The sequence below is a fragment of the Populus alba genome, chromosome 1 (assembly GCF_005239225.2).
Source record: "Populus alba chromosome 1, ASM523922v2, whole genome shotgun sequence".
Taxonomy (NCBI): domain Eukaryota; kingdom Viridiplantae; phylum Streptophyta; class Magnoliopsida; order Malpighiales; family Salicaceae; genus Populus; species Populus alba.
The window spans coordinates 18,660,981-18,721,928 of NC_133284.1; the positions used below are offsets into that span (position 1 = coordinate 18,660,981).

Below are 60,948 nucleotides of genomic sequence, written 5' to 3' on the forward strand. Positions count from 1 at the left end.
CTCTAAAATAATTTTAAAAAACATTGTCAAATCAATTTTTTATTTGATTTTCAAAGGTTTATTATCCCAAGGCAAAAAGCTTCAACTCTTTTCTCTTATTGCTAACACAAATAAAAAAAAATTGCAAGAGTGTGCATGAAGAGAAGATCAGTTCATTCAACAGGCTCAATGCAAGAAATCTATCCTTTTTTATCTGTGACTGCTGCAAAAAGACTGCTTTCTTTGTTTGTTGCAGCAATTTTTTGGTCTATCTAATCAACTTTTCTCAGAATTATGAGGGGCATCCGTGCAATGCATTTTTGTTTTTTGAATACTATATATTTTGAATGCGGATATTTACTCTATTAGGATCACTACAGAGCAATTTATGTTTAGTTTGAACTTTAAGTAGTTAATTGTAGACTAAAAGCTATCCTAAAAAGGTTGCTCTATCCATCTAGGGGTTGGATTATTATTTTTTTTTGTAAAAAATAAATTTAAGTGCCGCAAGTGCGTTTTAAAAAAGAAACAAAAATCTGGAATTTGGATTATAGAATTGGCTAGGTCAAATAAGTTGATTTTATTTTAATTAGATGATAAAAAAAAACAACTATAATAAATTGATCAAATTAAAAAATACAAAAAAAAAAAAACTGATCAGGATGACTTGGGAAAAAACCATTTTTCAAAAGGGAAAAAATAATGTACCTCAATTCTTAGTTAATTAAATATGGAATGATGAAATTTAGTAAAAAAACTGACAAAAACAATTAGTCAAAATCAACCCGGGTTAGTATGAAAAACCTGTAAACTAGATAATAAGGGATGAGCTAACTCGGGTTAGACAACCAAACTCGCGACTCATATCATAAGATCAAGATAATCTAATAGGAAAAAAAAAACAAAGAAAATCACAAAGTCCATATTAAAAAAAAAACAATTTCCAATGATAAAATCATAAAAAAAAAAAAGTATAAAAAAAAAATGATGTCAACCCACGTTAAATTTTTAAACATTTGACCCAAATCATTAGATTTAACACATAATATCTAAAAAATCCAAACTCAATCCCCAACCAATCAAATGTTTAAGAATAAAATTGAAAAAATGATCCAAAATTAATATATATATATATATATCAATTAAAAGAATGAGGATCAAAGTTAAAATAAAAAATAAATTAGAGAAAAGCTATAATTTTTTTATTGAATGGTGAAATTGAAAAGAAAAATCAATTTAACAAAAACACCCAAAAAAATAAAATAATAAGAACCAAATTGAAAAAAAATATATATATATATATATATATATATATATATCATGAATTGGGATTGAATGATAAAATTGAAAACAAATAATTTTTTTTAAAAAAAAAAGCCAATAACAAAAAATCAATATCAAAAGAATAAAAACTGAGATTGAAATATCAATAACTAAAAGGACAACTATGAAATTTTGAATAATCAACACAAATTTTGAGGGGAAGAGAGAGAAAAGAAGGGGAAAAAAGACCCCGCCAACGACAAACCATAGTATAGTCCCACTAGAAAAAAGACGTCATAGCAGAAAGGAGTTTTTAGTTGCTAGGAGGCACCACATGTGCCGCCAGAAAGTCATGAGAAACTCTCACGTGTTGTTGTATACAATACACACGACAACCACTTTTCCATTTAAATAATATTTTGCATCTATTAAAAGATCAACTTGCCCTCATTCAACTTAATAATAACAAATAAAAAAAAAAACATAATGAAAAGATGAAAAAACCCCTAGATACAAGTTTTGAAATTTTTTATTTTAAAGGTAATTGGGTCATTTTACCAAGTTCAAAAAATTAAAATGACTAAAAAGTCCCTAAATGTTAGTGTCAAAAAATTTGCTTTCGAGGGTAATTAAATCATTCTACTATTATTAGAAATTGAAAAGTTTTACCCTTGATCAATCTGGTGATGACCAATGAGGCCTTGCAAAAAGGTCAAAGCACCTCCAACACCAAGGCCATTGATTTTTTAGGCAGAACAAAATGAAATTTATACTATTCTAATGAATAGTGAAATGTGTGCAGGTGTATAGCACCTCCAACACCAAGGCTATTGATTTTTTAGGCAGAGCAAAATGGAATTTATACTATTCTAATGAATAGTGAAATGTGTGCAGGTGTATAGTAAAATTGTCTTTTGTTTTAATTTTTTTATACTCAGTGAGATTTTAAGAAAGAGAATAACAGCCTTTTTCTTGTTTACTCAAACACAAACCATTAGACTACTAAAACTGAGTCCCGCAACGAAGCATGGGAAACTGATTTATTAATATGACCATGTGATAATCAAGTTAAAAAATTGCGAGAGTGTGCATGAAGAGAAGATCAGTTCATTCAACAGGCTCAATGCAAGAAATCTATCCTTTTTTATCTGTGACTGCTGCAAAAAGACTGCTTTCTTTGTTTGTTGCAGCATTTTTTTGGTCTATCTAATCAACTTTGCTCAGAATTATGAGGGGCATCCGTGCAATGCATTTTTGTTTTTTGAATACTATATATTTTGAATGAGGATATTTACTCTATTAGGATCACTACAGAGCAATTTATGTTTAGTTTGAACTTTAAGTAGTTAATTGTAGACTAAAAGCTATCCTAAAAAGGTTGCTCTATCCATCTAGGGGTTGGATTATTTTTATTTTTTTTGTAAAAAATAAATTTAGGTGCCGCAAGTGCGTTTTAAAAAAGAAACAAAAATCTGGAATTTGGATTATAGAACTGGTTAGGTCAAATAAGTTGATTTTATTTTAATTAGATGATAAAAAAAAAAACAACTATAATAAATTGACCAAATTAAAAAATACAAAAAAAAAAAAAACCGATCACGATGACTTGGGAAAAAACCATTTTTCAAAAGGGAAAAAATAATGTACCTCAATTCTTAGTTAATTAAATATGGAATGATGAAATTTAGTAAAAAAATGACAAAAACAATTAGTCAAAATCAACCCGGGTTAATATGACAAACCTGTAAACTGGATAATAAGGGATGAGCTAACTCGAGTTAGACAACCAAACTTGTGGCTCATATCATGAGATCAAGATAATCTAATAGAAAAAAAAAATCACAAAGTCCATATTAAAAAAAAAAAAAAAAAAAAAAAAAAACAAATGATGTCAACCCATGTTAAATTTTTTGACCCAAATCATTAGATTTAACACATCATATCTAAAAAATCCAAACTCAATCTCCAACCAATCAAATGTTTAAGAATAAAGTTGAAAAAAATGATCCAAAATTAAAATATATATATATATATATATTAAAAGAATGAGGATCAAAGTTAAAATAAAAAATAAATTAGAGAAAAGCTATATTTTTTTATTGAATGGTGAAATTGAAAAGAAAAATCGATTTAACAAAAACACTCAAAAAAAATAAAATAATAAGAACCAAATTAAAATATATATATATATATATATATATATATATATATATATATATCATGAATTGGGATTGAATGATAAAATTGAAAACAAATAATTTTTTTTCAAAAAAAAGCCAATAACAAAAAATCAATATCAAAAGAATAAAAACTGAGATTGAAATATCAATAACTAAAAGGACAACTATGAAATTTTGAATAATCAGCACAAATTTTGAGGGGAAGAGAGAGAAAAGAAGGGGGAAAAAGACCCCGCCAACGACAAACCATAGTATGGTCCCACTAGAAAAAAGACATCATAGCAGAAAGGAGTTTTTAGTTGCTAGGAGGCACAACATGTGCCGCCAGAAAGTCATGAGAAACTCTCACGTGTTGTTGTATACAATACACACGACAACCACTTTTCCATCTATTAAAAGATCAACTTGCCCTCATTCAACTTAATAATAACAAATAAAAAAAAAAACATAATGAAAAGATGAAAAAACCCCTAGATACAAGTTTTAAATTTTTTTATTTTAAGGGTAATTGGGTCATTTTACTAAGTTCAAAAAATTAAAATGACTAAAAAGCCCCTAAATGTTAGTGTCAAAAAATTTGCTTTGGTAATTAAATCATTCTACTATTATTAGAAATTGAAAAGTTTTACCCTTGATCAATCTGGTGATGACCAATAAGGCCTTGCAAAAAGGTCAAAGCACCTCCAACACCAAGGCCATTGATTTTTTAGGCAGAGCAAAATGAAATTTATACTATTCTAATGAATAGTGAAATGTGTGCAGGTGTATAGCACCTCCAACACCAAGGCCATTGATTTTTTAAGCAGAGCAAAATGGAATTTATACTATTCTAATGAATAGTGAAATTTGTGCAGGTGTATAGTAAAAATGTCTTTCATTTTAACTTTTTTATACTCAGTGTGATTTCAAGAAAGAGAATAACAGTCTTTTCTTGTTTACTCAAACACAAACCATTAGACTACTAAAACTGAGTCCCGCAATGAAGCATGGGAAATTGATCTATTAATATGACCATGTGATAATCAAGTTAAAACTTGCTGGCAGATTATTTTGTATTGTGACCGTTAGAAATCTCAGACTTAAAAATAGGACCTAATTGTGATCCTAAGCCAAGAAGTATGGACTTGAATATGGGCTTGGTGTTGGGCTTAACTATCGTGAAAAAAATATATCTCTCATGAAATGATAAACTATTTAATACTTAAGTCAGTAAATTTATGAGAGAAATAACATATAAGAAAAGTTATGAGAAAATATAAGTTTAGAATAGTGTTGAATCTAAAAAAACATTTTGAGTATGAGAACTTGTAACATGTCTTGTTTACTTGGAGACACAATATATTTATAAACTTTGCTCACATCAATTCATCTTGAGAGTTGCATAAAATTTAATTGGTATAAATATTGGTGCTCATATTAAATGTAGTGTTTTAAACATTATTGGTGAAGTAGTTAGTAAAAATTAGTCCTGATACGGTGGCAAGAAATAACTATTTATTGAGAAAAAAAATGCATGATTATATAGAATATGGAGCATGTTTGCACTATTGACCACTAAAAAAAAAAGATGTGTCTAATTATATAGAATGTGATGAATATCATCACCATTCATCGTTGGCTACAAAATACAATACCAACCTTGATATAAATTTAGGTTTGTTTGCGTAGATGGTGCATGGCCTGTATTATGAATCCTTGTGAGGTGGCCACGTCATTTAGGTTAAGCCCAAATGACGTGGGGTGATGGTCACCATGTTGTTTGTGCTGAGCTAATGAGGTTGATATTTTTTAATAAAAATCCATGCCACGTCAACATGATTCATGGCTTGTTTGCAAACTTACGATCATCTAGATCCAGCTGGCAGCAGCTGCACTGAAAAATGTTAATAGAGAACCAACATGATGGATAAGCAAGCCTAATATTGAGTAGGGTTTCTCTTTGTTCATTAACTTCTCCTCCCATTGCAGAAAGCTACGTGGACGAACATCATAAAAAAAGACCCCAGAAAACTTGTCCTACCTCGTAGTCAAAAAGCACGGCGATGACAAGAGTTGAAGGGAAGAATAATAATATTCACACTCGGAATTAGCCATGCAAAGCAACCTCTTTATAGTTGGCTGGACAAAGTCCTTGGCATCTATGTAAGAGCTTTTTGGAAATTGACATGATAGACCTATGTTAGGATCATCCGAAGAAGCTTTTGGTCGACCATTTACAGGTCCTAAAACTTTCCTCCTAACTTCATGAATTGTAGCTTAACTAACAATAATATCTAAAAGTATCAAACCGAAGAAAATTTGAGAATTACAATCTCTAATCATGAGTCTTATTAATGAAATCGTGCGCAAGTATATAAATACTAGAATCAAAATCTAATACAGCAATTAATAATATGATTTTGTACTTGATTCTAGAAAGGATATATAGTAATTACAAGAGTATCTAAACTAGGTAATAGGTAAACTATCTTAAGTAATGAAATTTATAACTACATAAATCTTCAATATTTGCACCATTAATTTGCAATACCTTCAGTTTCTGTAATATCTTCAAGATTCCCTCTTAAGCTGGATCAAGTGGATTAATTGATCCAAACTTGCTTAACAACTAATGAAACTAAGCAGAATGCAGGATTTTGATAAACAAATCAGCCAGTTGATCATAAGTGCACACGTACCATGTTTGAATAAGTTTAGCTTAAACTTGTTGACAAATATAATGACAATCCACTTCGAGGTACTTTGTTCATTTATGAAACACCAAATTAGCCACAATATACATAGCAGCTTAAGTATCACAAACCAATATCATTGGTGTATGATTGTGGAAACCAAGATTTGCAAGTAAATTCTTAAGCTAGTTCAATTTGCATGAAGCAGATGCTACTACGCGGTATTCAGCTTTAGCACTTGAGCAAGTGACCACATGTTGTTATTTTCTTTTCCAGAACACTAAATTACCTCCAATAAGCATGCAATATACAATGGTATATCATCTATCTAGTGCATTGCTTGCCCAATTAATGTCTGTATATCCCATAATATATGTGTTTTTATTATGTGTCATAACAATACTGCGGCCACCAGTCCCTTTCAAATATCGCAAAATGCATTTCATCATGCTAAGTTGATGAACTATGGGAGCATGCATGTATTGGCTTAATAAACTGAAGGAAAAGGTAATATTTGGCTAGTGATTGTTAAGCAAATTCATTTACCAACAATCATTTGATAAGTGGTGAATAACGTAAGAGGTTTTCTTGAGGAATCTAATTAGATATTATTGTCCAGAGGAGTAATGGCTAGCTTAGTATGTAGTATCTCAGCATCTTGTAACAAGTCCAGCATATACTTCTATTCATTTAGAAAGAAACCTTTGTTGGAAGTTGTCATTTCAATCCTTAAAAAGTACTTTAGTTTCCCAAGATCTTTAATTAAGAATTGTTGCTGCAAATTCTTCTTCAATTTTGCTATAGAATCTTTATTATTCTTGGTAATGATTAAAGCATCCACATAGACAACAAATACAATAAGCTTGTGTTTTGAATTCTATTAAACAAATAGAGAAGATTCAACTTTGCTTGTCAAACCAAGAGCTTTCAGTGCAATGCTTAACTTTGCATGTCATGCTTGTGGACTCTGATTCAATCCATAAATGGATTTATGAAGTTTGCAAACTAAATTAGGATGGTTACTCTGTGGATGTCTAGGAGGTAGTTTCATGAACACTTCTTCTTCAAGTTATCCATGTAAGAATGCATTTCTTACATCTATTTAATATAATGACTAGCCATGAATGATTGCAACAGATAATATATGAGACTCTGACAGTAGTTATTTTTGCCACATGAGCAAATGTTTCCTTGTAATCAATTTTAAATTTCTAAGAGAAACCTTGAGCTACAAGCCGAGCTTTATATCATTCAATTGTCCCATTTAAGTTGAGCTTCATATATGATTATTATCAAGTGCAATAAGTTCTTCCTTCAAAGCCTGCTACCATACAACTTAAGATTGAACTTCTTAAAATGTCTTAGGCTCTTGAACATTTGATATGGGAGTGAGGAATGCTTTGTGATCTGGAGATAGTTGATCATATAACAGAGGTTTAGAGACTGGGTGCTTGACATTATAAGTTACATACTCTTGTAGTTTGGAAAGGGGTTGGTGTTTTCTATAGGATACTAGTTGATCATTTAGAATACTGAGAACTTTTTGCACACTTAATTATAACACTTGATCAGAGTTAAACCTTTTTCCAGTGGCTTTATCAGAAGGATTTTCGTTAGATATTAGATTAACACATTGAATGTCACCAACAGAACTTGATTTTGATGTAGGGTTGTCAGAACTAGAATTAGTACCAGCATTAGTGGACTGATGTTGCAAAGAGCATGGACTCTGATCAATAAAACTTGAACTAGGCAGCGGAAATAACTTAAAATGATCCTACATTCGACTTGTTGTAAAGAAATAAAGGATGTCTTTAATGAATCTAAAATCTCTTTATGTGTACATCTTATTTAATAAGGGATCATAACCCTTGTACTCCTTTTGTGTTTAAGAGTATCCCAAGAAAATGCACTTATTTGATCTTGAATCAATCTTATCACATTGTGATGGTGGAAAGTGCACAAAACAGGAGCATCAAGACACTTTGAGAGGTGAAAAATCTGGACTCTTAGCTTGCAAAACTTCAAGAGAAGATTTAAAATTCAACACACAGCTGAGTAAGCAATTTATAATATATGCAGCTGTGAGAACACCATATGACCAAAACCATTTTGGAACATTAATTTGTAACATTATGGCATGAGTTTTTTCAAGTAGATCGTTATTTTTTTGTTCAAAAACCCCATTTTATTGAGGTGTACCAACAGCTAATATGATACAATATGTCATTAGAACATAAATAATATGACATATTTTTTGGCATGTATTCAATGTCATTAACTGATCGTATAATTTTAATATGAGTTGAGAATTGATTAGTAATCAACATATGAAAATCCTTAAAAAAGTCAAATACTTCACTCTTAGCTTTAAGCATATACACCTATGTAACTCTAGAGAAATCATCAATAAAAGATACAAAGTATTTAAAACCATCTAGTGAAGTATAGAATAGTCCTCATACATTTGAGTGTACAAGTTCAAATGCATAATTTGTATGTGTACAAGGATTTGGAAAAATGATAAATCTCACATTTAAGAGATTTCTTAGTTGGTACTGAATTTATTTTGCCAAGAAAAAAATCTAATGAATGTGCTAGAAAACAATACTATAAGAGTGGCTCATACGATATTTTAAAACTAGCCCGAATCCCTTGAAAACTCGGGTATCATGAGAGAAATTGTAAAGACCATGCAGGAAAAAACCTTTACCAATTATCTTCTTGGTTAATCGGTCCTGAAATATAACCTTGTAATGAGTCAAAATTACATCACAATTAAATATAGAGGCTAACTTATTGACTAAAAGTAATTATAAAGGAAAAGAGAGAACATATAGGACATTAGACATGATTTTTTTAGAGATTTATTAGATTTTTCCCTTACCTTTCAAATGAGAACCTTTTCTATTAGCTACCTAATCAAAGTTAGGAGAAGCAAATTGTTCAAGATCAAAAATATTACTCAATTTGTTAGACATATGATCTGTGGCACCAAAATCAACAATCCAAAGATCATGCAAATTATCAAGTTCTAATATAGTCATAAAGACAGTCAAAATAAGCTGGTTGGTTTTTTGGTCTGCTTCTACTAGAAATTCAGTAAGGTGACTGAAAAGTGTTGTTAATTGATTCTACTTTTGTCCAGCAGCTCCATTTTGCACCTTTTTATAATAGTGCTTGTCTTGCAAGTAATTAGCAAAGTCCTGTATCAAAATAGTAGGATTTGCAGTGAAGTTTTCAGTGGAATGATTAGACTTATAATTAAATTATCGTCTCTAGTATCCTCATTACTCTTTAGTAAATCAAGGTTTAATTTATAGATGAAGTTGCCAACATCGGTTTATCAAGTGTCTAGTGTTATGACAATAGTTGCACTTTAAGTCTGATTGTTTCCCTTTGAATGTTCTTTCATAAATTGCTTGTTATGGTAGAAAGTGATAATCAAACATACCATAATTCTCACTGCGAGACATTGTTTTGGCATGATAAACACAAGTGTCAGCAGCTCTAGAATTAGTATCATGGCTTATCACCTTTCTACGAATCTCTTTACCCTAGATTGTTGCACATACAAATTTTAATGATAGTAGTTTCATTAAAATATTACTCTGCATGTCTTTCAAATTAGGATTAGAGCTTGCCAGAAGTTGGAAAATTTGGTCTTTTCTATTCTTTTTTGTAGGACATCCACATTAATAGTGTAAAGGTGATACATCTCCAATTCATTTCACAAGCTTTTCGAAATTTCCAATAATTGAACAAAAGGTCTATCATCCTGATGAAGATTTGAAATTTCATGATGAATCTAAAATATTCGAGCAGTATTGTTTTGGTTACCATACATGTCACAAATAGCATTTCAAAAATCTAGTGAAGATTCTGAATAGCTAAAAACTTTAATGAGATTGCATTTCATACCTTGTATTTCGGGCATCCACATCTAGAGAAGGTGTTGAACCATTAATGAATCCCAACTTTGATTTTTCCCCAAGGGTGATAGTAACATCCCTGACCAAGGAAGATAATTGAATTCATTTAGCAATACTAAACTCAACTTTTGAGAGGTATTGATATCATCAGTATTATTGGTCAAAAGAGGAATTAACTTCAGGCTTTCTTCTATAACTTGCTTAATATGATTTTCTATAACAAAAGAAGAAGAAGAAGAAGAAAATACTTATTCAGAAAATTATTAGCTATTATACCATAAAGAAAATTTGAGAATTACAATCTCTAATTATTAGTACTATTGAAGGAATTGTGCAAATGTATATGGACTAGAATTAAAACCTAATACAGCAATTAATGATATGATTTTATCCTTGATTCTAGGAAGGATATATAGTAATTACAAAACTATCAAAACTAGGTAATAGGTAAACTATCTTAGGTAATTATATAACTACAGAAATCTTCAATATTTGCACCAATAATCTGCAATATCTTCAGTATTTGTAATATCTTCAAGACAAACTCAAATTGATTTTTTTCAACAAAAACAAAACTCCTTATCCAATCAAAAGTTGTACCATTAGGTCATCATAGTCAAAAGCAAGGAATTCATATATAAGAATTTTATTTTTCACATCTCTCAAACCAACTTATCAAATTGACATCATTATCATATACAAGATTGATTGAACTTTCCATTTTCTATTTTTTATTAAATAGATGGAATGATATCCAAACAAGTTTTAACCTCAACTTTGCAATTTAGAGCATTTGCAACATTATGCCATAATACTAACTAAATTATGAAGAAAAGAATTGGTGAAAAGATCATCAATGTTATTGATGACAAGGAAACTATTTTTTTAAAATGATTTTAGTTTTCACTTTTCAAACTCAAGAGTTGCATTATATATTTAGTTTTGCGTGTGTAAAAATCATGAATTTTATGAGTGATCATTATAAAATTGATCATCTAAAACATTTATAGTAACTATTATGACAAGCAAGGAGAGTACTTCATTTCTCAATATAAAAAGAAAATTACAGTAAAAAAATTTATAAAAAACAATACATTAAATAAAAGAATATCAATACATGTATGCTTCATTTCAAATATGTAAATTTTAATCACCATTTTTTTATGAAAATGATATTAAAATTGTATGCTTACAAAATCTAGGGGAAAAACTAAAAGAAAATTTATTTTTTAAGATGAAATAGATAATATAGTTAAAACCTTCTCATGCATAACTTTGTTGTAATTAAGCAAAACCATAGGATTTTTGGCACAATCATTAAATTTACAATTATTTTATATAATGTTAAGGAGCTGTCCTAAAAATCTGGATACTTTACTTCCTATTAGATTATGAGAGTTTAAGTATCTTTATTGGTGATGTGGTTGAGATTGTTTTTAGCACCAGGGGCACTTTGATTTGTGTTTAGTCATCAAAAGACTACATTTTTCTTTACTTCCTTGATTTCAAATGCAACTATTATTTTATCCTTTATGTTTGAAAAAAAATATTTACTTAATTTAATCTATTGGGTTTTCTTGACTATTACTTATTAAAACATTTATCTATATAAATTGATTCTATATAGGTTTTTCTCTAACAATTTAAATTATAAAAAGGTACATTTAGGATTTAAGAAAAAAAAATTTCAAAGAAACAGATAACTAAAGTTAAAGGACTAAGTTATAATTTGATTCAAAATACAAAGACAAAATAATAACTTACTCTAATAAAAAAAAAAAAAAACATGTTTTTCACATTACAGACTAGATCATTGACCAGCGCTACGCTGTAGGTCAGGTCAGATCAATTTTTTCTTGAACATAAAAAAATATTTAGATATTCCCAGTGTTTTTTTTATGGAAAAAATTTTAAACTATATAGGGGTTAACCCAGTTGACTTTGCAAGTTCAAAAGCAACTTAAACAACCTATAAAAACATAATTTGACTCAAAACAAATTTCAAGATGATATCTTTTTTTATATTAAAATAAAAACATATTAGATTGACTTTGGTAAACTCAGTTTAAAATTGTTAAATTCATGATTTAAATCTTGAGACTATGATAACCTCTTAAAAAGGAAGTCAAAACAAATTATAGGTGTAATTCTCAATCAACTCAGTGTTGAATAATTAAATTAAAAAAAAAACATAAAAAAGTGACTCGAATTAACCTATCAAACATACGATCTGGGTCTTAAGATCGAGATAATCTCATAGAAAAAAAATAAAAATAAATTACAAAGTTCAATTCTTAATCAGCTCGAGTCAATTTGCCAAATTCATGACCCGGATAATGAAACCAAGATAACCTCATAGAAAAAAGAAAAAAAAAACAGAGAGAGAGACTAGATTTAACTCAAGTTAACTTGTCAAATCCATGATTTTGATCATAAGACTGAGATAACCCTATAGATAGCAAATCAAAAAAATCATAAAGCTAAATTTCTAATCGACCATGTTGGACCCAATGTTGAATAATAAAATTTGTAAAAAAAAAATTAAAAAATAACACGACAAAAGAGTCAAGTCAACTTGAGTTAACCCATTAAGTATTATTCTTATGTCATAAAACCAAAATAGCCTAATAAAAAGCAAAGTAAAACCAATCATGAAACCTAATTCTCAATCATGCACAATATTAAATAATGAGATTGGAAAAATGTCAATTAAAAAAAAAAAAAACTAAGTCAATTGAGTTAAAACGTCACACCCGCTACCCGAGCCATGAGATAGGGACAACCCAATAAAAAACAAATCCAATGTTGAAGAACTTGTAACTCAGTTCATGAGACTGAAATAACCTCTTAGAAAGAAAATTAAAAAAATAACCTGATTGAATTGGGATTAAAATGTCAAAACTCACGACCCTAATCATGAAACTAAAATATCCTTGTAAAATGAAAATAAAAATAAATTATGAAGATCAATTCTCAACCAATCAAATGTTGAATGATGAAATTGAAAAAAAAAATCAATTAAAAAAAAAGTGATTCAAGTTAACTCATTGAGCATCATTCTCAAATCATAAGGCTGGAATAATTCAATAGAAAGCAAATAAAACAAATCATGAAGCCTGATTCTCAACCAACCTAATATTAAATGTGAAATTAGGGGAAAAGTTTATTAAGAAAAAAAAACCGAGTCAACTAGGTTAACCCGTCAAACCTATAATCTGTGTAATAAAAGTGTCCTAACCCAATAAAAAACATATATAATATTAAAGGATTATTTAAAAAAAAAGACATTAATTGATTAAAAAAAAAAAAGGAAATAAAAAACATTTATTTCAATGGATAGTGCTTTATGAAGAGGGGTACAATAAAAACCCCTGCCATTTAATTATTTTTTTTTTTGTTAATTTAGGTATCTTACACAACTATAATGCCTACAAGATTTTTTGGCTTCTTCATTTTTATTTTTATTTTTTTGCCAAGATCCTTCTCGTTTTATTCATATTGCATATTTTGACATGAAATCAAATGGGTTCGGCTAAACAAATTAGTAATTTTTGTTATTTTTTTTATTTTATTTCATGTGATAGATAGATAAATAAATAAATATTAAAATTTAGGGAGTTTAGTGAAAACAAATGAAGAAAGAAGAAGAGGCACAAAATGACCGAGGACTAAAAATTATCATGAAAGATAATACAAAAGAGAAAAAAAAATCAAAAGAATCAAGTAAAAATTAGAAAATTAGAGAGAAATCCTAGTTCAATAAGGAAATAATATAAAGACCTAATATTATTCTAGTTTAGGTTTTTCCTATTTAGATAGGAGTCGAGGTAAATATAAATAGATACACATATAAATAGAGAGAAAAGAAATCCCCTATAAATAACAACAACAAAAAAGGAGGAAAAAAAACTAACTAGCTAAAAAAAGTCAAAACCCTAGCTGCCCTTTTCATCTTTTTCTCTCCTTCTCATTATGACTATTACTGGCACCACACTCGAGCCACACCAAGACACTATCTTTCCTTTTCTCTCCACCACAATGCCACCTCCCTTTATCCTTAGTTACAACCATTGTCAATGCTTATTTCTCCCAATTGAAACTCGATTACCTTGTCAGCCACCATGCTAGATTGAGTGGCATAGTAGCAACAACCTTTCTTGAATGTCACATTAAGGGTAAATGGGTTGATATGATGTGTGTGAATCTCGTTTTATGCTTTCCCCTTTATGATATCTGAGTGATTTTAGGGTCGATCCACATGATCCCATATAGGCTCATTAAAAGATGAATAGTACCCTTCTAGTCCATTTCAAAAAAAAAAAAAAAATGGGCCAAATCCCAATTACTTATAAGCATCTTTTAAGTCCAACGCTCATATTCAAAAAGTGAGGATTGAGTCTTGCTACCAAGCTCAGGTCCTAGATCATTGCCCTAAGTCTTAGTAGTCGTATACTTTCAATAACCAAAGCTCATATACTGCTTTAGGAAAAATCTTAGGATGCATGCATAATAGGTACCTTTTATTTTTAAAAACAAACCTGAAGCAACTTATCTTAAGTTCGATGTTTTAGGATGATTTTACATTCTTTTTAACATAACCAGAATTTTACCTAGAAATTTTTAAAAAACAATTAGGGTTTCTAGTTATCATAAAACTAGGTAATAGCTCTTTTTTCTAATTTTACCTATATTAATATTCTCTTTAAGGTAACCATGATCATTAATCTTTAATTTTTTTTTTCCTCAATTTCTTTGCCCATCATTTGCACAACAACATCGGTAATTCTTGTACCGAAGTGTTGTTGGCATCCATATTCCAATCTTTGTGATCGTCATTAGGGTATTCAATTATGGAAGGCTCATTAATTTATAAGTTATTAAAGTGCTTAATAGCATTGATCTCATATTTTTTTTATATAAAGGAATCTTTAAATATGGTAGTCTCAAAAGTAGCTTTACATTAAATTTATATCAAACGATGCAAATCTATCTCTTAATAAATATTTTATATGGAACTAAGTTTGAATAGACATTTTATCTTATGCTAATAAAAGTATCTTGGACATAATTCCATCACAAAAAAGGTTATTCTCTAAATCCAACCTCAACCAACTACACCATTGTTCCTTTAAAAATCTTGCTTATTCCATCTCTATCTTAATTGCAAGTCAACCCATAAATTTTTCAATTAAAACATTAACTCTATCATACCGTCTTCTAACATAAGTTTTAGTTGAAATTTATTTAAAAGCCGAAACAGGACTACAAATTGGTTGAGTATGAATTCCTTTGCCAATATACACATATTATAATCATGATATCTATTAGCATCTAACATTAAGATATCTGGAACTTTTCCAATCCCTATAAAAGTCATACTAAGCTTCTCAAAGTAGTGATCATGTCTCTACTCAAGATGTGTCGAAGTTGCCTCCTGAAACTACATGATATCACAGATGATCTGCATTCTTTGATCTATTTTAGTGGGGGTGTGATGAAGTCCCAAATCAATCTAAGTAACCTAGGAATATGGCTCTCGAGTTGAATAATCAGTTAATCAATTGGTCATAGCAATCTCATCCATTCTCCCTAGCCAAGGTGGTTTATAGCTTATACATGGTGCTTAGTAGGCAAGGTAGTTTGTAACAAGTACCTATAAAAAGTCCTCTTTTTAATGGTGAGGACTCTCCGATGCTTAAATAAGCATCTTTTAGAGAGAGAAAATGCAAAAATATTATAAAGAGAGATGATCTGAAAATATATATGCAGTAGAGAATGAAGATTGTGAACCTATTTTTTTAAGGTCTCTTGGTGTATTTATTGTCCATGAGTCTTGTCCTTTTGTGAAAAGGGAGGGTCTAAAATGTAATTTTACTCTGATAGCATTTAATGAAGTATTAATATCTCTTAAATCTATATTAATATTTGATAGAAATATAGTGGATCCATGGAGGACTTTTATACACCTAAAAGGTGTAAGGAATTAGGGTTTAAGACATCAAAAAGTAGATGAACTCATAGAGGTTGAGCTCTTTTTCTAGGCTAGACTCAAGGAAAAAGGGTCATCCTCTTAGGCATGCCCTAGGTAGGATGGCTATTCCTTTAAGGCGTGCTCAATAAAGGATGGTGTGTCAAAGGAGTATGTGGTCGTTCCCTTAGACGTGTCAATATAGGATGCGCATTCCCTTATATATGTCCAGGGTTTGGCATTCTACCAAGCTCAATCACGTTTCTAGCTAGCACCAAACCTAGTGTTCCCTAGGCTTTGCACACTTCCACACCTAGTCGTGGCTAAGTCTGGCTAATGACAGACATAATGCACCTTCACTAGAGCGTGCTTGTGTTCTAGAAAATTTATAACCGTAAATATTTCTTAATCTGATATTTTTTAATAAAAATATATTGATAAAAACTTGGTTCATTAGTAACCCCCCAGTCTTTACGATATAATAATATGCAAAAACTTTAAGTAATCTCTCAATTTAAGTAAAGTAGTGAGTTTTGCTCGTATAAAAATGGGGGTAATCCGGGAAAAATATTGAGAAATATGTATATTTACTAAAATAATTCTTTCATATACAAAGGAATAGGAATCTGTACTTAGGAAATTTTCTAAGAAATTTAAGGTATCATGCCCATCATTTATATAAATTGTTAAGTGGTTATATGAAACTTAATAAGGGTGAACCTATACTTAGAAACTTTTAAGTGATTACAGGTTCTTGGTGAATGAGAGCCTGTAGCTTTCTCAACATTGTCATGTGGCTTAAAATCTATCCACTAAAGAGTGGCCATCATAAAAAAAAAAAAAAAAAAAGGGCATAAAAGCCTTCAAGGAGACCAATACATCTATCCCTTAGAGATTAGTGTATATAACACTGGAAAGATTACTTTTATCCCTTGAAGATTGGTGCATATAGCACTGGGAAGACCAAGTCAATCTCATGAAAAGGGGTGCATGTAGCAATAAGGAGACCAAGTCCATCCCTTCTAATGTGTATTATTTAAAAGCCATTAGACATCACCTAGAGAAAATAAAAACAGTCATTTTGAATAAGTCATTTATATATAAGAAACTTACATTTTTATTCTCATTAGCTATGGTACATTTTTATTTGAGCAAAGTGTCTAGCGTGAAGGAGACTCGTCCTTTTTCCTTTGGATAGTTGTACAAAACACTTCACATGTTTTACGGTTTGAACTAACATTCCACTTGTACTTGTTGAAAGCTTGTTAAAATCTCAAGGCCCCAGGTGTATTTGTGAAGTTGGCAAAACATAGCCTAAACTTGTTTATCTCACCTTAAGTTGCTTGCACTGCCTCAGTGAAGAGTCAGACTTGATTGAAGAGTTGTTGAAGCTTTGTTTGGGCAGGAGTGTCTACAGCAATGAAAAGATTTGTCTCGCGTCCTAACCCAGGTCAATATTGGTTGTGTGCCATAGAATTGTTTGAAAATATCGAAAGCAAGCTTTAGAAAGAAATTGATTGTTTTTTTATCAGTTGTCCACATACGGCGCCACTAATGAAGTCCTAAAAAATCCAAGTAGCCTAAGAATAAGGCTCTCGGGTTGGATAATCAGTTACTCAATTGGTCCTAGCAATCCTATCCATTCTCCTAACCAATGTAGTTTATAGCTTATACTTGGTGTTTGGTAGGCCAAGATGACTAGTAACTAGTACCTACAAAAGATCTTTTTTTTTTTTAGATAAGGATTATTCAATGCTTAAATAAGTATTTTTTTAGAGAGAGAGAATACAAGAATATTCTAGATAGAGATACTCTGAAAATATATATGCAATAGAGAATGAAGGTTGTGAACCTATTTTTTTAAGGTCTCTTAGTGTATTTATAGCACATAAATCTTATCATTTTGTGAAGAGAAGAGTCTGGAGTGTAATTTTATCCTAATGGTATTTAATGATGTATAAATATCTCATACATCTATATTAATGTTTGATAGAAATATGATGAATACCTATACAACTTTTATACACCTAAAAGGTGTAGAAAAATTAGAGTCCAAATATTGAAAGAAACCGAGCCTATTAAGGTTGAGCTCTTCTCCTAGGCTAAATCCAAAGGAAGAGGGTCATCTCTTTACGTGTGCCCTGTGTAAATGGTCATTCCATTGGAATTGCCAAGAGAGGATGGTCATTTTCTTGGGCGTACCAAGAAATGATGAGCATTTCCTTGGACGGGCCCGGGGCATGGCAGTAAAGACCCAACGTGTTTTTATAAGGGCGTGCTTGTGTTTCATAAAATTTATATTTATAAACCATTCTTGATTTGGTGTTGTTTGTAAAGATATAATGATAAAATAATAATAATAATAATAATAATAATAATAAGAAGGTGGTTGTTATCACTTTACTCAATAGTAAGGATGATCCCATTCTAATATCAATTGACAAAATGTACAGTAATTATAAAGGCTTATTTAATACTAGAAAAAACCCTTGAAAAGAAAAACTCACAAAAACCGATTTTTATTCATCAATTTAACTGGTACCAAAAGCCTTTATAAAATTAGAAATATTTAACAATACTAAATAAGAAAATAAATTAAATTAGAAATAGAATCATAGAGTTATCACTAGTTTTCTAATAAACCAAACATGCTTAATTCCAAGCTAAAGTTATCTTAGCTTATTTTCGTCATGAGTTATTTCTGAAAAACAATTTTTTGAATTATATCTCAAAATCAAGAATGAGTAATTTAGTTTCAATTATTAGTTGTATTTTACAGGCAAAATGTTTGGGACAGAATTCAAAGTCGGTGTGCTTAAAGTAGCATTCATCAATCATGTCCTCGAAGGGCCAACACAGCTTCACGTTTGCGATTTTCACTAATAACAACAGATCTCAGATGGAGATCCTGAAAAGAGTGAAATGAGATTTTATGAACACGAAAAGACTATTTCTACTGCATAATTCAAGATTTGTTAAACCTTATGATGAATCAGCCTTTTAAATCATTCATTTAAATTAGAAAGGGTTTTCATAGCATGTTCAGATTATTGAATGGTCATAGTAATTTCATGATGGGGTTTCTTGTTGTTTATCCCCCGTTTGTTTTTGTATTTTAAAAATATTTAAAAAAAATTTAAAAATTTTCTTTATTTTTTTATTTTAAAATATTTTTTTATATTTTTAAATCGTTTTGATTTACTGGTATCAAAAAAAAATATAAAAATATAAAAAAAAACACTATTATTTTAATATATTTTTAAGTAAAAACACACTTTAAAAAAAACAACAATAACAATACCAAACACCCTTTTAAACTCATAATCACACCATAAAGAACCGAGTCAAAAGTTTAATTCAAGCACACTAATTAAATTTTTAGAAATGATGGGGAAAAAAAACCCGAAACATGGAAGTAAGCTTTTGCCAATTGGGAAAGCGACTTTGGTCAAAACCAACAAGGTTCGGATGAGCACTAGCAAGCACCCACGAGTAGTCATCTATGGCGGAGGGGCCTCAATTATACTAAATTAAAGTGCCAGTCCAATGTGGACCTTTTATGAGGCGTGGGAAACAAGTGGGTTACCACTCTCACTTAAGAAAGTTGCCTTCATAATTTATTAGCAAAGGCATAAATCCTACATGTTTTTCAAATATTCCCTACATTATTAAAGCAATTTTACAAAAGTATATGGATGATTGAATTAAAATTCCTTACAAGTGCACAAATGAAAAACCCCGTAAGAAAATATATACCATGTATCCATGTCAATATTTAAAAACAATATTTTCTGTAATTTGAAATAAAGATTTAATAGAAAGGGAAAAATCAGATTTTTTTATTTTATTTTCAGGAAAGTTAAATAAAAAAATATATCCAGGTTAGATTTAAAAGAGAAATAAAAACCACTAAAGAAGTCTAAAACGAGAAATTCTTGGATTGATATTTATGTGCCCTATTGATTTTGTAGAAAATGATACATTTTTCAGTGATTTTAGTTTTTTTATTAAATAAAAAACATTTGGTGTGGACAGAATATTTTCAGCTGGAGTTGGAAAGGCAAAAACACACCGAAAGAGATCCATTCACGATACCCTAGTTCCTGCTACAATCTAGCCCTAATTCAAAGGTTGATTCAGAGACGGGCCATGCAGCTTGGGGAGCTACTGTCATACAAAAACGCGAGTCCCTAAGAGCTCGCTCTCTAGTACGTACGTATGGATAGTTCCTTCTCAAAGCACAATCAATATTGAACATTTTAGAAAAACTAGCTAGCTCATAAAATATTAGAAAAGGGAGGAGATGAAAACTGATTTCAATGATATCAAAGCGGCTAGCTGGTTAGGGCCTCATTGTCATCTCGAGGTTGAGCCGTGCTTGCAAGTGCTCGAGACAAAACGTATTGACAGCATAGAAAAGCAGATTTTTGCACTGTTGAGGGAGCACCAAGATCTTAGAATTGACCTGTAATCATACTTACAGTATCTGGTGTCAGTTCTTGGAGGTTACTCAACAACAAGAGCATGCATGTTACTGCCTGTTGAATGAGCCAAATCTCGAATTTTTATATGCTTGCTGTCCTTTATGTTTTTTTTTTTTTTTTGGTAACGAGAGCTCACACCTCCATTGTTCTGTCTGGTGGAAGAACGCTACGTACGAGTCTGTAACATTTTTGCTATAATCGAAAGCGAAACCTCCACATCTTGGCGTCTTGGAATCACCAAGAATGCACCTTGTTAATTAGGTAATCAACAGTTTAAATAATGTGTAGGGTAGTCCAAGTAGCATAATATTTGAAGGGATTTTTTAGTCATATAAAAGATTGTGGATATATAGTTTTGCTACAAAACACATGCATTGATCTTGAATATTGATTTGGTGATAGTCTTAAAATCGAGGAAGGTTAGCAATGTGATTTATGCAGGAAGCAGACACTTGCAATCAAGAAAGAAGAAATGATGATTTGTGCCCACCACTCGAGCCCTCATTAAAGTGACATGGGGCTGCCGCCTTCTCAAATGATACAATGCACTGAACTTCCTATGCATGTATAAATGGAAACGAGAAGGAAAACACCTCATCATTGCAATTTGAAGCATTGTATTCTTCTTCTTATTATTATTATTATTATTATTTAAGAGGAAAAGGAATTGAATGAGTAAATGCTAGCTACTATAAGCACTTTTTTCTTCTTTTTTGCCCCAAGTGGAGAGGGTAAGTTCACTCCCATATACAAGTGTAGAACTCCCTCCCACTACCCAGCTGATTGGTGCTTTCGATTCATCACAAGGTTTTACAAATCTTGAATGATGCAGCTCTTCGTGTTCATAAGATCTCATTTCACTCTTGCCAGGATCTCCATCTGAGATCCACTGCTAGTGGTGAAAATCCCAAACGTGAAGCTGGGTTGGCCCTCCGGAGACATGAACTTTGAATTATATCCCAGACATTTTGTAGCAGTAGATTTGCCGGTGGAAAAGATGGTATATTTTAAAAGGTTTGTGGTTCTAATGGACTTGATTTTTTTCCATGGATAGAAGCTCGTGGTCTAGATAGTCAGTGGGTTGGTATTAGTGGCTTGTGGGTAGATGAGACGCAGGATTTTTGAAGTTTCCACCATGTCCGAGGAGGGGAGAGAGAGAGAGAGAGAGAGAGAGAGAGAGTCTTGCCTTACGACCATGCATTTTAAAGTACATGTTCCTTGTGTGCTATGTTTTTCTTTCTACATTTATTATATTTACCTGATGAATAAATGGCTGGATTCTTAGTCTTTTCGCTTTGGGTTAAAAAAAGACAGAGTAAAAATTGATATTCAATTGCAAAAGGCAGTCCGAAAGAAAAGTGGAAAAATCTTCTCTCCCTTTAGGGCGACAAACGGTAAACGAACGGTCAAGTTACCGCCTAATTTGACCGTTTACTAACGGGTAGTCTGGTCAATGACCCAATCATGACGAGTCGACAGCTCTAGTAGTGTTAAACCCCTTAACCCCTCCATCTTCGTGACGTGGGCTAATCTTAAGCTATCTAATCTGGATGTAGCTCGTCACCCACCGTCCGATTCTATGGCGCGTGACTCCTACGTACATTACACACAATTATTACAATGATGCATTCGTAGGTGACAGAAAGAGGCACCAGCTCCCCCAACCACGCACAGAATTAACCCTTAAAAAATTACCATCGCATTCTTCCCTGCCCCTCACAGCTAAAAGTAACCCAATCGCTTTCTTGACTTGTGTTGTCTTTTTCTTTTCTTTTCTTTTTTCATTTAATTAATGTTAATTTCTGCAATTCACCATTGTATTAAGTATTAAACTATGTCATTCGCCATGGGTAAAAAAAAACATAATAGGAAAATGAATGTACGGACATTTTAATATTTTTTATATCAAAACTGTACATGAATTTAATTAAATAAATCTATAATTGCATGTATAAAATAAATTTAAAAAATATTGTTAAAGCCAATTAAATTGAAAAGTTAAGAAATGAAAATAGATTAAGATATTTAATCTCATAACATGATCATGAATTAGGTTTTTTTTTTATAACTTTGTTTTAGAACCAAATTTATATTTTATAAAATGATAATAAAAATAGATGTGTTTAGAAAAGTGATTGAGTAGAATTAAATAAAAAATTAGGTAGGGTTGCAAAAAAAAAAACAAATACTAATATTAGAAAAGAAATGTTACAACTCTATTTGAAAACCAAGTAAAGGCCAAACAATATTTTATTAAAAAGGTATAACAAAAATATTTTTTAAATTTATTTATTTTAATTAATATCAATTAAAATTGAACATTCACTTGATCAAACATCCAACATGTATTTAATTAGTCTACTTTAGTTATTTTCAATTTAAACAAAAAAAAAAGATAAAGTTAATAAAAAAAAAAGGTCATGTGCTTGGGGTAGGTCGCTCAACACCCATCAAGTGTGAACCATAAAAAGAAAAGGTCATAAACACGGGCCTAGCCCTTTTGTTCTCGAGTTAAAGAGTGGACAACATATTTTCTACTATTTTTTGGAAAAAATAATAAAAGCAGATGGCATGTTATTTACTATGATAAATGACATATTGTTTATTTTTTCTAGTTCAACCAATTGAGTTTGTTTGGGAATATAGTTATGGTTGATTTTCAAAGTGTTTTTCATGTCGAAATGCATCAAAACAATGTTTTTTATTTTTTAAAAGTTATTTTTGAGATCAACACATCAAAACGATCCAAAAAAAATAAAAAATTTAATTTTTTGAAAATGCAAGTTGGCCCGCGTTTCTATACAGGCTCTAAAAGAGGTGACTAAAAAACCAAAAAGTGTTTTTCTTAACCCAAAATTCCATTTTTACCATGTTTTAGCCTAAAACCCTTAAAAAAAGAAAAACAAATTGCTTATCAACTTAAAAAAACCCCAATTCAATTTAAAAACACAAAATCAACCCCAAAAAAAAAAATCTTTTTCCTCAAATCTAATCTACTTTTTTCGAAAAGATAAATGGTCAAAAATACTTCTAATGAACTCCTGTCAAATGGAAGTCATTGACATAAAGAATAATTTTTTGGTTGATAGAATATGGATAATAAATGACTTCTCTTTCCTCTTTTATTTTCTAATGACTATCTCTCTTCTTTATAAACAAGGGCACTAAGATGTAAAAAAAACAAATACTTGTATCAAAATATATAATTTTTAAAATCAAAGGATTAAAAAGGAGAATTTTTCCAAAATCCTAAAGCCTGAAATCTTAAAAGACACTGACACAATTAGTGCTGCAAAAGAAAAAACTCTCAATTTCATCCTCAATATCAATTTTTGTCCCTTTCATTTTATTTTTTTTTATAACAAAATAATTGAACTATCAAAACATGTAGTATTTTTGTGTCATACTATAGATATAATTTCAAATTAATTTATAGCACAAAAGAAGAAGTCATCGATGTTGTTAATGCATTTTCAGGTATTATTTATTTTCTTAATTTAAAAATAAAAATAAAATGTTTATGCTTAATAAAAATATTTTATGTGTGTGTGTGTGAACTTATAAATCAAAAAAGAGTTGTTAATACCATTTAAATATTAAAACATAAGTTAATCTTCCTATTAATAGTAAAATACGGATAAACATGCAAATGTTTTGCCTTGACTATCCTTTTTATTTTATATGTTTTTATTTATTTTATCTTAGAGGTAATTTTAATTGCTAAGAACACATATTTTTTTTGTTTTTATAAATGCATCATGAAAATATAACTTATTTATGTAAAGTACAAAGACAGGATTTAAAGACAAATTATAATAATCTCTTTGCAATATTATGAAAATAAAAAATAATTAAGAAAATTAATTACAATTTAAAAAAGTTAAAAATAAATAATTTTAAAAAATAAGTGAGAGGGTATTAATTAAAAATTAATGAAATAAAATAATAATAATAAAAAAAAAAGACAGGGCATTGATGGATCTGACAAGCTAGGCCCACCTGCTTAGGCTTTGAAGGCTAGTGCCACTCGCCTGGCCTTAGACGGGTGGGCCTGCGTGCTTGGGCCTTGAAAGTCAAGCCCCCGCTTTTAGTTGGTTATTTTTTTTTAATCAACTCCAAGTTTTTTAAATGGACAACATGTCATCTACTTTAACAAATGACCCATCATCTGCTGGACAAGATTTTGGTCACCTCTAGTGACCAGAAAATTAGGGACCGATTGTTTTTACTTGAAAACACTTGAAAAAACACAATAAGAACCTCAAAAAATGCATTTTCAATCCTAAAATATCATTTAATCACTCTAAAAAGTGAATATTAAACTAATAAAAAAAGTATAGACTTTGATATATTTTTTCTAGTATAGTTAAAGGAAACACCACTTTCATATATCTTCTATCAAAAAAACAAACTTACTCACACCAAAATCAGTCTTTTTGGTAGTTGTAATATGGTCATCCAACCATTTTCTCTAAGATAAGTTTTTTTGGAGGTCCAAATATTGTTATCCAAGCACTTTCTTTCTCCTTAATATTTTTCAATAATTCTCTCTTTCCTCTCTCTTAATATATAGGATAAAAAACTGAAAATTTCAAATCAAAACATAAAATGCTAAATAATAGGAACCAAATAATACATAAACTAAAACTTCAGGGATCAAATTAAGGTTTCCCATGCTAAAATAAAAATGGGATATGTTTTGATTTTTTTTAAATTTGGTCCTTGATTTTTTGATTTTTTGATTTTTTTTTTAACTATAACCTAAAAATCTATTTTGCAAAATTGATCTTTTAATTCATTGTCAATATATTTCTTGACATGTGAGAGCATGCAATTCAAAATATTTCTTTTAATACATTTATAAGTGATTGACACTACTTCCTTCCCTTAAATCAAGGACTAGATAGGTGAACAATGCCTCGTCTCAACCTGGATCAAGTGTTTTCTAATGTAAAAAAAGATGTTTAGACGTTTTGGATATTTTAAAAGAAGCAAGAAAAATATTAGACCCGGATCATTTACTTGAGTGAGTTTAATAAGCATTGTCAATTTAATAACATAATTAGAAAAAGGTATCGACAATAAATAAAACGAAAACAATTGACAATGATTAATTATAAAAAATGAGCTACTAATATCACACCACCATGAACACTACCTTATCACCAGAAAAAGCTAACTAAAATAGTTCTAGCATCATTATGAAAGGTTACGCGACGACTCCAAAAGAGTCAACATGTGTCATAAGAGCAATAACTCGAAAAACAAACAAAAAAATATTATGAAGTGAGCTTTTTATGCTTATATTTAATCAATTAATTTATTTTAATTAAAAAAATAAAATTTATTTTAAAAAGCTAAATTTAACAAAGAACAACAAATAAAAAAGCTCAAGATAACTTGTGTCACTTTCAAAATCAATGAAATATCATATACAAAGCATATAAAAAAAAATACACAGAGCTCAATCTCCAATTAAATAAATGTTCAAGGATTAAAAAAAAAATAAACCTTTAAAAAAAATAAAACCAAGCAACCTATGAAATCCTAGACTCAAGTTCAATCAAGAAATTTAATTCCGAACCAATTTAAAAAACTTGTCAAAGTGAAAAAAAAAAATCAATTAAAACAACATTGATTAGATTTAATATGAAAAAAACTAAAGGGTAATGAAATCATAAAAAAAAAAATCAATTTATCTCAAATAAATTAAATAGCAATAAAAAGAATGTAGATCGAATTTGAAATATAAATATGATGAAATTGGATTTTTTTAAAAATTTTATAAATTATTTCAAATAAAATAAGTAGTAATTAAAAAATATATGATCAAATCTAAAGAAAAAAATAATTAAAGTGTTTTTTTTTAGAATTTAAAAAGTCAAGAGAAAATTAAAATGAAGAAAAAAAACCTATCCACACCAAACTGAAAAGTGTTAGAAACACTCACTATCCAAGAATGGCAAGGCCTTCAAGAGGAGTTGAATGATGCTTGTGTAATCATGTTTTATTTAAATGTCGTTTGTTTTTGTGTTAGAAAATGTGGTGTAGTGTGACCATAATTAATGACTGTTTGGAAATATTAAAATGCTGGTTGAAGAATATGAGACCCATATAATAATTGTGGCATAACCGCGGGTTCATCAAAAGCATGTCATACCTAGTTTTCATGTTCTCCTGACTTGTTTCTCATCGTCTCCTTGTTTTCATTAGTAGTTTACATTCCCTTCTTGAAACGTGTTATTATTTTTTTATTATCACCTTCATGCATCATGCTAACAATGTTTAATGCCCATTAAACTTGCATTGTATTTTTTTTTTAATTCTCTAATATCTAAGAAATACTATAAAAAATTTCTTAGGTATTGTGTTTTTATTTGAAAACTATTGTTTAATATTATTCATTAGCATTATGTAATTTATTTCATGATATAATATCAATAATTAAATCAATAATATTTCAATTAAAAATCATCAATATTAATATATGTCTTTTTTAGTTATTTTATAACCTCAATTTGAAAAGCATTATTGACAAAACACATTAAACTACTTTTTGTTCAACCACAATTTCAACCACAGTTTTAACCAAACATATATTTTTCTAAACAAACCTAAACTAAAAATACTTTTTATAAAAACAATTTTTTTCAAATCACAACTATAAAAACTATCATAATATCAAACACACCCTTAAAATAATTATTAAATTCTCTTATTTTATACTCACAAGTCACAACAATCCGGTTATATCTAGCTACAGAATCTAAAGATAGTACACAATTGTTGTTATAATTGGAGAATTACAGTTTGAACCCTTTGTGAATAAATTCTCTAAATCTCCAACCTGCAATAAATAATTTTAAAACACTTTATAAATATTGTTGTTGTTATAATTGGAGGATTACAGTTTTAACCCTTTGTCAAGAGCAATGATTATGCAAGTGTGGACAAGATTATTATAATAGAGGCAGAAAATCGAGGGAAATCTTTAAAAAGGAGGAGCTATCATCACGGATCTGAAATTTTGCCACAGAGTTTTTATATAGGCAAGCTAAGGACGCACGGTTGTTCACTTTCTGGTCTCTGCTCTCTTTCTCTGTTTTTTCTTTTTCTTTTTCTTTTTTTCATTACCGTCTCCTCATGCTCTTGACACTTAACAGTAGCATGTATTGGTATATATACGGTGCAAGATGTATAAAGTAAGTAAGTAATTAGCGAGAAAATAATAATTATGACACATTTATGACATTTCGTAAAAGGTTGCCGGAAGATGCACAGTGAGATGTCGGTGGACATGCATTTGACAGTTGACAAGGACACACAATTTACTGTCTTTGCATTCTGAAATGACCATTTTACCCTGCATGAGGAGCCCACAATCTTCATGCCACGTGTGCGGGCTTACTGACTCACTGATATCTTCATGGTGCATGGGCACGTGTCAGCAGAAGACTTACTGTGTCGTTTTGGTAGATTTTTTTCTTCTCCTTTTCTTTATTCTCTCTTCTTTTTATAAAATATAAAGGTAGTTTTATTTTTATTTTCATATTTAATTTAATTTTCGTTCCTTTAATTTCTTATTAATATTTGTTTTTGATTAATTTGTTTCTTCAATTTAGTTTCTCTTCAATTAGTTTTATTTTATTTTTGCATTGATTTTAACCCTTAATTTTTAATTACTATTTATATTAAAATAATTTTTTTTTAGCTTTTGATGAGTTTTAAATTAAACTAGATGAGAGGTCATTCAATATAATATAGTCAATTTTACAAATGTATTAATAATTAAATTGAACTAATTAGAATATTGTTTGATTCTTTCCTAAAAATAAATCTAAATATATGTTGATTTAATGTTTTTTATATAAAAAAAATCTAAAATAACAATATTTTAAATTGAGGTTAACTCACCAAACAAACATTTGGCTTAAGTTATAAAAATATACATTCACATGATAACAATTAAAAATATTATGAAGGATAAAAGTATTTTTATTTTAAAAAATTTTCTTTTTCTAATACTTGTAATTTTATTTTTTTAACAACAAAATTATTTTCTTATTAGCATCATAGTCTATCGAATAGAAAGTAACAGCAATAAGAAAAAGTGTTTAGAAAATACTAAAATGATTTAAACCAAAGAGAAAAATACACATATTTAATGAAAAACTAATTTTTTATTAATTCATTTTCTTTGTTGTTTTAACGAAAACATTCTTTTTTTTTACGAGAAATATTAATTTTCAAGGGAAAAAAACTTATTACAACTCCAAAAGCAAGTTTTATTTAATATATATATATATATATATATATATTCATTCCTATACAATATTAATTAATAAGTTGTTTTAAAGTTTTTGTATATAAGCCTAATAAGTAATTATTCATAAAACAATTAATAGTCTCATAAAAAACCATGATTCTCTTTAAAATAATGGCATTATATTTTATTACCAACATGCTTTTTTAATAAAAGGCCGCGACAATAAAAATTAAGGTTCATCAAAATATTTAATTATTTGAAATATGGAGGAAAAATATATCTCTCTAATCTAAACTCCATTGCTTTATTAATACATATATTTATTATTTAAATAAAAGTATGTTTTTTCAATCAGAAGTACTTTTTTTAAATAAAAACTCATCTTGATTTTAAAAGCAAGTTTTAATATACAAAAATTTTAAAATAATGCCTCATTATCCTTACTCATGATTGAAAGCGAAAAAATTATTAAGTAATAAAGTAATGTCAAAATCTATTTGAAAATAAAATAAAAAAACATAAGTTCTATACTCATTTAATATTCATGAACAAGTTTTTTTTTTTTTCTTCTCATATTGGGCATATAATAATAATAATAATAATAATAATTTAACGTTCCCATTTAAATGTATAATGTTTTTATAACAATTATGCCAAAATTGAACAATAATTTAAGTATCATGCTAGGTACTTTATTTACAATGTATTTCAACAAAAACAAATAATAGAAAATGCTAGGTTCTTAGACATAAAAGATTCAACCCAATAAAAAAAAAGCCTAGATCTTATTGAGCGTGCAAGGCTAAGTCCGCATGTCTAGTCTCTTTATTTTATTTTATTTTTATGTTTACGGCCATTATTTAAAAAAAAAAAATAGACAATACGTCTACTATTTTAGTTTTCAAAAATAAAAAAGGTGGCTGGAAAATCAAGTTGATGTTTTTTGAAATATAAAAATGTATAATGTTTTTATAAAAATTATGCCAAAATTGAAAATAATTTAAGTATCATGCTAGGTATTTTATTTACAATGTATATCAACAAAAACAAATCATAAAAAATGCTAAGTGCCTAGACATAAAAGATTCAGCCAAATAAAGGAAGGCCTAGAGCTTATGAGCGTACAAGGCTAAGCTTCTGTGTCTAGTCTCTCTCTCTCTTTTTTATGTTTAAGGGCATTATTTTTTTAAAAAATAGACAATACATCTACTGGTTTAGTTTTAAAAAATAAAAGAGATAGCTGAAAAATCAAGCTAGTGTTTTTTGAAATATAAAACCCATTTTCAATTTAGTTGACATAATAAACATTTTAAGAAGCTAAATAAACTTTTTATAACCCTAAAAAACTACTAAACAGTTTCAAAAACTCAAAATCAAATTGAAACAATTCTCTCTCAACCTCGATCCATATTTTTCACCCATTAAGGTATGTAAATATTTAATTTCAAAAATGAATAAAAATAACATCAATAAGTTTTCACCATTTTTTTATATATAAATGTTGGGTTTTAATAATTAGGTAAACGTATCTCCTAGTTTTTAAGGATTGACATAGTCTGGCATGTTTTAAAAGAAACTCTCAAAACAAATTCAATAATGAGTCAATGTGTTGTCACCAAGTTAGTGTCAGTTTTTGAAAACTTGAATTTTAAGAGATAGGTCGTTGTGCCTTCTAGTTTTAGAAACTGATGTGAACCTAAGATGATGCTTTTAAGACAAAAAAGAGGTCCCTAGGAATAAGGAATAATGTAGGTTGAGCTTAGTATTTTGTTCGACTTTTGTTTTCATGTTTTAAAAAATATTAACCTTGTTAAATTGTTTTTAAATTTATCATTTGACGTTGTGTTGATTGGAGATTGCTTTTGACAATTTGTTTTGTTTGCTTTCCATCAAGTTATTGCGGAATTAAAAAAAATCCTTCCAATATTATATTGGTACTTGATTTGCAAAAAAAATCGGTTTGGTTGGTTGTTTTTCAATTTCATGCTTGCACATTGCATTGATTAGGAATTAGGCTTGATAAATTATTTTGATTTGTTTTCTATAATGTTATTATAGTGTTTAAAAAAATTTCTAATATTGGGTTGATGCTTGATTCTAAAAAATAATTTTAAAAAAATTAAAAAAAAGGATCAAATTTGACAATGGAACAAAAATGTTTTTTATTTTATTAACTGTTCATTTGGTGCCTTATTTGAGAAAATAGCACATGGGATTTTTTAAACTTCATTTTTTGTCCTTTTAGTTTGAATATTTTAAGCTCTATTCCAAAACTTCATATTTTTTTTTTCATATATCAATCCCTAAGTTTGAGGGAAGAGAGAGAATGAGGTTGTTGCGAAGGAGAGAGAAAGTCATCGAATGACCTACATTTCAAATATAAAAAAAGATCAATTTTAGTGTTAATAAATTTTATTTTGTAAGGAAAGTTTTAACCTTAATCTTGCATGAAAAATTAGATCGTGTCTTGAATTTTTTTTTGAATTCAAGCTGATTTTTCATTTTTTTAATCAATGTTTTTGCTAATTTATGCTATAAATGGGCTTATTGAGGTATCTAGAGTGTTTCTTAGGTGTTTTTGGGCTAAAAGATTTTTCAAAATTCCTTTTCTAGGTTAAAAAATGGGAGGCCTAATTTCTCAGCTAGCTGAACTAGTTCAAGGTGAATTAGAAATGATGCGTCGTTTTTCCCATGTAGCGAACATGTTGTTTGTTTCTTCTTCATTTTTTTTCTATTGATTTTTTTTTAAAAAGGGCCCAAGTATGTTAAGTCACCCAGGACTCGCACACCTAGCTTTTTTTTTTGTGTCATTTGATTCTTTTAAATTTTATTCTTCAAAATTAGGTTTTCTTGGTTTTTTTTTTTTAATTTTTATCCTTTAACATTTTTGGTTTATTTTGAATTTGTCTCTATAATTTATTTTGATTTTCTTTCTTTGGATTTATCCTGGTTTCAATCAAATGTCTTGGAATTTGGTTATCTAGTTAATTTTTTGAATGTCTATTTTTGTTGTTGTATAATTAAATAAAAAATAATTTCAGAAAAAAACAAAGTTACTAAACCATGTGGAGTTTATGATCCGGATCACAAGTTTGATGTGTTAACTTGGATTGATTGAGAATTTGATTTCATAACTTGTTTTAACATTTTCTATAAGATTATTACAATCTTAAATAAATATCTCAATATTGAATTGATGCTCAATTTTGTGAGTATCTATTTTTTATCATATAATTAAACAAAAAATAATTAAAAAAAAAACAAAGTTATTAGACCTATTTAATTCCATGACACAAGCTGCAGGTTTGTTAGGTTGTCTTTGGACCCATCAAATTATTTGGGTTATGTCAAAGCAAGTTTCATTTAGTTTAATTTAAACCCGAATTAAATAAGAAGTCGAGTTAAAAAATTTAAAAATTAACCAACTAGGTTGAGTTTAGTAACGTTGCCAAAAGATTCCCTACAACATGAATATTTTTTTTATTTTTATTATTTTAAATATAACTCGCAACATAACAATAACAAATATCTAGTAAAGATTTATTATATTTGAATTAATTAGAGTACTGCAATGTATTTATCAGCATATCGCTTAATAATCAGAATAACTCTATTACAAATTGAAAAATAAAAAAAAATTATGGTATTTAAAAAATAACTAGTAATATGTTATTAGTTATTTTTTTAAATTAATTTTGAAGAAAATCACTCACACACACATATACACAAAATTCACCCATATCTTAAAAATTCTCTCCTAATTATATTTATGAACTAATAAAACACTACTATAAACATAGTAAATTTCTCAATAAAATTTGCTAATTCTTGCTAACAGAATCTGACGCATAAAAAAAATATCTTAACAGAAAGCAAATATTTATAGTATTTGTTTTCGTATTTTTAATATCACAAAAAAGGGAAGGCAAAGCAGCTACAGAAAAGGCAATGAAAGTTCTTTTCTGCATTAACAAAAACCAGCACTTGCAGAAGCGAATCAACCATACCGCCTCCTCTCTCTCTCTCTGTGAAACCATTCTGTTCTCTCCTTCTTGTTCATAAACTTCTCATGCTTCTTTTGTGGTCCATATTTTCACTACTTCTGTGACCAACTTTGATGTATTCTTTACCAAAGGAACATGATTACATAGGCTTGTCAGAGACTCCTTCAATGGAAAATATCTCTGAAAAGCTCTCCTCTTCCTCTACTTCCTCCTCTACCCTCTCAACTGAAGAGAAAAACAACAGCAGCAGCAACAACAACAACAAAAATAACAATACTTCTCTCAACATGAAAGAAACTGAGCTAAGGCTTGGCTTGCCAGGGTCTCAGTCTCCAGAGAGAAAACCAACAGTACCCGCAGCTGGCGTGTCTCTTGTTGGAAAAGATATTGACACCAACAACACTAATGCTTATTCTCTTATCCCAGTAAAGAATTTAGTGTCAGGGGCTAAGAGAGTTTTCTCAGATGCCATTGATGGGTCTACTGGGAAATGGGTTTTCTCTGGTGGTAATGGATCTGAGGTTGATTTGAATAAAGGAGCTGTTCTGTTCTCTCCCAGAGGCGATAATGGCAACCCCCATAAACCTCGGGTAGCGGGACCTGCGAAGAAAGATGTTGCTCAATCTCCAAAGCCAGTTCAAGAGAAAAACAGCCAAGTGGCTGCTGCAAATGAGAACAGCAGTGCTCCTGCTGCAAAGTAAGCTGGCGTTGATTGCCTTTCTGCTTTAGGAGTTATTTTCTTTGTTGGTTTGTCTTTTGGTTCGATACTTTGTGTTTGTTACTGTATTTGATTGTTGGCCGAATTGTGGGATAGAGGAAGAAAATCAAACCATTAGTTCCAAGAAAATGCAGCTGTGAGCAAATCAAACTATATTAGAATGTTTTTTATTTTTTTTGTCTCGAGAAAGATAAATGGAATCACTAACCTCAGCTTTAATCAGAGGGTTGCATACAGCTCAGTTGAGTGTAATTAACTTGGTTTTTGGGGGGACCTAGGAATGAAAGGGGTGATCTTTAAATTTGATTTCTCTTTCCCTTCCTAATCTTGTGCTCCTTAGATTTATTTTCTTGAAAGTTTTGTCTTTTCCTTCTTGAATATTGTTCAAACTGATTTTCTGGTTGGATTTTTTTTTTTCCTTTGAAGGGGTTGATGACTGTATATTGCTTCATGTTTAACTTTTTGTTTATGCTGTCGCTGTTATGGGATATTTATCATGGTTGAAACTTGTATGTTGAGTTTATATTTTCCTCCCATATAATAATTGAGAGGTACTTGCATAAACTGTTGAAAATAAATAGTGGGTATTTCTTCATCTTTGTGGAGTTTCTGCGTGCAGTTTATTTCTTCATTTTCAGGCTTGATTTTTCTTTCAATCAAAAGCGTTCACCTTTGCCTTATCTTGTCTTGGTCAATCATATCTTTGTATGTTAGGGTAACTTTGATAAATCGCTGATCCAAAAGTTTCCATAACAGGACACAGGTGGTAGGATGGCCACCAATTCGCTCATTCCGGAAGAACACCATGGCCTCTAGTTTGGCGAAGAACAATGAAGATGTTGATGGCAAATCAGGATATGGTTACCTGTATGTAAAGGTTAGCATGGATGGTGCTCCATACCTTAGGAAGGTTGACCTTAAAACTTACGGCAATTATCTGGAGCTCTCATCTGCTCTTGAGAAAATGTTTGGCTGCTTCACCATTGGTACCCTCTCTCGTTCCATCATGCTTTCTCCCCCCCCTCCCTTCCTTCACTTATAGGGTTCATAGGCTAAACTTCTGTTAAAAGTTACCTGCTCTATTTTTGTATGGTCCAGAAAATAGAGATGCTTAACTCGTAATAAAACTCAAGAAAGGAGATTTTCAATTGTCAGAGCCACTGCCTATAAGCTGTGCCAAAGGATTTGTGAGGAATGAATGATTTTCTCATGTTATCCTGTTGTAACGAACCAGTTCCATAACTGGGAATTGGAATTTTATGGTTGATTGATGGTCTTGTTCCCTTGAAAAGATTAATGAAATTGTTATGATTATATCTAGCCCACTGCAATTTCCAGATTACTCTGCAATTAAACTAGGCTGCCTTATGATTTATGCACCTATATATACACCATAAGGTGGTCAAAGTTGGAGGTTGTTGACTCATGTTTATTTATGAATGATTCAGGACAATGTGGTTCTCATGGGCTTCCAGCGCGAGATGGCCTAACTGAGAGTTGTTTGAAGGATCTACATGGTTCTGAATATGTTCTCACATTTGAAGACAAGGATGGTGATTGGATGCTGGTTGGTGATGTTCCTTGGGAGTAAGTGCAATCCTCATCTCTTTTACTTCAAGAGTTCTGCAATCAATTCCTTGGATGATTTGTTTTTCACGAGATGAAATTGCAGGAATTGTTCTCTGAAAACACAGTAGGGTTTGGTTAACAGAATTGAACCTAAGTGTTTTGAAGCTGAATTATAGTTGATCTGATCTCTGAAAACACACGAGGCCTTAGAATGCATTGTTCAAAGATCAAAATCCTCTCATCTGATACCTAAGTATCAAACCATTTATTGTCCTCCATTAGCTGCAAATTGTTCCTTTCTAATTTTACTGTTGTTTGCTGTGACAGCATGTTCACCGACTCATGCAGGAGATTGAGGATCATGAAAGGTTCAGAAGCAATTGGACTTGGTAGGTCTACCACGTTTTGATGCTACATTTAAAGCTTATAATATTTGCTCCTCCAATTAACTCTTAGCATACCAATTTTTTAAACATGGCTGAACTCTTAGCATAAGACTCCGATAATCCATTATGGTCTTGATTTTATTTTTTCGGATGCAGGAACCAAATTGGATGATCTAACTAATGTTTTGTTTGTATGTCCATTAACATGCATGCATTTTTCTTGAAATTGATTTTTGTCCATCAACTTGTTTGCAGCCCCAAGGGCCATGGAGAAATGCAAGAACCGTAATTAATGTGAAGTGATGAAGCTTCAGAAGGATGTTTTCTGGATTTTAAGAAAGCCTTATAGTGTGTTCAGGTGATGAGCGCTTCGCTCATGAAGCATATGTTTGGAGAGTTTATAAGATCGTAGTATTTAGTGAATGAAAAAAAAAATGAAAAACTTCTTACTAGATTGGATGTCATTGATAATGCATCCAAATTATTTTAAGCTTGTTTAGCTTCCTTGTTTCCTCGTAGCTTTTCTTTTTCCAAGTGTACTTTAATGTGTAAATGAATGGATTGCTTGTGGGTAACAAGTCTTTGGCTCTCTCTCAATTGTTTATTTACATTTGGTTTGTTGTAATTTGCCGAAATGTTCCTCTTCCTTGGAAAACAATATGAAACAAGCGATGCGGGTTATGGTGGGAACTGTTCTTGGCTCCTTTTCTTCGAGAAGAGCGCCCCGTTCGAACCAAGTCCGGCTTCAATCCCCACAACAACATTTTAATCGATTTACTTTTCAACCTAAACCTGTTTGAAAGCCTTTTGCACTCTTGATTCGAGGTAGCTCCGTAGGCAACTACGTCCACCATGACGACCTCTACTGATGGCAGGATGAGAGGTGTGAAATTACATTTGAGGCCGTGATGGTGGAAAACTGGCTGTTGTGCCTGGACTGTTCATTAATCTATCAAACAGTGTCGTCAACTGACAGTGATTTTTCAGTGCTTGCCGCATTAGCCGAGTTACAGGCTCGTGCCAAAGAGAAGATAAATTCAATAACCGTAAGCAGAAGGAGATATTAACAAACAAATTGCTAAAACATATCAAAACAAATGTAACAGCATGCGGGCGTAAATCTGAAAGTTGCATCAGCATAAAATAATAATAGTAAAATAAAGAAACAACTAGAAATGCTCAATTTCAACCGTGGAGAAAAGATATCAATATTAACAACTAGCGTTTCAGTCCAGGGAAAAACTAACTAAGATCTCTTATCTATTCTAGACAGCTTTAAGATTCTTGTTCAGAGATTTCAAGATAAACCATCTGGGTATAACCATTAAATACAGAGCGATCAAGTCTACTTAATCCCAGCCGCTGGAACAAGCCATAACGGCCATCTTCAACAATAGGACTGGTAGCGCGAGCAGGATCATATCGTGTTTGATGAGTGAGGGAAGGGCCGGCTACAGGAGGGAGCTCCCAGTAAATATCGAGAATTGATTCAATGAACCTGCTGTTCTGAAAATGTTCTGCGTAGGAAATTGGTTTATTACTGTGATTGAAATCATCCCGCATCCAGCCCCCAACACCCCACCATGCTTCATTCGGTCCACATAGTTCATCTATACCAACTGCCTTCTCCCAGAACAACTTCCTTTTCAATCTAATCCTAGCTTCATCACTGTCCCTAAAGCAACTATGGCCACCTCCTGAAATTTGTTTAACAAGTGGATCTTTCAGAAAACCCAATTCAATCTCTGACTCACAGTAAGATGCAGATTGCATTAGTATTAAATAAAAAAGAAAGGACAAGGGGGGAAGATTCTTCGATGGAGTCAGTTACAATTTAATCCGAAATATATTTTAAGATGCCTCATAGAAAATATCAAATCCAAAGTTGAGAGTTAGATTTGTTTTGTTTAGATCCTGCAGCTAATAAATTTGCAAATCAGGAACAATTGGAACTGTTGGCCAATTTCCATAGCATTCCTAAAACCTAATTATTTTGACACAAAACACTACTCTTTGTTTTGTGACATTTCACCTCACAGGATGAAAACTTTTGCAGTTCAAGATAACAGAAGAACAATGTTTGCAATATGGATTTCCAGAAAAAGGCAAAGAAAGCAACCACGGAAATTATTAGAGCAGAAGGGGATGAACATGCACCTCTTATATAGGACTGGTCGCATATCTGCCTCAAGGAATAATGATCTCCAGTTCCAGTATCATAATTATCCTCGAACACAAGATGCCGAAAACCAGCATCCAATGCCTGCTTTACTCTGCCCATAAAATCATTAATCAAGTAAAATTGGCAATGAGCAAATTTAGCAGGGTAAAATACATGCATGTGCATAAAATGTGTAGAGGTAAACAGCACTAGACAGATTGTATGAGTACCTCTTCAATTCATTTTGATGGTCATCAAAAAAGATAAGAACTCGACTGAGATCAGTAATCCCATGTTTTTTCATCATGCTCTTCCAATCAACACTTCCAAAATCTACAAAATCTTTTCCAGCTAAGTATGTGCAATTACCATCAACATATGCAGGTCCCTTCTTGAGGTACTTCTCAGGATGCCTGGGTGAAAGCGAAATAATAGGTGTGTCTGGCATTGCTTGTCGCAGAACCCAAGTGGAATGCCCCTTGAAAGCACCACTCTCAATCATTAGAACTGGCTTCAGCCACCTTGCAGTGAACCAAAGCCCAAAGCTGTGGTCAAAACCCATCCCATACATGTTGTTTTTTATAGGGCGAGATTCGTAAATTGGTACAAACTCTTCCAAGCCTTTGATTAAATCCTTGGATGTCCACTGAACTGTTTTTCCATGTTTCGATCTGCCTTTTGCCAAGGACAAAAATCAAATGGGAGTGGATGATAAGAACTCAAATTATATTCTCAAGCTAAGGTTTTCAATAAACTTAATATAGCATCCAATGCCATCAAACTCAAAACGGTGAATCAGATTAGTCTGGGCAAACAAAAATTTCCATAATATGGTGAAAGGAAACAAGAAGATGAAAAGTTTTTTTTTTTCCAAACTCACAAAAATTATCATACATGGATTCTTCACCAACTACAGACAAAACAATGGTGATGAGTTGTTAGAGTGGAGTGCATACAGTGAAACGTCAGAAAAAGTTTCATGAATTATGCAGAGGTAGCCATAAATTAGAATGAAATGTTTTGAGGGTATTAACTAGTTCCCTAGAATATCTAAAAAATTTCAACCATCAACTGAAGTGATGGTTAGAAATAAGCCTTCTTCAAAAATCATCCCCTTTAATTGGAGACTTGGAGGATAAGTTGTGATGTGATCCAAGAAAGGGTTGAAAAAGGAAATTTGAATTCTAGTGTAATTTTCCCTGCTGTCCAGTTTTACTGCAACAATCATAATTATTAATCTGACCGTTGGATCGGGCTAAAAATTTACCTAGAGTTACCCATAATATTGTTCTGTGTTGGGGTAAATTTTAGATCAATCGGAGTTTTAGAAGGCCTTGCGATATACATTAGAACAAGATGTATGAATTTTGTTATTTATTTTCTTTTGACTTGTAGACTTTGTATTTGGCAAGGATTCTTTTCCTATAAGGATGTTGCATCTTGTTTTGAAAATTTTCTAATTCTATAAGGATCTTTAATGAGCTGCAACATAAGGATTCATTAATGTTCCAAAAACCTTTTTTTTCAAGAATTCCTTATTCATCCTAGCTACACAAGAAAAGAAGGGCCCAACATAAAACAATATTCCGGGCAACTCTAGGTAAATTTTCAGCCCGATCCAATAGTCGGATTGAGAATTATGAATGTTGCCGTAAAACTCGACAGTAAACACAATTACGCTAGAATCTGAATTTCCTTGTTCAACCTTTTATTGAATCAGATCAAGTAGCATCTTCTCCTACATCCTCCAAATTCACTGTACTCTCTCTTTATTTCTCACACATATGCATGTGGGAATATCTATCTTCAACATTCCTCCCTTTGTACATGCATCTTTCAGATTTCACTAGTTGCAGGTCCCTGTCATGTGGGACCCGCAAATACTGAAATTTGGGCAGAATATGCATCAAGGGTTCTTAGTCCAAAAATAGTACCACATTTTTTTTTTCTCTTGTGCACGCACAGAAACAGGAATGCAGATCCTTTTGAGGTAATTACAAGTAGATGAGCAACATTCAGAAAAGTAAACCAGCAAAATGAAGCATTACAACAACAGATATGCACAAGCACAAAAAACAAAACAAAAAAAAAATCCCAACCTTGTGAACTGAAAGCCAACACCTTAGAACAAATCAACCTAGAATTAGACTATTAGTCCCATGCTACAATTTTACAGTTAGCCAATTCGAGCTGACATTCCATAAAAAAACAAGGAAAACCCCGTTTCCAATTCTCATTTTTTACTACAAACCCATTTACTGAAATATGCCAAGAAAAAAGAAATCGATTCCTTCGCATTTTTCATATTTATAATTCCTACATTTTCTCAGCAACCAAAGAGACAATAATCAAACTCAAGATCCATATCTCCTAAATTGCCACTCGATTAACAAAACCAAACCCAAAATCAGATCTGTCGCCAACCCAGATATCCAAATTTACACACACACCCAATAATTTCAAATGTATATACAATTCAGCAATGGAAAAAGGCGGGCGAGAGAGGGGGAGAGAGACTTACACCAGGGAACACCAAGTGATCCAAAGTCTGACTCAAGCCCTTCGAGACCGAAGAACCCGGCGCGAGATCCCGGATCGGAAACACAGACAAAACTCCGGGAATGAAAAGCGAGAGAAGTGATCAGAATGACAGCTAATAAGAGACAGATAAGGAGACAAGCGGTGGGACATATGCAAAAGTGGGACAAGCGAGAGAGGTAATTAGAAGCCAATAAAGAGAGGTTCTGTTTCTTGGTCTTGGAGTCGTCGGTTGAGGCGTCCGTCTCAGCGTCGTCAAGGTGGGAAGTGACACGGCGCGAAGAGAGTACTCGGTCTAGCATATTGGTGGTGGCAGAGGGACTGTGTACTAGAGTGTGCATGCTGTTATGGAAATTGGGATTTAGTTTATGTTTATTTATTTATTACAGTAAATCTTTAGATAATTACTTTTTTGAAGTTTAAAGTTTGATCTGACGAAGTGAGATGAAGAATCTGGAGATGTGTGAAAGGGAACGAGGGGAGGTTCGTTTGTTTGGCTGCTTCTCTCTCTCTCTCTCTCTCTCTTTTATTTTAATTTTAAATAGGTTACTTAAAGCTTTTCGGTCCTTGTTTTGTTTGGATTCCAATCAAATAAAAATTGATTTTATTTATTTATTTATATTATTTTAATATATTAATATTAAAAATAATTTTTTTAAAAATAAAAGAAATATTAGTTGGATATATTTTTAAGTAAAAAATATTTAAAAAAACAACTGTTACCACACTCTCAAACATCTTCTTAATTAGCACAAGTTTATTGACTATGTTTTTGTTATGGTTTAGATAAAATATATAAAAAATATTATCCAAATTGTCAAGAATTTTTTGACATTGTGATTAAATTTGGTATAACAAAGATGGAGAAAAATAAAGTTTTTTTCTTTAGAGATATTGATTTTCTTTGCTCAAGAGTTGTCTAAAGAAAATCTCTTGCCTTAAACAAAGAGAGAGCCACTTATTTATAGGAGAAAATAATGAAAAAATTGATTTTTTTTCAAAATTTTATAATTATTGGGCTTTTGAAAGGTTGTCTAATGTAGCTATCTACATTGTCTCTACCTCCAAAAGTTTTTTTCATTGTATTTTCAAGTGGAAGAGAACTTGTCTCCTTGTGCTGATATAAATCTTTGCATTAGGAGTATAAAAAAGTAGGAGAAGATGGTCATAAAGGCCCTTAAAAAAAAAGAACAAAATTAAAAACAGGCCATCAAGATTTTTTACCTTGAAAAACTCTTTACACACACACATATGTACACAAGCAGAAGTGCCTAGGATTTTTGTATAGGAGGAAGAATACCAAAATAGTTATCTTCATTTTCATCTTCTAAATTAATTATGGGTTCTGAAGATGAAGAAGAAATATAGACATTTGATTTTGAATCACTTTTTAAGAGCAACATCATGATTTTAAAATATTCTTCTTTGAATTTTGTTGCAACAAAAAAGGTTGAAGCATGAGATTTTTTTGGCTTAAAACTTAGATTGAGGGTTTAAGTCCCTTAATCTCAACCTTTTGATTTTCTTTTAACCATTGGAATAATATAGGTTTAAAACTTTTAAATTCTGTTGCAAATGAATTCTACTATTTAAATTTGAATCATCTGATGAGAATAGGGGATTCATTATGAGTATTATAATCAAAGTACCATAAGCAGCCCCAAGAAACAAAAAACTTTGAACATAAAATTAGAGGTGGAGGAAATCATTTTTCACTTTTTGTGGCTTTGTAATTTTATTTGAAAAAGGTGTAATCATTTTCAACCATAGGATAAGGTTAAAGAATGTCATATAAAGGTCCAAAATACCACTATTAGTGAAACCAGTTTGGTTACACTTTTTTATAGAATTTATAAAAAGAGATATCAATTCTATACCTAATTTTCTAACTAAATAATTTCTCCAAAATAGGTCTTAATACCACTAAAATCCAGAGATAGGAGAAAAAACCTACAACAAAAACCAGAATTTCCAAACCCCACAAAAAAAAAAAACCCTTTCAAAATTTCTTTCTTCAGCAAAACCAATCAAATTATGGATTGATATGGTTGTCAAGGAGGAAGAAACAACTCATTCTTCCCAATTACAAACTTTGGTATATTCCATTTCAAATGCTCTAGAACTATTTCAAATGCTCTACAAACTATAAGCCATAAATTCTCTCACAAAGGTAAATCTTCTCGACCAATTTCCAAAACTAAAACAAGATCTTCCTCTCTAAAACCCTGTTTTAATCTTTACAAAACTCTCAAATCAATTTTACTCAAAATAAAAGGATTTCAAAAGAAAATATAAATATATTATAAAAAATTTCCAAAATATTTTGTCTATTAAAGATGGAATTTTTTTTATCTCGATCCTTCAATACCATCTTTAAAGATTTTTCCTTCAGGTTTGAATTTTAAACCATGAGATCTTATAAAACCTCAAATGTATTATATGGCAATCCTTGAAATAACAAGATTAGCTATGTGAAAATTTGTTTTGACGCAATGTTTTGAACATCTTTTTATAAAACTTGTTTAGCTAATTTGCAATCATTATGCAAAAAAACTTTTGGTTCAATAAATTACTCTGAAATTTTGTAATGCACATGACAATCAAAAGAATTTCTTTTATGATGGTTACATAAATTCTTTTGACTATTATTTCAATGTGCAGATGTAAATTGAAGAATTTGTGCTTTGAAATTTTGAACTTGCTTAAGGATACTACCATAACCTAACTTTGAAACATCTATTTCAACCATTTTGGGAGTTTGGGGATTGGCTATGTGAAAGCAATGGATTTTTTGTACTTGTTTTTTTGATTTTTTTTTTACAATTCTAGAATGTTCATTTGACCATGGTATAATATTTCTTCATAACCTATCATGCAATATATTTGCTAGACAACTAATGTTTGTATATAAGTCTAAAATATAGTTAAGACTCCCTAAAAACCTTTACAACTGGTTTTTGTCAGGAAATTTAGTAATGAAATGAGGGATCTCTATATAGGTGTGACTGTGCCTTAAAAAATATAGTGACCAAGAAAATGAATAAGAGTTTGGAAAAGAGAAATCTTAGTTTTTGAAACAACTAATCCATTTTTCTTTGCTAGATAGAAGAATGTTTGTAAATGTTTATAATGTTGTTCTAAAGAGTTTGAAAAAACACGCAATGTAAACTATGCAAAATCTTGAATATGGATTAAAAATATCATTCATGATTCTTTGAAATTCTAAGGGCGTATTTTTCAATCCAAATGGCATTACATTCCATTCATATTGGACGAAAGGAACTGTAAATGCATTTCTATAATGATCTTTTGGATGAATCTATATTTGCCAAAAAAACTGATTTCATATCAAATTTCAAGAATACAAATGCATAATGTAATTTTTGCAATAAATCTTTCTTGTTTGGAATTGGATACCTAACCATTTCAAAGCTTTATTCAACGGGTTGTAGTTTATGACGAGTCGTGGTGTGCCTCTTTCTATTTCAGATTTTTTGACATAAAAAGTTGCACATGATCAAAGTGATCTAGATTTTTGTATAAGATCTTTAGACTATTAATCATGGATTTCAAGTTTGTAGTGTTATTCTAGCTTAATGACATGACCAAAAGATTGATGTCTTCTCCCAAGTGTAGGAGTGTTGAAATAATAAATAACCTAGTAAGACCGGGGTCGAACCACGAAGAGGTTAACTATATAAATTATAAACAACAACAACAACAACAATAACAATAATAAGTAAAAGAGGACTTTAAGATGTAAGATTAATATGAGGATTAAACAATGATAAAATAATTATCAAGGTTAGAGGATCCACTAATAGTATTAGAAATAAGTATAGTATAAACTCTTTTTATTAATCAACTGGAAACCACACATAAAGGAGGTTCCAATTAAATAATTTATCCTTAATAGTTCATTACAAATTTTTAACATAATCATATTAATTATCTTATTTTAGTAACACCATACTTTTAAATATTGTCAAGAATTCATGATGCTAACTTATGTTGACAGCAAATCAAGTTCCTTTCATAACAAAGTTGTAGGTTATACCATACGGTTAGGCTATGAAAGTGACAAGCATTTGTTGTACCAAGTGTTATACAACACAAATCTAGATTAACCATTTAACAAGCAAGGTATTAAGAATTAATAAGATAAAAATGATAAGACATGTTAATAGCAAGTTGTTTAGGATAGAAGCATTGAAGTATATATTGAGTTTATATTATACTTATTATTACACCATTAGTGTAACCTTTTCACCTTGACATAATAAACTTAGCTAAACGTAATGAAAAAGAGAAACATAAATAAACAAGATAAGAATATAAATAAGATACAAGTTAACTAAGTAAAGGAAAGGAAATGAAAAGCATAAACAAGATATTAATGAAAGCAAAACTTAAGCATTATAAAAAATATAAAAAGATAGAGCAAAAGCAAGATCTTGATTTGAACAACCAATCCTTTCATTTATGTGATAGGCCTGCATTTAAGATGAACATTTACCATAAATTAAAGGTATCTTATATTATTAGATATGTTATTATAAAACATGTTTTAGTTAGGGAGTTATCGATACTTCAAGTGCAAAATGATGATATAAAACCTTGATAAAAATGCACTTTCAAGTACTAATCACTTAACATTCATCTGGACAGGTCTGACTTTTTTAGGTATTTGTTTTTTATTAAAAAAATTTATCGTATGGAAGATTAACCACTTGTTTTTTTTTTCAAAAAGCTTTTGGTAAATTAGAACAAATTTCTAATTTTATTTTGGTTTCGAAATCTAAAATTCTTTTTTTTTTTTTTGTAAAATAGGGTTTTGTAATTTTTGTTCTGTTATTTTTAAAAATACATTTTGTTTCATATGCACAAGTTGAGTTTGTTTTCTAGAAATCAAAGAGTTTATTTGATGAGTATGAATAGAACATGCTTTGAATAAATTAAAATTTCTAGTTTTGATTTTTCTAGGAACGGAAAAACAAGATGGAAAAATAAGTTTTGAACCACTGATTTATAAAATAATTCTTTCATGACCAGTTTTGTAAAGAGTGATCATATCAATGAAAATATTGCTAAGAATAACAACATGATTAATATCATTTATAACAACAATAAAACTTTTAAGATAAAAACCATTGTTTGAAATGGATGCTTGAGTTTTTTTTTATTATTTCTAATTCAGTATTTTTTGTTGTAGAAAGTTTTTTAGAAGTACTTTGTAAAAATTATTTTGGAACTATTTCTTTTTTTATACAATTTAAATATGCACATGTATCAAATAAGGCAATAATATCTATTTGGAAATCATCTGGAAAAACCAAGGTAATTTTTATGAAATACTTTTTGAAGTAATTTGAATTAAAATATGGAGAAGATCTTTAGGAATATGCTCCATGTTTGTCAATGTATGATCTTTTAGCTCATGTTCTATATCATGATTAGAATTTGATTCCTTATCAGAATCCGAATCATTTCCTATTTCTAAAAAGTAGTTATAATATGGAAGAATTTTTTTGCTGGGCTTGTTTAAGGTTGTTAAGCTCAGTCTTGATGGTTTTGATTTCAAGTTGTAATTTTGGAATGGTAGCTAAAGGTTTGGATTTTTTTTCTTTTTCTTTTTAGGATTTTAGTAAGATCATAAATATGTATACCAGTTGAAGGTAGAAAGGAATGACTTTTATCATGTTGTGGTAGTTATGGTATATCAAAAGTATTTAAGAGTTTGTCTAGGTAAGTTTTTTTATAGTTGGGGATCATCAAGGAGTTTGATGGCTTCAATGATTAATTCTTGGTCTCTGGTAAGGACATTGATTTGTCTTAAAATAAGGTTTGGATTTGTCTCAATTAAGATGGAAGAGAAAGGTTCTTGGGTGGTTAAGATGGTCTTTAATGGCTTTAAGAAAATATGTTTTGGTATTTTGAATTTGAGTTTGGATAGCTTTAGTGCCTTCATATGGTTTGAAAACTGAGTTTTTTAGCTTTTGTTTAACGGGTTTTTTAGTTTCAACAAGAGAAAATATAGACTCCTGAATATGTTTTTCTATTATAGTTAGTTGTTTTTCTATGATATTGAGGCTTATGTTGGTGAAGTTGTTTTGTCTTATAATGTCTTTGGTATTGGTGGTAACATCTTCATTTGAAGATTTGTAAGGAACAACTTCAATTGTTTTGTCTTTATGAGGGATTTTGAGGTTTCTCAAAGGAAGATATTCAGATTTAATGGGAAAACCATTTACTAGTTCCTAAACAGGGGCTTTGTTCCTTATTGTAATTAGAAAATTTTTGAAAAACTAATATCTCCTTTTCTAGTTATGGTTGCTATAAAAATCATCAACAAAATATTTTTTTATTAATGATAAATTCTTTTTCTAAAATATTTAGTTCATTTTGGATATTCCCTTATAACAAAGAAAAATAGAGAGGTTGTTAGAGTGGGTCGGTCATTTTCTAGGTTTCTATATAAAGGTTTGGGTACATTTGTGGTATAATCTGCATTTTAGAATTTAGTACTAGAAATATCATAGGTTGATTTTCTATATGAGTATGTATGCTAATGTATATTTATGATAGTGTGGATCTTAGAGATTCTTCCTAAATTAATAATATTGGATGAAGATTATTCATCTAAGAATCTAGAATTGGTTGAATATCTAGGGAAGGTTAGTTTAACCATGCCATCGTTGTATTAGATTATTTGTTTAAGTTGGACATTTGGTTGTAGGGTTTGTTAAGGATCAAATTGGGTTACTCTTTTAATGATCTAGTCTTCTGATAAGGTTATATCTTTCAATTAGAAGACTTCGGTACACCTATGTTTTATTTTGAAATGTTTGTTTGTAAAAATAAGGTTTCCCCTTTCTATTATTGAAATTTATGTTTGTTGGCAAAGAAAAAGAACATAGCTTTGTAGTGAATTTTAAAGATTAAAACTACTAAAATTGATCTTTCAAGCATATTGTAATTATGAGTTTTTATTTGTAAGATTATACTTTGTAGTATGTTTTTGTCTTGGAATATTATGTATAATTGTGGTATTTATCTTTGATTTTGAATTTGTTGAAGATTAGGGTTTTGAAAATTATGTTTTACGTTTAATTGATGAGTTGATTGGAATATTATGAGTTAGTTGTTATGATTAATGGTTTAATTGGTTGGTTTTTAGATGATTTTGTTAGAAATAATGATTTTGAGTTTAATTGGTTTAATTGATATATTAGGTGTAAGAGATATTAAGAAATTATGGCAAACCCTTGCTGGAAATACTTGACAGAAGTATCTTGGAGTTAAGGATGAGGAAATTGTATCTTAGTCCCTCATTTATGAAAATTATAGTTTAGTCCTTAAAATTTAGAAAAATTACAATTTGATCCTTGGAGCAAAATTCAAGATTCTGAATAGAATCAAGGATGGATTATAGGTACAATCTAGTATGGTTATGAATTTATAACATTTTTAGTTTGGTCCTCCAAGTTTGACAAAATAACAATGACCTCTAAAGTTTTGAGATAAAATCTAGATTAGTCCATGGTTGTAGTTTTAGTTTTTCAAATGGGTTTTGAAGAATAATTGAGTTTTATTGGTGAATTATTATTAAGTTTCATGTTTTTTTTTCTTTTGAATTAGAAATTTCAGGAAATCATTTGATTTTTGGGTTTTTTTTAGAAAAAAAGACCAGTTTGGTTCCTAAATTTATAGGGTTATAAGTTAGACCCTATGTTAAGAGCATTAAATTGACTTTATGTTCCTTTCAAGTGTTTTTTAGTATATATTTTTTTGTATTAAGATATTCCTGATATTTCACCTGCGAGACATCAATTGGATTTTTTTTGGTATCTGTTTTTGTGTTTGTTAGGCTTTTGAGTTAGATAAATGGATAATATTTCATATGCATGACAAATATTATAAATATTTGAGTTGTTAATATGAATTGGTTCATGCTTCTTGATAATATATATATATATTATCCTTTGTTATGATAAAACATGATTATTTATCGAATCTGAAGTCTGGATATGAGAAGAAAAGGTGTTGCACCCGCACCTCGACATGTTGAGGAGGTACCTCCACCAATAGATGAGGAGCCTTAAGAGTTAGAAGAGAAAAATATGGTTTATGAAATAGGTGTAGAGATAGCTAACCCTGAGCCTATTACCAAACTCCAACAGCTTAGCCAAGCCATGAGAAGTTATATAGAATTTAGTAAGGAAAGAGATTGAATAAGGGATATATTAAAAGAAGTGATGGAGGTAAGAGCTAGTGAGACTAAAGACATAATAATATTAACTATTTTATGACTAGACCTTAAATAATTATATGATTTTTAAGGAGTGTTTTCAGACCTATAAACAAGAGTACACTAACCCCTATTTATACCATGTATTTAAAGTTGTCCTTATTTATAAATCTATCCATTAAACTTGGGTTACAATTCTGTGTTGGAAGCATTCACAAGATTAATCTAGTATTTAGTTACTATTTTGAAATAAAAAAAAAATAGTTGAGATGAAAGAGTAATAGATGAAGATAAAGTTGTATTTAATAATGATATATAAGTGATTCAACCGAACCACCTAACAACATTTTGCTAAAAAATGATCTCAAACATAAGAATCCTTATTGGAATTTTATTATTGATTTTTGTTTTTTTATGTGTAATAGTTTGTCCTTTTAAACAAGTTTACAACTTCTTAAATAGATCAGTAATTGATATTTACATGGTAGAAAAATCAGAATCTTCAATCAAATAGAAAAAAAAACAATATAAAATTTGAAATGAAACTAGAAATCCAAAACCAAAAATAAAAATAACGAAGCTGGCTCAAATAGTATCTTCTAAGCCTAATTTCAAGGCTTGTGGTCATATCCTGATTTGAGTGCAATCAAATAGTTGTATATAAAGTTATACTTTTTTTCTTATCAAACTGGCCATGCAACAAAGCCTCTTCTTATATTAGGCTTGATCCCACTCATCCATAATAAGTTTGCTAGGTGTTTTACTCGGTTTAGTTGTACAAGGTCTTTATATTCTATTTAGTTGATGAAGAACGAGATATATTAAAATATTGAAAATTATGTTTTACTTTTGATGTGTATTATTATCAAACTTGAAATAAATTATTAATTATTAACGTTTTTTATTTTAAATGAAAATTTAGAAATTTTTTTTACTTATCTCATAAATTTCTAATAATTTTTAATTTACTTTGGTTAATGTTTTATTGATATAAATGAAAAAAATTATAATCTATTCTAGCTGGTTAATTTTCTTCAATTTTAATTTGATGAAATGATAAAGAAATTTATAATACAAATATTTAAGGGAAATTAACAAAAAAAAAGGTAAAAGGTAGGGAAAAAAATATGTACTTAGCTTAATATATTGATATTTGTTTTATGGATTGATTCAATAAAAAAAACATGTACATAGTTTAATTGAAAAGAAAATACATAAAACCCACCTTTTCAAGCCTTATGTACAATATGAGGATTGAGAATGTTGTTTTTGTAATGTGCAATCCCAAATGGATCATGAAGAATATTTTTATTTATCAATCTTCTCTTTCTTCAATAAATAATGGAGTTCCTATGTTTATGACTATAAATTGTTGCAAAATAGAAAAACATTATGTTTGCAGTAAAAAAAGACTTTAGCAAACTTTTAAGGGGATTTAATCTATGTAAACTAGAAATAAAAAGGTCTCATTAGCAAGGGGTTGTTTCAACAATTCCCCTCCATCTTAGAAAGCAAATTGATAAAAATATTGAATCTTGATGGATCAATTCCCCTCCATCCTTTCTTTAAATGTAGGATAAAAAGAAAAGGATTATGTTTTTGGAATATCATTAAAATGTTTTCAATGATATTTTTGGAAGTTAATTTTTATCTTTTTTTGTCCTTGAGACATGTCATTTCTATACTTTTTCTTAAGGTACAAATATTGAGTTCGTTTCTATCTTAGAGACAAATATAAAAACATGTTTGTCTTTGTCTCTACTACTAAATGAATTTTTGTTCTAGTTGATCTCATTATTTCTAATGAAGTCATAAAAATCTCATATTGAACTTGAGTTTTTCATGGTTGTATCTAGGCTTGAATATGTGTTTTATCTTTAAGCTAGGAATTCTCTTCAAAACAAGTCTTATATCAAAATAAGAGACCCTTTAATGCTTAACTTAGTAAATTATAAAAGAAAAGGAAAAGATAACCAAGAAAATGAAGGCTTAAAAGAGCAAATATTATGTCATTGAATGGACTTGTGTTCTTGTGTGATGTTTTGTTGAATGAACTTGTTTACCTAGTGACAAGAGGTATTTATATATCTTGTTCACTTGATCTTAACTCATGAAGAGTAAAGTAACGATAAAGAATAATTGTTTTCCCTTGTAGGTAACCTAAAAAGTAGAGTCATTAGTTATTGTGTTTTATTGTGCTATTAGTGGAAGGATTGTCACTCAATGGTGATTGATGTGAAAGGTGGTGCCTTTTAAAGAGACAACGAGAAAGTAAGTGTCATATGAGGAGACAAGAGATAAATTTAGAAAAATATTCATTTGCAAAAAAGTAGGTGTTCTCTAAGGAGACAGATTGAGGGAGATAGATATTGGCATTATAATAATAATTCATGCATTAGAATAAGAGAGTACAATGTTTTACTAACTTTCTTAAAGATAATAATATGCTTTTTTGGTATGTGCAATTCACTAAACTCTTTGAAAATTTGCTAGAACGAGGCCAATTATTGAGGTACTAAAATGATGGGGTTGGATAATTTGTCCTAAATGAGTAGACATCCTACTGTTTGGGCTAGCCTTAAATAGTAGGAAAACCTTTCCAATTGGGTTTGTCCAAATGGAAAGATTGTCACTTCTTCTTTTTGTACTATTATTTTCCTTCTAGTTCTTTAAACATTTATGTATTGAAAGACTTAATCAATAGAAATTTAATGAAAAGAAAAGGCTTTTATATATATATATATATATATATATATATATATATCATGTTATTAGAAGGTTGGCTTGTTTATTTCGTCTATAACATAAAACATTTTAAAATGGAGAATGAGATATCATTATATAAAAACATGAAAATTTTATTTGAGACATAAAGATTTTACTTGAAGATTTTGTTTGGAGACATAAATATTTCATTAAAGACATGGAGATTTTTGTTAAATATGGAGATTTCATTGAAGATATAATGATAAGCAACACCATGAAAAAAATATATTAAGACTACTTAGAGAAACAATTTTAATTTTTTCATTGAAAAATTCAAAATAATATCTAATATAAGTGAAGATACAATCCTTAAAACCTATTTGATCTTGAGTAAATGCATGTTGGGATATGTCGACCTTTTTTGCTTTTTGTTCAAGTTGCATTTCTTTTCTTATAAGTTATTGGAGGTAACCCCTAACAATCAATCTTTCTATCTCTTTTTTCAAAGCACGACAGTTCTTGGTAACATGCTCATTATCTTGGTGAAAGAAATAAACTTTATTGAGGTTCTTTATATTCATTTCATTATTCATAAAAGGTGGATATCATACAAATTTGTTTCCCTGGATGAAAGTCAACACCTCATAACATATGGTAGCTAGAGGTGTGGTCTTGAGCTCGAAGAATATCATTTACTCATAAATGGATCCTTTGGTGTTCCTTTTAGACACACTAGGGCTGCTAGGGAATTGATGCTTGGAAGATTCTGCTCTCTATTGTTGAAAATAAAGGTGTTCTTACTAGTTCATAATATATATTTTTTATTTGAATATAATTTTCCCTTACCTGATTCACTTTGAGGAGAGTTTGATTGAAGAGAGTATATAGTCATTTATACAAGGAATAATTGTAAAATATACATTCAACATTTCCTTGTTAAACCTTAAAAGATATGTTCTAGTGCCCTCATCTTCTTATTTTGTGATGGTAAAGAGTTTAGTTGTGCTCCTTTTAGGTAATATACTTGTACTAAAGCAGTAGATGAGTTTGACGTTGATATCATGAAAGTTAAGGATGGAGCCAAGTTTTAGACTATGGTACCCTACCTGAGCATATGCATAAAATTTTGTTGGAAGGACTTTGCATAAAACGTTGTTGTCTTATGTTATAAGCTCCAAGATGATTTGTATGTGCTCTTTTATATATGTAAATCTATCATAGTTGTTTAATTTAGCCTTGAAGGACAAACAATTTTTAGAAAGATGAGTTTGTAGCACTCGATGATAAAATAAAGAATCTCTTACTTAGTGAAGACAATGTTCATTCTCAGAAGCTTGTTCAATTATTGATCTCATCTCATATTAGGTTTTTTTTTTTTTTTTTATAAATAGAACGCAAGTGAGATTCATTAGGAGATTACTGGTGTCAACTATTCGTATGGTTAAGACTTATTGAGGAGCACTTTTCAACTGGAGTGGCTCTTTTAGAAGGATGGAGTATAAGTCTTTTCATATCTACTTACTTGTACATCATTTTACCTTGTTCTTTCAAGGAACTAGAGTGTTTCTATTGTGAATGCAATATAGCTAGGTGTTATGTTTCTTGTTGAAGAAACATGAGAGTGCGAATATGTTATTATATATTAGAACAACAATTTTGAGCACTTATACTTAATGGGTAATTTTGTTAGAGATTTGAAGGATCTAAAATACTTATTATAGGAATATCAATTACTTTATAGTGATATGGAGTTTTTAAGTCATCGGCTATTGAGAAAACTTTTGATAAAGAGTAAGATGAGAATAAAGTAGCTTAGCATTTGTCCAGTTCTCCATAGATAATGCCACTAAAAAAGTCGTAATAACTTCAAATTGAATTTGAGTTCCATGACTGTGTCTGGGATTGAATTTGTGATTTATCTCTAGGTTTGTTATTCTTTATAGAAACAAGTATCCTATTGGAATAGAAGAACATTTAATGCTTAAGTTAGTATATTATGGAAGGGTAGGGAAGTATACCCAAGATAATGAAGGCTTGAGAGTGAATATTGTGTCCTTAAATGGATTTATGTTCTTGTGTGATGTTACATTGAGTAAACCTGTTTACCTATTGAATAATATTCTTTGTTTATAATTATTTTTAAGAAATGAATAACAATTAGTGTTTTAAAGAATTAGTATGATGATAAGCATTACTATATGAAAAAATGCTAGTTAAAAGGATGATCATTTGAATATTATTGATTATTAAAAAAAACATGAATGTTCTATTAAGTATCATATATAATTAGCAAGTAATTAATGTTGTTGATGTTTATTTATTAGAGCAAACATATGGAGCCAATAAGTCAAAGTTTAACATATTATATGACGATCTATAATCAACTTCCATTGATAATGTTGATCATCGACAACAATAAAATTTTAGCTTGATTAAATTCTTATAGCCTTAACAAGTACTTCACGTACTTTTATTTTAAGTCAAAGTTTAACATATTATAAGTTTAGTACACTCGCTATGATTTTTTGCTTATATGTCTTTGTAAGTTTGGATATGCTAATATATAATTTAATAACAATTGTAATTTTACTTTGAATAATATAAAAATACATTCTTATAAATTAAACAATTATGCTACATGTAATAAGTCTTTTTTTTTTTTTTTAACAAGAGTTGGCTAGACAACAACACACATGCCTAGCTAATTGGTGAGTGTTTGAAAGTGACAGTTTTTGCTTTTGAATGTATTTTAAAAGCATAAAATTGATGTTTTCTTTAGTGTTTTTCGATACTTTTAATGGATTGGTATCAAATATGGAGGGAAAAAAAATCATTATGATATATTTTCAAACAAAAAATATTTTTAAAAAACATCATAATATCAAACACATATTAGAATTAAGCATAGATGAAATATGAGGTGTGTCACTGCTTTTTATGGCGATTAGAGGATGACAACAAAGATTGTTGCACAATTTGCACTAGAAGTCTTGATGGGGTCTCGAAATTGTGGCGCGACTCGTACCAATAAGGAAATGGATTTTTGTCACAATGCATGCTATTACTTAAGCTACAGTAAACGCTTTTAGTGTGTTTGGGATTGTGGTAGCGGTTACGATTCAAAATGCTTTTCACTTAAAAATGCATTAAAATAATGTTTTTTATTTTAAAAAAATTATTTTTGATATCAGCATATCAAAAAAATCTGAAAATATTAAAAAAAAAATAGCTAAATTTTTTTTTAAAATTTAGAAGTACAATTTGAACCGCATTCCCAAACAGTTATATTTGTTCTATGCTGCAAAAGTATACAGTGTTTAGTTATTTCAAGAACTTAATGTGAAAGGTGTAGTCCTGATATGTGCTGCTCAATTTTTCAAGCATGGAAAGGTAAGAAAGAAGTGATCAGTCGTGCCAGTTAATTGTATTATAGCATGCATGTGCAAAATCCTAAAGCAATTGAGTATTATTTTACCGATCCATAGTCTCTCCAGTGAGATTGATCCATCCTTGCAAGAAAATGAAACCTCCATTTTGATAGAGTATTCTGCTAATTCATCTCACTGCCTCCATTTAAATCAAATCAAAATTAAAAACATGCTAAATTTCTAGACCAATTATCTAAAGCTATTAGTCAGATTTCCTCTTTGTGTTATTGAACAAAACAATCACGATTTTAATTGCACCGTCGCTGAGTGGAGTGTTGATTGTCGCACCCACATTTCTATGTGCTAGGGAATCACCTGGTTTTCACTTTCCTTAATTTCAGGGGCAATCAAGATTAGCTACAAGAATGCACAATTAAATTAAATTAACTCTGACGGGTAGCTCAATTGATCAAGTCTTGGATTTGCTCCCCAATAATCAAGAGTTCAAGTCCCCTCAAGGCCACTGGAGGCTCACATAGTAGTTAACTTTAGGACTTATGAAATTAGTCGAGTTGCGCGCAAGCTAACCTGGACAATCATCATGTTAATAACAAAAAAGAATCCACAATTAAATATGCCATGGTATCATGATAATCTACAGAATTTACTCTCTTTTTTTTTCTTTTGCATTTGAAATGAAAAGATTTATTAATCACAAATGAAAACTGGAGGAAAAAAATCAGGAGCAGCAATAGAAGAACATTCATGTATGTAGCACGCAGACAGGATAGTTGATAATAAATTTGGCCGGCCTGTGATGGATTATTAATTGTGTTGAACAACAAAAGAAGCAACTCCAACTTCTGCTGAGCTCACAAAGTTGCTCTCTAGCAATGCTCTGCGTGTGCAAATCCGGTGAGCATGGCTTGTATTCTCTGGCTGCATTTCCAATCCACCCCTCCGATCCTCGCCATGTCGCGGTTGCTCCTTCTTCAACAACCGATAAATAGCATAACAAAATATGCGCAAACAAATAAGTATGGTTACAATCACCAAAGCTGACAGAACATAGTCTTTGATGGAGCGGGAATGTTTGCACCCAAATATAATTCCTATGCATACCATTGCTTAGCATGTTAGAAGGTCTTAGATGGCTGAGTGATATAGGAACAGATCAAGACCTTGTTTTGGGTTCTTTTCTTGGCAAAAAAGGAGATGGTTCCTATATAGGGTGTGCTTTATAGAGGGTTACTTGGGGGTATTCTTGCCTTCATTTGAATTGTTTTATATCTAACTTCTATTTCAAGTTTGGTATAGTTACTACCGTGGATCACTGTAAAGGAGGAAAAACACAAGAACATCTTCCTTTTGAACAAAGTCTAAAATCCACTCCAGCTTTTGTAACACCGCCCTCGGTGTTTTTCTTTATAGAAACTCATGAAATATACGAGTTTGGATGTTTTATGTTTTTAAGTGAGAATCTTATTACGTTTATTTATTCGGGTGAAAGGTGGCAAATTCAAAGATTTGGCATTGAGGACTCCACATTTATCGCCTAACAAAAGGCATAAAATGTTAGGTGGCGGTCATCAAGTAGTATGAAGTCGAAGGCATAGTTAGACGACCATGGAAAATCATCAGAAGACCTGTGCCAGAAGTGATCCACCAGGTAAGCAATGCCCAGACTATTCCTTTGAGCAAATCACTCAATAGCGCCAGAGAATCTACTGCAGATCTCTTGGCCCACAGATGAAACACACAAAATTGCATCAAACATAGGGCTTTAGCCGAATAAAATTATCACATTTCCAGTAATTAACAATTATATGATTACTCTAAAAAAGAGAATCGTATCAGGGATCAGCAAACGAATTCAGGACTTATTGCTTAATGGTCCATCGACATTTCATAAATAGGAGAATTAATATACCTTTAGAAGCAGTGTGCTTGCTCAAAAAAAAAAGTTGCTTCCCAATTTTCTGTAAAATGGAACAGACTGGAAGGCCATTTTATCTTTCTGCAGATGGTCCTGGCCTCCTGGGTTTCTAGCTGGTTTGCCAGTAGGCTGTTGGAGAAAGATGAGAGAAAAAAAATAGTGTTACAAACATATGCATTGCATTGAAATCTATGTTCAACTGAAACGAAATGCTAACAAATTAATATCAGGAAGAGCATGCAAGATGCTTTTGCAAATGACACAATCAAAAGGAATACCTTGAGTTTCCTATGAGGGCCAGCAACATATATGTTACGCTGCATCAATGTCCCCTCATCAACTCATTATACTCTTTGCGGGTTTTTTTTTATTATTTTATTTTACATGAGCACTATTCAGTCAATTCTGACTAGTCAGATATATATGTGCATTCATCTTTCTACTGTAGATTCAATTAGTTATTTTATTAGTATTGGTATATTGACTGATGGATTATTCCCTCTGTCTACTGATTGTTCTTTTTGGGAGAGCCAACATAACATAATTCACAAGGAATATCTTGAGTGGAACTTAAAATTGCACATTGCGTGAATGCGAGTCCGATACTCGAAGGGAAAAGGAAGATGAAATGATAAACTTAGCAAAAACGCTGAACAGAAGTTTATACCTGATTTCCTTAAGAGCCCTAACTCATTAAGAAGTTGCCAGGCTTTATATCACTTCAAAGAAGACCCCCTGATTGCATAAACCTGAACATGTTTGTCTTTATAACAGGCTGATGAAAGAAACACGATTTAACCACTACTATTATCAATGAGAAAGGCATTTCTTGACAACTGGAAGGATTAAAATTTGATCCGCAAGCATACAAAATATTTCCAACAGAAACCTCCAATTGCAGCAACTAAACAAATCTTCAAGGCTTGATGAGCAATAAACAAGTCCCTTGCTCTGCTCACCAATAGAACCACAAGAACATGTAAAATCCCCGAAATGGTGAAGTGGTTATTGTTGACTATCTTTGACATCAATTTTGTTGCTATGTAGTAGTCTGCACATCAATTAAATTTTGTTGCTATATTACTCAAATTGTTGTCCCAGAAGGGTGCTGATGATGCCAAAACTAGACAAGTCTCTCTTTGTGGCCAAATAATAAGGATTTCTTCTGCACTCTCAACATCACGAAGCACCTCATTTCTGGCAGGAACATATCCTTCTTATTCCATCTTCTCTTGTAAGACATTCAACGTCTCATTTACTTCATCATATCACAGGTGGGATTTATCTCCTGATACAAAAGCAGGTGTCTTGTTTTTAACCTCAATCCAGCTGAAAGCAGGTGATTTCTTTATGCCCTTATTCCTCATAAGGTATTGTAACCTGGCTACATCTTTCCATCTCTGAGCAGCTGCATATGTGTTGGATAAGAGAATGTATGCCCCGGTATTTTCTGGATCAACCTCAAATATATTCTCGGCAACCTTTTCAGCCAAGTCAACATTTTTATGGACTCTACAAGCAGAAAGCAATGATAGCCAAATACCCTCCGCAGGTCTATGCATACTGGAGATTAACTCAAAGGCTTCATCTAACTTTCCTGCTCGACCAAGAAGGTCTGCCATGCAAGCATAGTGTTCCAATCCTGGAACAATCCCATAATTCTGAGTCATACTGTTAAAATATCTCCAGGCTTCATTCATCATGCCAGCATGACTACAAGCAGTCAATACAGCCACAAAAGACACATAGTTTGGCCTCACTCCCTCCATTTCCATTTGTTCAAATAAAGAAACAACATGACAAGCTTGTCCATGCAATGCGTATCCCATGATTATAGCCGTCCATGAGACCATGTCATGTACATCCATTCTATCAAAAATCCATCTAGCAACCTTAATATACCCGCATTTGGCATACATGTCTACAAGTGAACTAGAAACAAACATATTGTCATCATATCCAACTCTGATTATGAATCCATGAAGCTGCTTTCCTAAATGTAATGCAATAAGGTTAGCACAAGCTGGCATGATACTGGAAAAGGAAACGGGTACAGGCTTAACTTTGGCTTTCAACATCTGGTGAAAGAATCTCAAGCCTTCATCAAATAATCCATTCTGCACACACCCTGCAATAATAGAGTTCCATGAAATGCTGTCATGTTGAGGTAAGATGTTAAAAACCTGGAGGGCATCTTCCACTCGAGCACACTTTGCATACATGCCAACTAAGCTACTACCAATAAAGACATCATTGTCAAAGCCATGTCTCATGGCATATCCATGAATCTCCTTCCCCTTATGAAGGTCCACATATTCTGCGAAGATAGGAAGCACACTAGACAAGGTGAATGAATCAGGCTTCAAATTGTCATTTCCCATCTCCCTAACCAGCATTAACGCTTCTTCATACTTTCCATTCTCTGCATTCCCTGCAATCACTGTATTCCACGAAACAACATCTCTTTTCAGCATCTTCTCAAAAACCTTTTTCACACTATCCATTAATGAACCCCTTCTATCCACCTCTACCATATCACTGCAATTTCTTTTTCTGTAACACTGATCGAGGATTGTGCTATTTGCATTAGTTTTAGGGAAAATATATCTAGTTTGATTCAAAGTAACCTTTTGATCATGTGCTGACTCAATCCTGAACTTGTTGGAGAAGCTATCCATAGCAGCGAATGCTTTCTGAAATTTTCCATACATATTCATAAGGGCATTGCATGTATACAAATCAAAGTCCATACCCAACCTAATAATGCATCCATGGATCGACTCGCCTAATTTTAAATCCGATAACAATGCGCACGATTTAAGTAAAGAAGGAAACACATGATGATCTGGTTTTGTACCAGAAGCTCTCATTTGCAAAAATAAGGCCACTGATTGAACAAGAAGGCCATTGGCAACATAGCATCTGATGATGGATTTATAAGCAAGAACTGGTGGGGAGTGGAGAGCGTTGAAGAGAAGGAGAGATTCATGTAAGAGGTTGAAGTTGGAGTAGATGGAAATTAGTCTGGACAGGTGAATAGGAGAGGAGGGCTCCAATTTAAGGATTTGGGCATGTAGTTGTTTGGCCTGGTACTTTGAGCTTATGATGTTTGGTCTGTCAAGGAGTGTTCTGAAAATGGTCTGTGCAGCCATCTTTGGTTGCGCACTTCAGAAGGGCTCTTGTTTGCGATTGAAACCGCCTTCAACACAGGTTGGCCTGCAACATCCAAACCACATTAGTAAGAAAACAGACAATACAACCTGATTTTGATTACGGCTTATGATGGTTATGGTGATGACAAAAATTGCTCAATGATAGATGACAGTACTGATGAAAGATATTGAAACGAAACTTACCTTTGATTTGGGACCTCTTGGGTTGTGTCTCCTTCAACTTGTATACACCTGTGTGTTAGCACAGAAACCAGTGACGTGTGAAAAACATTGCCAAGCTAGATATAAGAAAGAAAGATGTGACCCAAAAAAAAATGGACAAAACTTGCCTCATTGAATTCAACTTATTTATCAATTGAATACAATTACAGTATACAACTGGTTCCAATCAAACTAGAACTGCATATATTTTGAGTAGTGATCAACAAAAGCCATGTTACTTAACGTGTTCGCTGAAATGCCTTAGAGAAAAATAACATTACAAAAGCCAACTGACAAAACAAGTAAATGCAAGAACTTTCTTGGGAATTGAGGTGGCAGTAGACGCCACTGAAGGAGGTGGCGGTGGTCGTGGGGGTGGGGGTGGGGGTGGAGCAGGTTCAGTACGCTGTATTGTTGAGAGAGAGAGAGTGAGTGAGGTTTTTTCTTCGATATGGCGGGGTTAAATTCTGGGTGTAGTACAAAATACAGCCCTAAAGTTTATTGGTCAGGTTGATTTTACCCCTAACCTACTTTTTTTTGTTAAATACCACCCTTCAATTTTAGATTTTACTACATCTCTCTGCTATTCTCAAGTGTGAAATGCTTTGGGCACGAAATTCATACTACTTCCCGTGTTCTAATCATAGTTTTAAGTTCCGGTCCGGTTCAATATCTAGATTTTAGATTTTGATTGGATTATTGGGTCAAAATTTTTTAAAAAAAAAAACATAAAACAATTTCATTTTAGTAAAAAAAAAAAAAAAAGTCAACGAGTTTGTGGCCGGGTTTTGTTGGGTCAGCCGGGTCACATTAGGTTTTTTTTTTTTTTTCTTCAACCCAAGTCGACCCACCGGGCTGGGCCAAGTTTCAAAACTATAGTTGTAATATTCCATATGCTATCACTTTGGGGGCTCATTTGTTGAACAAACAATTTTCAAGGCTAATTTGTAGTTATTCAAAAAAAAAAAAGGTGAAATATATTTTTATCCCTATAGATTGGACATTGCTCGTTGTAAACCTGGATGGGCGCGCAATTAGTCAATCTTGAGAATTGGATTGGTCTGTATTAACAAAAAGAAGAAGAAGAAGAAGAAAATATTGTTAAGCCGTTTAAAAACTTGGGTTGATTCACTAGCTTAATTAACTTGAGTTTAACTTTGTTAAAACCCGACTTTGAACTCATTGACTATTTTTAT

The 60,948-nt window shown here is 30.8% G+C and overlaps 3 protein-coding genes across 3 annotated transcripts; 1 reads left to right on the forward strand and 2 right to left on the reverse strand.

Moving 5' to 3' along the window:
- Positions 1-32,655: 32,655 nt before the first annotated feature.
- On the forward strand, positions 32,656-36,010 carry LOC118046200 (auxin-responsive protein IAA27). The gene is made up of 5 exons (XM_035055000.2): positions 32,656-33,445; positions 34,223-34,452; positions 34,915-35,053; positions 35,363-35,424; positions 35,677-36,010. Exons 1-5 carry the CDS (start codon positions 32,862-32,864, stop codon positions 35,712-35,714), a joined length of 1,053 nt encoding a protein of 350 aa, XP_034910891.1. The 5' UTR covers positions 32,656-32,861; the 3' UTR covers positions 35,715-36,010.
- Positions 36,011-36,537: 527 nt separating this feature from the next.
- Positions 36,538-40,641, reverse strand: LOC118046198 (uncharacterized). The gene is made up of 4 exons (XM_035054999.2): positions 40,104-40,641; positions 37,813-38,257; positions 37,579-37,694; positions 36,538-37,118 (listed from the first exon to the last, which is right to left on the reverse strand). The coding sequence occupies exons 1-4, from the start codon at positions 40,459-40,461 to the stop codon at positions 36,697-36,699; spliced, it is 1,341 nt and encodes a 446-aa protein (XP_034910890.1). The 5' UTR covers positions 40,462-40,641; the 3' UTR covers positions 36,538-36,696.
- Positions 40,642-55,085: 14,444 nt separating this feature from the next.
- Positions 55,086-60,325, reverse strand: LOC118046197 (putative pentatricopeptide repeat-containing protein At3g23330). Its single transcript, XM_035054998.2, has 5 exons — positions 59,881-60,325; positions 59,735-59,782; positions 57,046-59,594; positions 56,373-56,507; positions 55,086-55,432 (listed from the first exon to the last, which is right to left on the reverse strand). Exon 3 carries the CDS (start codon positions 59,528-59,530, stop codon positions 57,647-57,649), a length of 1,884 nt encoding a protein of 627 aa, XP_034910889.1. The 5' UTR covers positions 59,531-59,594; positions 59,735-59,782; positions 59,881-60,325; the 3' UTR covers positions 55,086-55,432; positions 56,373-56,507; positions 57,046-57,646.
- Between the last annotated feature and the right edge of the window lie 623 nt (positions 60,326-60,948).

Bases quoted from the DNA above. Each gene is read 5' to 3' on its own strand.
- LOC118046200 (XM_035055000.2), top strand. From the start codon at position 32,862: ATGTATTCTTTACCAAAGGAACATGATTACATAGGCTTGTCAGAGACT. The intron at 34,453-34,914 runs GTACCCTCTCTC...TGAATGATTCAG, and splicing joins GTTTGGCTGCTTCACCATTG to GACAATGTGGTTCTCATGGG. The intron at 35,054-35,362 runs GTAAGTGCAATC...TTGCTGTGACAG, and splicing joins GTTGGTGATGTTCCTTGGGA to CATGTTCACCGACTCATGCA.
- LOC118046198 (XM_035054999.2), bottom strand. From the start codon at position 40,461: ATGCACACTCTAGTACACAGTCCCTCTGCCACCACCAATATGCTAGAC. The intron at 38,258-40,103 runs GTAAGTCTCTCT...CCTTGGCAAAAG, and splicing joins ATCACTTGGTGTTCCCTGGT to GCAGATCGAAACATGGAAAA. The intron at 37,119-37,578 runs GTGCATGTTCAT...AACAAATTTCAG, and splicing joins CGACCAGTCCTATATAAGAG to GAGGTGGCCATAGTTGCTTT.
- LOC118046197 (XM_035054998.2), bottom strand. From the start codon at position 59,530: ATGGCTGCACAGACCATTTTCAGAACACTCCTTGACAGACCAAACATC.